The 72,089-nt window shown below is 40.5% G+C and overlaps 1 protein-coding gene across 1 annotated transcript; it reads left to right on the top strand.

Annotated features, from left to right (window-relative positions):
• Positions 1-19,730: 19,730 nt before the first annotated feature.
• ITGAM (integrin subunit alpha M) lies at positions 19,731-68,135 on the top strand (the record flags this gene model as incomplete). Its single annotated transcript, XM_080830587.1, has 30 exons — positions 19,731-19,758; positions 21,114-21,222; positions 24,821-24,924; positions 25,233-25,303; positions 25,449-25,566; positions 32,532-32,662; positions 33,112-33,257; positions 34,269-34,422; positions 35,437-35,587; positions 36,229-36,302; positions 44,313-44,442; positions 45,044-45,186; positions 53,514-53,654; positions 53,748-53,957; positions 57,119-57,249; positions 57,344-57,507; positions 59,183-59,337; positions 59,434-59,565; positions 59,766-59,839; positions 60,070-60,211; positions 60,307-60,429; positions 62,314-62,393; positions 62,665-62,748; positions 63,064-63,139; positions 65,213-65,320; positions 65,529-65,612; positions 65,766-65,879; positions 65,965-66,066; positions 66,509-66,619; positions 67,051-68,135. 30 exons carry the CDS (start codon positions 19,731-19,733, stop codon positions 67,120-67,122), a joined length of 3,462 nt encoding a protein of 1,153 aa, XP_080686713.1. The 3' UTR covers positions 67,123-68,135.
• Positions 68,136-72,089: the final 3,954 nt, after the last annotated feature.

Raw genomic sequence — 72,089 nt, 5'->3', positions numbered from 1 at the left:
GATTTTATTCATTTATTTGACAGAGATCACAAGCAGACAGAGAGGCAGGCAGAGAGAGAGGAAGGGAAGCAGGCTCCCCGCTGAGCAGAGAGCCAGATGCGGGGCTCGATCCCAGGACCCTGGGATCATGACCCGAGCCGAAGGCAGAGGCTTCAACCCACTGAGCCACCCAGGCGCCCCTCTCAAGGTCATCTTTCAGCATGCTTGCGTGACCAGTACAACTCCTCATTTAAAGTTGTATTTTGAGCACTATATTACTCTTATGGACAGTTCCATTGGACTAACCTGGAAATCACCCACAGAATTCAGGCTGCTCCCTTTCTCTCTCAGGGGCTCTGTGTCTCCCTCATGTTATCTTTGCTTCTCTCTGTGAATAGACTTTATTCCCTTCCTGTGACCACTATTTCTTCACAACATAGTTTGCTCCAGTTGTCACTTCCACATTTCAGGAAGAAGGTTCAGGGAGGGCATCAGCCTCCTTGTCCATCAAGTTTTCCCTTACATCTCATTGGTTAGAATGGGATCACATGGCCGCGCATGGCTGTAAGGCAGGCTGGGGAATCCTATAGGCCCCTTTTCTAGTCTCTGTCTTAGAGGCATGGGAGAGGGTGCTGGAGTTAGCCTACTAAAGTATCTGCCCCAGGAGGTGGAATTTAGATCAGCCTGCCAGCGTGATTGAGATAAAATTTATAAAATGGTTTGAAACTATAAAACACCGTAAAATGTTGACTTCAAAATGGGATGCATGTGGTACAACCCATTGGGAGAGAGAGTCATTTAAAGGGCCCCAAAGTGCGCATCTAACTTGCCTGAGTCATTTCATCTTAAAATTATATCCATAAAAAGGAATTACAGAGAAGCAAAAAGTTATATGTAGACAATTTTTAAATGCAGAACTGCCTAAAATTACTAAAATTTATCAACTTAATGGAATACTTTATATCCATTAAAATGGGTATAAATATGAAATATTTGTGCTAAAATGTTATATGACAAAACCATGATACAGAGTTAAACCAACCCTATCATGACAAATTTGTAAATTATATCTGTGCTGGGAGTGAGGGCAGAAAAACTGGTACATGATAGAAGTGGGACTGTATGTTGCTTTTTATTGTTTTCTTTAATATTGTTATAATACTGTTTGTATGTTAACATGCAGGGAAGGGAGGGGAAAAAGTGGGAGGGGGAAAAAAAAACCATACAGTGCCTTTGTAGGTGTGGCTCAACTGTCAGGGACTGAACAGAGTTGTGTATCTTAGGACATATCTGACCTACTCCCCAGAAGTGATCTGTCCTGTGGAGTTGGGGAGAAATTGTTGCCCTTTGACATTTGTGTCTTTCCCTCTCCTCTAGAAGCAAAAATATCAGATAAAAGAGTTTGTAGTTCTTTTCCTTCTGTTCCTTTCATATGAAGGAAGTACAACTTCCTTTCTGTCCTATTCCAGAAATTAGTAACTTTCTTTTCAGTCCTCAGGTCATGTCCTGAGCCACTTCCTCTTTCAAATATGGGAAACAGGAAGAAGTATTTCAGGGGTGGTGGCAGTGCATGGTTTCTCTGCCCTGCAAGTGACAGCTGCCAAACATGTTCTTAGTGTGATCTTGGAGAGGGAATACCTAAGACTCCCAGAAAACAGATGGTATGGTTGTTTATTTCTCCTGCCTGAAGTTTGGATCTCTGTTTGAACAACTGAGGAAGTGTGTGGAACCATCTAGAATGCTTCTGAGAGAACAACAGGCAGCTTTGAGACCAATATTCCCTTTATGTATCATTGGGGATGTGCTACTATATCATTGGTTAACCCAAGACACGGTGGGTAGAATAATTATAGCTAATGTTGACTGAATATTCACTACATACACTTTGACATCTACTAATTTCATTTAATCATCACAATAGCTCCAAGAGGTAAGTACTATTATTACCATAATTTTCCAGATGAGGACAAGGAGATCCAGAGAATAACTTGCTTAATTAAGGTCAAACACTTATAGAGATAGTCTGAAGCCTTAGTATGGCTTCAGACCTCAAAGGCTTAACCAGATTGTTAAGAATGACATTCAGGTGGAACTTTCCTCAGCAATAAGTGTAATGGAAAAACAATATGTTATTAGTACTTCCCAGAATCTTCTCAGAAGGGTAGATCCTGTGTGGCCAGTTCCTTTGAATATGGTAGGTCAAGCAAATTGGAGAGGTTCAGACAGAGGTAACTTGTCTGTGTAGGTGGGGGCTGGGAGAAAAATTTGGAGAGATGGGTCTGGGAGATTGTGTTGGGAAGAGAGGAGCCACAATCCTGGGTGCTGTGTGGGGCATAGGAGATTAAAGAGACTCTTCTACCTTCCTCATTCTCTTGAGGGCAGAGGCAGAAATTTAGGGAGAAGAAACATGGTAAAGAGGATTTGTGAAGTTGAATATAAAGACTTCTGTGATACCCCACTTATTTGAAGGAGTTGAGAGAATAAGTCTTGAAGACATCTGGGGGAAGAATAGTCCAGTTAAAGGGAACAGCCAATGTGCTGGAAATGTGCCTGGTATGTCTGGGGACCAGCAAGGAGGCCAGCATGGCTGGAGTGGAAAGAGTGAGGGGTCAAAGAGAAAGGGATGAGCTCAGAAAGGTAAAGGTGGGAGAATGGGACAATATGCCCCATGTTGACAGATCACCCAAGGCACTGTTACTATTGACTGAATGTGTGAGAACATCTCCACCATGGTGCCTTGGCCTCCTGGAACTGCCACACAGACCACACAAGCAAAGGCTTGAACAATAGCTTGTTTGAATTTTGGGAGAGTGCCTGTGATCTTCCTAGAACAGAGAATACGGAAGGCCTGTGAAGAGCTGCACTGGGGTCATTTTCTGCTTGCCTCTCTTCTTCCCTTAGGAGGCCATCACAAACCTGTTTCTGTGATCTCCTAGGTTCTGAAGAGGTATAGAACTTTCTTGCGTACCACCTCCCACCCCTAAGGGCTACAGACTAAAACTGCCTCATCTATTAGTCTAGAATATTGCCTCCCCTTTTCCAGTTCATCCTTTCTGATTTTCAGGACAAGAACCATGTGGAAATTTGTTGGCCATCTAGGTAAGTAATAAACTGTCTGGACCTAAAAGTGGCTAATTGTGTCTTTACTGATCAATCAGTCAGGCCTTGGCCTGACCTAACTTTGTTGTCTGCTTAAAGCTGAGATGGGGCCAGCCAAGGGAAGGAAGATCAAGAGTCATAGGCATTCTGTTTTAGACATACTTGGTTTGAAGTACTTGTTAGACATCGAGCAGGCTGTTGGATATCGGAGTCTGGATGGAGGTATAAACTTTGACATTGTCAGCATATGGATGATATTTACAGCCCTGAGGCCACCTAAGAACAGAGTATAGATAAAAAAGAGGCCCAAAGACTGAGCTCTGATATCCTCCTTAGGAGTTTGGGAGAGTAGAAGGGACTGACAAAAGGAAGAGGGAGGAGGGACTTGGATGAAGCCAATGTACAAATTAGTTCCAGGAAGGACTGGTCAAATGTCAAAAGGTGCTGCTGAATCACTTAAGATGAAGATTGAGAAACAACTCCTGCAGTTAACCATGTATGCTTGGTGACGTTGATGAAAATGGTTTTGATGGAGTGGGGGCTGGTGTGGGGCAAATGACTGATTGAGATGGGTTTAAAGGGAAGTAGGAGGAGCAGAATTGAGCACAGCAAACAAACAGTTGTCTACTGTTTTAGAAACTGTTTTGCAAAAAGGAAGCAAAAAATGGAGCAATGAAAAGAAAATATTTACTTTTTCATGAAGAAAAATAAATTATTTCCAATGAGAATACCAGATTTCTGTGTATACATTCAGTATTGTTTTCATTGGCCTTATGCATTTATTCCAGAACCAATACCATACTTTAACTTATAATGGGTTTGGGGTTTTACTTAGATATGGCATCTCTGGCTGTGGAATGGTATGATCTAATAAGGTATGCTTCATAGTTTTCTAAGCTATTTCTATGTATTTTCTCTTCCAGGTGAGTTTTATTTTTTAAAAACTTATTTATTTCATTTTAAAACAATGCATTTATTTATTTTTTCTTTTTTTTTTTAAATTTCTTTTCAGTGTAACAGTATTCATTGTTACATTGCACCACACCCAGTGCTCCATGCAATACGTGCCCTCCTTCATACCCACCATCTGGCTCCCCCAACCTCCCACCCCCCCGCCCCTTCAAAACCCTCAGGTTGTTTTTCAGAGTCCATAGTCTCTCATGGTTCACCTCCCCTTCCAATTTCCCTCAACTCCCTTCTCCTCTTCATCTACCCTTGTCCTCCATGTTATTTGTTATGCTCCACAAATAAGTGAAACTATATGATACTTGACTCTCTCTGTTTGACTTATTTCACTCAGCATAATCTCTTCCAGTCCTGTTCATGTTGCTACAAAAGTTGGGTATTCGTCCTTTCTGATGGAGGCATAATACTCCATAGTGTATACGGACCACATCTTCCTTATCCATTCATCCGTTGAAGGGCATCTTGGTTCTTTCCACAGTTTGGCGACCATGGCCATTGCTGCTATAAACATTGGGGTACAGATGGCCCTTCTTTTCACTACATCTGTATCTTTGGGGTAAATACCCAGTAGTGCAATTGCAGGGTCATAGGGAAGCTCTATTTTTAATTTCTTGAGGAATCTCCACACTGTTCTCTGAAGTGGCTGCACCAACTTGCATTCCCACAAAGAGTGTAAGAGGGTTCCCCTTTCTCCACATCCTCTCCAACACACGTTGTTTCCTGTCTTGCTAATTTTGGCCATTCTAACTGGTGTAAGGTGGTATCTCAATGTAGTTTTAATTTGAATCTCCCTAATGGCTAGTGATGATGAACACTTTTTCATGTGTCTGATAGCCATTTGTATGTCTTCATTGGAGAAGTATCTGTTCATATCTTCTGCCCATTTTTTGATATGATTATCTGTTTTGTGTGTGTTGAGTCTGAGAAGTTCTTTATAGATCCTGGATATCAACCTTTTGTCTGTACTGTCATTTGCAAATATTTTCTCCCATTCCGTGGGTTGCCTCTTTGTTTTGTTGACTGTTTCCTTTGTTGTGCAGAAGCTTTTGATCTTGATGAAATCCCAAAAGTTCATTTTCACTTTTGTTTCCTTTGCCTTTGGAGACATATCTTGAAAGAAGTTGCTGTGGCTGATATCAAAGAGGTTACTGCCTATGTTCTCCTCTAGGATTCTGATGGATTTCTGTCTCACGTTGAGGTCTTTAATCCATTTCGAGTTTATCTTTGTGTATGGTGTAAGAGAATGGCTGCGTTTCATTCTTCTAGATATAGCTGTCCAATTTTCCCAGCACCATTTATTGAAGAGACTGTCTTTTTTCCACTGGATATTTTTTCCTGCTTTGTCGAAGATGATTTGACCATAGAGTTGAGGGTCCATATCTGGGCTCTCTACTCTGTTCCACTGGTCTATGTGTCTGTTTTTATGCCAGTACCATGCTGTCTTGGTGATCACAGCTTTGTAGTAAAGCTTGAAATCAGGTAACGTGACGCCACCAGTTTTATTTTTGTTTTTCAACATTTCCTTAGCAATTCGGGGTCTCTTCTGATTCCATACAAATTTGAGGATTATTTGCTCCAGCTCTTTGAAAAGTACCAGTGAATTTTGATCGGAATGGCATTAAAAGTATAGATTGCTCTAGGCAGTATAGACATTTTAACAGTGTTTATTCTTCTGATCCAAGAGCGTGGAATGGTCTTCCATCTTTTTGTGTCTTCTTCAATTTCTTTCATGAGTGTTCTGTAGTTCCTCGAGTACATATCCTTTACCTCTTTGGTTAGGTTTATTCCCAGGTATCTTATGGTTCTTGGTGCTATAGTAAATGGAATCGATTCTCTAATTTCCCTTTCCATATTTTCATTGTTAGTGTATAAGAAAGCCACTGATTTCTGTGGATTGACTTTGTATCCTGCCACATTACTGAATGGCAGTATGAGTTCTAGAAGTTTGGGGGTGGAGTCTTTTGGGTTTTCCATATAAAGAATCATGTCATCTGCGAAGAGAGAGAGTTTGACTTCTTCATTGCCAATTGTATAAATTTCTGAAAATCAGAAAAATAGAAGGAATTGTTTTTCATTGTACACTATAATACCATCAAGCAGAAGATACCACTATTATATTTCTCTTTCTTCTCACATTTTTTTCTGTCTCTCTCTCTAGATATATCTATATATATGTGGGTGGTATTATATAATTATTATTTTTAAAAAAGATTTTATTTTTTTATTTGGCAGAGAGAGAGTGAGCACACAAGTAGGTGGGACAGCAGAGGGAGAGGAAGAAGCAGACTCTCTGCTAAGCAAGGACTCCAATGCAGGGCTCCATCCCAGGACTCCAGGACCATGACCTGAGCTGAAGACAGTGCTTAACTGACTGAACCACCCAGGCACCCCACTTCCAGGTAAATTTTAGAATCAGCTGTCAAATTCAATAATAATTCTGTTGGGTGAGATCATACTGAATTACTGATTTCTTTTATAGAGAACTGATGTATTTATAGTGTTAAGCCTTGTCATCTAAGACTATGGCTTGTCTCTCTATTCTTTGATGTCCTTGAGGAAAGCCCAATAGTTAAAAAAATACAGTTTTTACATATTTCATATTAGATTCATGCTTATGTATTTTGCAACTTTTTGATGTTATGGATGGTGTTTTCCTGTTATATTTTCTCATTAGAAGATTAGTCAACCTTAGCTGAACAAGGAATAGATTAGATTATATATGAGCATATAAATGTTCATCTTGCTGAATAAGATTAGTTCTAACAAGTTACTGTTAATGGTCTTGGATTTTCATACTTGCTGCAAATGATGACTTTTTCACCACTGAACATGCCTTGTGCAGGAAAGAGTTATGACTGGATGTTATTCCTGCCCATATTTTTTGCTCTTGGTGAGTCAACAAAATGATCAGAACAATTCTTCGAAGTGGTTTCCTAGCTGTGCCAGATTTACTCAAACTGAAAGAGAAAATAATTGCAGTGGTGGTGCTATGTAATACTGGAACCTTGCTTTATATTGACTTGCATAGAGAACAGATGAATGGCTAAAAAAATACACAAAACCCCCCAAATAAATATAGAGAAGTAAAATTTCCTTCTAAAAGCTTATTTTAAAATCTTTTCAATAAGTGGAACTGGGAAATTATTTGTTCATATGGACAAAAATGAAATTGGACTCCCTATTTCACACCACATACACACAAAATAAAATATAAAAAATAATTAAAACATTGCAACAAGTCAGAAATTAAATAATGTAAGTAAAACAAATATTGGATAATATATCAGTGGAAAATGTTTTTTCTAACTTTGGAGATTTCTTAAGTCACAGGAAAGGCTGGTAATAATGATCCATATTAAACATAAAAATATCTGCCCAAGAGAAATGCCAGTTATAATTGATAACAGCATCTAACTTGCAGTTTGAGCATGAGTATCAGAAGAGATTATGTCGGGACGCCTGGGTGGCTCAGTTGGTTAAGCGGCTGCCTTCGGCTCAGGTCATGATCCCAGCATCCTGGGATCGAGTCCCACATCGGGCTCCTCGATCAGCAGGGAGCCTACTTCTCCCTCTGCCTCTGCCTGCCTCTCTGTCTGCCTGTGCTCACTCTCTCTGACAAATAAATAAAATCTTTAAAATTAAAAAAAAAAAAAAAAGAAGAGATTATGTCTGTGAAAGTGACTTGTAAAGTGCTAGGTAAATGGTGGTCGTGTTTACTTTTGAATCCCCCAACAATTTGTTTTATTTTCTATTTAGTTTTATTTGGTGTTAAGAACACTGGTTCACTCGGGTGCCTGGGTGGCTCAGTGGGTTAAAGCCTCTGCCTTCGGCTCAGGTCATGATCCCAGCATCCTGGGATTGAGCCCCACATTGGGCTCTCTGCTCAGCAGGGAGCTTGCTTCCCCCCCTCTGCCTGTCTCTCTGCCTACTTATGATTTCTGTCTGTCAAATAAACAAATAAAAAATCTCAAAAAAAAGAACACTGGTTAATTCAAATTATTTCAAGTTTTGAAGATTTCATAGTTAGGATTCTATCATAGCCATTACTACTGGTCATTATTTTTTTCTTCTATTTCCAGGTACAGGAGACAATTCCACTTCCCTGCCTGGATTTCTGAGATAACACATGAAAGATAACTTCTTGGGAGAATCTCTCTTTCCTGTAGTAAATTTTGGACAAATAAGAAATAAACTTCTGAGATGCCTGGGTGGCTCAGTTGGTTAAGCCAATACCTTTGGCTCAGGTTATGATCCCAGGGTCCTGGGATGGAGTCCCGCATCAGTCTCCTTGCTCAGCAGGGAGTCTCTTTCTCTCTCCATGTCTGCCTGCCACTCTGCCTGCTTGTGCATGTCCTCTCTCTCTCTCTCTCTCTGACAAATAGATAAATAAATAAATAAAAATCTTTAAAAAACGTTAAAAAAAGAAATAAACTTCTATTATATTAGGCACTGAGATTTTGGTGTTGATTGTTACTGCAGCAAAACCTGACTTATCCTTACTGACACAGAAATCCATAGTTTGGATGGAAAATCCATCTGAATTTCTAGTTTCTTAAATTGTAAAGTTAGGATGCTGATTTGAGATCTTCCTTTTATTTTAGTGTGTTTATGACTATAAATTTTCCCTTAGCACTGCTTCCACTGCATCCCATTTGAAGTTTTGTATGTTGTGGTTTTACTTTATTCATCTCTAAATATTTTAGAAATTTCCGTTGTAATTTCTTCTTTAGCCCATTGATCTTTGAGAGTATGTTGCTTAGGGGTACCTGTGTGGCTCAGTTGGTTAAGTGTCTGCCTTTAGCTCAGGTCATGATCCCGAGGTCCAGGAATTGAGCCCTGCCTGCTTCTCCTTCTGCCTCTGCTGCTCCCCCTGCTTGGTCTCCCCCTCTTCCTCTCTGTCACACAAATAAATAAAATATTGAAAAAAAGAGTACATTGCTTAATTTTCACAAATCTGTGAATTTTCCAGTTTTCCTTGTATTGTTGATTCTAACTTTATCCTACCATGGTTGGAAAAGATACTTTGTATGATATCTATCTTTTAAAATGTATTGAGACTTGGGGCACCTGGCTGGCTCACTTGGTGGAGCATGCAACTCTTGATGTTGGGCTTGTGAGTTCAAGCCTCATGTGAGGCATAGTGCTTACTTAATAAAAAATCTATTGAGACTTAATTTTTGCATAATAGAAAGTCTGTCTTAGAGAACATCCAATATGAACTTGAGAAGAATGTTTATTCTGTTCCTGTGGGGTAAATTGTTCTGTATGTCACTTAATCTATTTGCCATATTTTGTTGTTCAAGTCCTCTATGTCCATACTTATCTTCTGTCTGATTATTCTACCCATTATTGAGAACAGAGTATTGAAGTCTCCCAAGTATTATTATAGGATGGTCTATTTATCCCTTCAATTCTGTCAATTTTTGCTTCATAGACCATATTCTGATGGTCCGTTATTAGGTGTGTAAATGTTTATAGTTGCTATATTTTCTTGCTGTATTGAAACTTTTATCAACATATAATGTCTTTCTTTACCCTTTGTGTAAACTTTTTGATTTAAAATTTAACTTGGTGGTTCAGTTGGGTTAAGTGTTTAACTCTTGATTTTGATTCAGGTCATGATCTCAGGGTTGTGAGATTGAGCCCCAAGTTGGGCTCTGTGCTCACTGAGAAGTCTGCTTGATATTCTCTCCCTCTCCTTCTTCCCCATTCCCCCACCGTCTGCTCATGCATGTCGATGGGGTCTCTCGCTAGCTCTCAAAATTTTTTTTAAGATTTTGTCTGATGATAATATAGCTACCCTTGCTCTTTCCTTGTTACTATTTGCAAGTATCTTTCTCCATCTGCTTACTTTCAATTTGTGTCTTTCTACCTAAAGTGAGTCTCTTATGGAGAGCGCACAGTTTATAGCTGGATTATGGTTTTTAAATTCATTCTGCTAATCCTTGTCTTTTGTAGGGGGGTAATCCATTTATATTCAGAGTAATTACTGATAAGGAGAGACTTACTTCTATCATGTTGCAGTTTATTTTCTTTATATCTTAAAACTTTCTTAATCACCTTTTTTTGTGTTTATAAAGTTGATTTTTTTGCAGTGAAACATTTTAATTCCATTCTCATTTCCATTTGTGTATATTGTGTAGTTTTTTTTTTTGGTTACCAAAAGATTACATTTAACATCCTAAAGTTATAACATTCTCATTTGAATTTATTTATTATTATTATTTAAAGATTTTATTTGTTTATTTGACAGACAGAAATCACAAGTAGGCAGAGAGGCAGGCAGGGAGAGAGAGAAGGGGAAACAAGCTCCCTGCCAAGCAGAGAGCCCAATGTGGGGCTCCATCCCAGGACCCTGGGATTATGACCTGAGCTGAAAGCAGAGGCTTTAACCCACTGAGCCACCCAGGCACCCCTCTAATTTGAATTTATAGCTTCACTTCAAGAATATACTAACTCTGCTTCCTTACAGCTCCATCAGCATGCCATTTTGCTTACTTACATCACTAATTTACATCTTTATACATTGTGTGACCAAAAACACAGGCTAACAGTTGTTTAAAAATATGCATTAGTTTCTTCAAATATGTAGAAAACAAAATGTGGCATACAAACCAAAGCTATAGTAATACTAGTCTTTAGACTAATGGTTTACAAAGTGTAGTAATCTTCTAAATCCTATAGAAAACAAAAAAAATCATAATGCAACCTTATTATTATTATTTTTAAAAGACTTTATTTATTTTTTTGATAGAGAGAGATCACAAGTAGGCAGAGAAGCAGGCAGAGGGAGAGGGAGAAGCAGGCTCTCCACTGATTGGGGAGCCCAATGTGGGGCTTGATCCCAGGACACCGGGATCATGACCTGAGCTGAAGGCAGCCACTTAACTGACTGGGCCACCCAGGCGCCTATAATGCAACCTTATTATAGTAATACTAGTGTTTATAATTGCAGGTATTCCTCTTTACTGAGATCTTTATTTATTCATATGACTTCACGCTGTTGTCTAGTGTCCTTTCATTTCAAACGCAGGACTCCCTTTAGTATTTCTTTCTGGGTAAGTCTAGTGGTAAAGAGCTCCTTCAGCTTTTGTTAACCTGAGAATGTCTTGATTTCTCCTTCACTTTTGAAAGGACAGTTTTGTGGGATATAAAATTCTTGGCTTACAATTTTTTTCTTTCAGCACTTTGAATATATCAGCCCATTGCCTTCTGACCTCCAAAGTTTTTGATGAGAAATCGGCTGAAATCTTATTTAATATCCCTTCTATGTGATGATTCACTTCTCTTTTGCTGCTTTCAGACTCTCTTGTCTTTAGTTTTTGACAGTTTGATTATAATATATCTTGTATGGGTCTCTTTGAATTCATTCTACTTGGATTTTATTGAACTTTCATAATATATATACTCAGGTCCTTCAAAAAAGCTGGGAATTTTTCAGTCATTATTACTTCAAATAATCTCTCTGATTCTCTTTCTCTTCTAGCACTCCCACAATGTTTATATTGGTCTGCTTAATGATGTTCCACAGGTCCTGTAGGCTCTTTTCACTTTTCTTTAATTTTTTTTCTTTCTGTTTCTTAGACTCAATAACTTCAGGTTATTGTCCTACTTTTAAATTTGCTGATTCATGTTTCTGTCTGCTCAAATCTGCTTTTGTATCCTTCTGGTGAATTTTACACTTCAGTTACTGTGGTTTTTGGCTCTAGAATTTTTTGGTTTCTTTTTAGGTTATTATTTTTTTTCTTTTTTAAGTACCTAACTTTATTATTTAAATCATTAAATTATATAACAAATCCCTTTTTTTATTTATTTACTTTCAGCATAACAGTATTCATTGTTTTTTTACCACACCCAGTGCTCCATGCAATCTGTGCCCTCCCTAATACCCACCACCTGGTTCCCCCAACCTCCCATCCCCCGCCCCTTTAGGTTATTTTTTTTTTTTTTTAAAGGTTTTATTTATTTATTTGACAGACAGAGATGACAAGCAGGCAGAGAGGAAGCAGAGAGAGAGAGGAGGAAGCAGGCTCACCTGCTGAGCAGAGAGCCCGACGCGGGGCTCAATCCCAGGACCCTGGGATCACGACCTGAGCCGAAAGCAGAGGCTTTAACCCACTGAGCCACCCAGGCGCCCCCCTTTAGGTTATTTTTTATTTTGGTTTTCTTTTTATTGATATTTTCATTTTCATATGTTTTTTCTTTATGTTTTCCTTTAGTTATTTGGGCTACTTTAAGACAGTTGTTTTGAAGTTTTATCTAGTAGGTCTACCATCTGGTCTTTCTCTGGAATAGTTTCTGTTTTTTTCCCTTTGAATGGGCCATACTTTCTAACAATATAGTAACTCTGGAAGTCAGATTCTCTCCTTTCCCCAGGGATTTGTTCTCTCTCTCTCTCTCTCTCTCTTTCATTGTTATAGGTTGTCTCTGTGCCAGGGATGAGCTTGAGGTATTAAGGTCTTCTTAGGGCAATTATAGAGACTTTCTAAACTCTTTCCTGTAGCAGTTGCTTTTTTAAAAAAGATTTTATTATTTCTTAGTTTTTGAAATTAAAACTTTGTTTTAGGGGTACAGGTCTGTGATTCTTCAGTCTTACACAATTCATAGCACTCACCATAGCACATACCCTCCCCAATGTCCATCACCCAGCCACCCTATCCTTCCCACCCCCATCCCCTCCAGCAACCCTGTTTGTTTCCTGAGATTAAGAGTTGCTTATGGTTTGTCTCTCTCTCTGGTTTCACCTTGTATCATTTTTCCGTCCCATCCCCTATGAGCCTCTGTCTTGTTTCTCAAATTCCTCATATCAGTGAGCTCATATGATAATTGTCTTTCTCTGCTTGGCTTACTTCACATAGCCTAATACTCTCTAGTTCCATCCACATCACTGCAAATGGCAAGATACTTTTTGATGGCTGCATAATATTCCGTTGTATATATATCTCACATCTTTATCCATTCATCTGTTGGTGGACATATTGGGTCTTTCCATAGTTTGGTTATTCTGGATATTACTGCTATAAACATTGGGGTGCAGGTGCTCCTTCAGATTACTACATTTGTATCTTTGGGATTAATACACAGTAGTGCAATTGCTGGATTTTAGGATAGCTCTATTTTCAACTTTTTGAGGAATCTTCATACTATTTTCCATAGTGGCTGCACCACTTGCATTCCCACCAACAGTGTAGGAGGGTATCCCTTTCTCTGCATCCTTGCCAACACCTGTCATTTCCTGACTTGTTAATTTTAGCCATTCTGACTGGTGTGAGATGGTATCTCACTGTGGTTTTGATTTGTATTTCCCTGATGCCGAGTGATGTTGAGCACTTTTTCATGTATCTGTTGGTCATTTGGATGTCTTCTTTGCAGAAATGTCTGTTCAGGTCTTCTGCGCATTTCTTGATTGGATTATTTGTTCTTTGGGTGTTGAGTTTGATAAGTTCTTTGTAGATTTTGGATACTAGCCCTTTATCTGTTATGTCATATCCCATTCTGTTGGTTGTCTTTTGGTTTTGTTGACTGTTTCCTTTGCTGTACAAAAGTTTTTTTTTTTTTGATTTTTAAAAATGAACATATAATGTATTTGCTTCAGGGGTACAGGTCTATGAATCATCAGCCTTACACAATTCACAGCAATCATCATAGAACATACCTTCCCAAATGTCCATAACCCAGCCACCCTATCCCTCCACCCCACCGCCCAACAATGCCCAATTTGCTTCCTGAGATTAAGAGTCTCATGGTTTGTCTCCCTCCCTGGTCCCACCTTGTTTCGTTTTTTCCCCTCTCTATCCCCCACGACCCCTACACCCTGCCTCTCAAATTCCCCATATCAGAGAGATCATATGACAATTGTCTTTCTCTGGTTCACTTATTTCAAAAGCCTTTTGTGTTGATGAGGTCCCAATAGTTCATTTTTGCCCTTGCTTCCTTTGCCTTTGGCAATGTTCCTAGGAAGAAGTTGTTGTGGCTGAGGTCGAAGAGTTTGCTGACTATGTTCTCCTCAAGGATTTTGATGGATTCCTGTCTCACATTGAGGTTTTTCATCCATTTGGAGTCTATTTTTGTGTGTGGTGTAAGGAAATTGTCCAGTTTCATTCTTCTGCATGTAGCTAATTTTCCCAACACCATTTATTGAAGAGACTATCTTTTCCATTGGATATTCTTCCTTCTTTTGTCAAATATTAATTGGCCATAGAGTTGAGGGTCCATTTCTGGGCTATCTATTCTGTTCCATTGATTTATGTGTCTTTTTTTGTGCCATACTGTCTTGATGATTACAGCTTTGTAATAGAGCTTGAAGTCTGGAATTGTGATGCCCCCAGCTTTGGTTTTCTTTTTCAACATTCCTCTGGTTATTTTCTGGTTCCATATAAATTTTAGGATTATTTGTTCCATTTCTTTGAAAAAAGTTGGTGGTATTTTGATAGGGATTAGCAGTTGCTTTTGAATGTCCTAGTTCTTTTTTTTTAAGATTTTATTTATTTATTTGTCACAGAGAGAGACAGAGCACAAGTGGAGGGAGTGGCAGGCAAAGGGAGAAGGGGAAGCAGGCTCCCCGCTGAGCAAGGAGCCTGATGTGGGACTCCATCCCAGGACCCTGGGATCATGACCTGAGTCGAAGGCAGACACTTAACTGACTGAGCCACTCAGGCATCCCAAATGTCCTAGTTCTTGAAAAGCATGTGTTACTCTGGTTCCCAAAAGGGGAAAAAGAGAAAAATGGAGGAGAAAAAGGCACCAGCCCATTAAATCTTCTGGAAGTTGATTCTGCCAGAGATGGAAGTGCTTGCATAAATGGGTGGGGTCCAACATGGTTGCCAGGCTGTGTCGGAACTTCTGAGATCAGAAGGGGCAATCAGCAATCAGAACACTCCTGCAAGCTGCATGCAAGCTGCTCCTGGAACACAAGCACAGTTTCCTGCCACTTGTGGGAGATGGGGGATCCATAGCTGCTGTAATACTGGGAAATGAAATAGACCGAAATTTGCCACGAGTCTCTGAATAGACCCCAGAATTCCCATATAGTCACATAAGACACGTTCTGCCAGTACAATTGCTGTCTAGGTAGGGAGAAGGATTCCTGATACTCCCTACTCTGCTATCTTTCTGAAATTTTCATTCTGATTCAATTAATTTTTATTATAAATCTTTTCTATGAGCCAGCCACTGTCCTGTGCACTGGAAATAGAGTGATGAGCAAGATACACAAGAATCTCTGCTCTCAGGGAGCTTATATAGTCTAGTTGGGGGTTAGACAATTAAAAAAAAACCCAAATAAATATATAATTTCATGTAATGATAAATGCTAAGAAAAAAACATTTGAGTGTTTGTAGCAGACATTGTAGTTTCTCTCCTCACACACCATCAATATTTAACATTCTCATGCAAGCTGGCCAGATTTCTAGTTGTCATTGCCTGCAAGTGGTTGCCTGAGGGCTCTTTCTGCCTCTGGAGCCTCTTATTCCTGAGCGTAAGGGCAGGCAGGTTGGGAGTACCAGAGAATTAAGGCTACTCCAGAGAGCACCTCTCAACTAATAGCTGATTTGAATTGTGGGTAAGAATCTAGGGGTGTCTGGGTGGCTCAGTTGGTTAAGTGGTTGCCTTCAGCTCAGGTCATGATCCCAGGGTCCTGGGATTGAGCCCTGCATCCAGCTCCCCACTCAGGGGAAAGCCTGCTTCTCCCTCTCCCTCTGCCTGCTGCTCTGCCTACTTGTGCTCTCTCTATCTGTCAAATAAATAAATAAATAAATAAAATCTTAAAAAAAAAAAAAAGAGAATCTAGACCCCCTTACCCCCCAGGCAGATAACTCTGAGGTATGTTTTACACCGGTTTCCAGAGTTCTCAAGGTATTGAGCTCCAATTGTCTATAGTGTTATTTTTTTTTCATCACACATTTTTTAGGAGCTCTTTCCTGTTCCCATGTCGACACCGGTATTTCTTGTGTCACCTCCCAAATAAGTTACTTGCACTTGGATCCTTGTTTCAAGGTCCATTTACAGTGGAACTCTAGCTAAGGTTTTATCAAGAGAGGGGCTGAGGAATGGATGAGAGAAAATGGCTGGGAGCCCATAGACAGGTGAATACCTATTGTTGAGTAAATGAGAAAGGCTCCGTGGTGTGGATACCCATTCTGAAAATTTACCCATGCCTTTACAGATAGTGGGCCCCTGGCCACTGTTCAGGGCAAAGAAGCCCTCATGTCTGAGCTATAGCAGCTTCCTGTGGTGATCAGCATGTGAAAGCTTTTACCAAAACAAATCAAGCATATACATGAAATTATTCCTCCTCATTTTGATGTATCCTTTCATCCAGGGCCTATGGCCTTACTCCTCTTTCCTCTTTATTGCTAACATGTATAGATGTATAGGCACTTTGTTGTTTTAAATTATTTATTGGTGTTTTTCTTTTCTTTCTGATTATAAAAATCATTCTTTTTTGTATGAAAGTTTTAAATACAAAAAATATTGAAGAAAATGAATATCGTCCTGTGGCAGATTAAAATAGACCACAATTCTTTGACACAATTCCCTCTTAGAAGTGGAATCTAGTCCTCTCTCCTTGAATGTGGGCGAGTTCTGTGACTGCTTGACCAATAGAACATGGTGGAAGACATCCTGTGGCAGTTTTCAAGTCAAAGTCTCATGAGGTTGGACACTTTTGATTATTATTTCTTAGAACACTTACTCTTGAAGTCTAATCACTATGCTGTGAGAAGCCCAAGGAACCTAGAGAGGCATATGGAGGTACTTCAGTCAATAGTCCCAACTAAGCCCCCACCTGCACCAACTGCTGGCAATGTGAGTGACCAATTTTGAAAGTCCAGCCCAACTGAGCCTCAGATGACTCTGCTCTAGTGTTCATCATAATCTCACTGTGACCATGTGAGAGCCCTCACTGAGAACTGCTGAAGCTGGACAATCTATAGGACCATGACACAATAAGTCACTAAGATTTGGAGTGGTTCGTTAAGCAGCAATAAATGACTGGAACAAATCCATAATCCAACCATCCAAAGATAGTCACTATTAACATTTTGGTTTTCTTATACACACATATTTTTAAATAAGTAATGCTATTAAAAATGTATAGAATTTTTATGCATTTTTTTGGAGAACAAACATTTATTTGCTCTGGTAATTAAGAAGGTAGGACTAGGGGCAAGAGAAAATGTGTTAGAGATAGAGTGAAAAAAATCATTGGCTTGGGGAATCACATTAGCAGTCACATACAAGGTACAGTTTTGTATTCTATGTATTTCGTGTGACTGAATAAAGGAAATCTCATTTAAAATGGAGTCAGGAGGCCAGGAAGGGCAGCTTTCATACCCTACTGCTCATGGTCAGTTGCAGACCCCAACAAAAACAGACCTGTTTTCACAACAGGAAGATATCTATACTTTATATTTTCTTCCTCCAGGAGAAGGAAGATTTTCTCCTTGCCCACCAACAACCTGCCAGTAAGAGACTGTCCCAACTCAGCAATGAAAAGCCACTACATTTTGAACTTTTTATTTTATTTTTTTTAAAGATTTTATTTATTTACTTGAGAGAGAGAGAGAGCTCAAGCACAGGCTTATTCTTTATTGGTGAATTTTATTTTATTTTTTAAAAGATTTTATTTATTTATTTGACACACAGAGAGATCACAAGTAGGCCGAGAGGCAGAGAGAGAGGGGGAAGCAGGCTCCCTGCTGAGCAGAGACCCCCCTGATGCAGGGCTCGATCCCAGGATTCTGAGATCATGAACTGAGCTGAAGGCAGAGGCTTAACCCACTGAGACACCCAGGCACCCTATTGGTGAATTTTATTTTTAAAAGATTTTTGTTTATTTGACAGAGAGAGAGAGAGAGAGAGAGAACAAGCAGGGGGAGTGGCAGGTAAAGGGGGAAGCAGTCTCCCAACCAAGCAAAGAGCCTGACTCTGGACTTGATCCCAGGACCCCAGGATCATGACCTTAGCCCAACTGACTAAGCCACCCAGGTGTTCTGAACTTTTTGTTTATAACAACCCCTCCCAATTACTTCCTTTCCTCTCTAAAAGAGCTTTCCTGTCCTTTGTTTTTGGGACTTGCCTCTGGTTTTGTCATTAGCTTTTAAGTCTCAAATTGCAATTTCTACTATTCCTAAATAAACCCAGTTTTGCTAATAAATAACTGACAGTTTTGTCTTAAAGATTAACACATGAAATTATGAATTTATGTCTTTGAAAACAGATTCAGAAGTGAGTAGACATAATGGAATGTAAGGATATATCACAGAGTGAGACATCATTTAACCATCCCACTATTGTTGGGTATTTAGACTGTTCTTGTTTTTCATTATAAAAACATTGGCACAGTGAACAAACTTGTACATACCTTTTTGACTGTACTTCTCAACTATTTCTTAGGATAAATTTCTGGAAGTGAAAATTCTTGGACAAAGGGTTTGAGGCTTAAAAATTTTTTTCTTTTATTATGTTCAATTAGCCAACATGTAGTACATCATTAGTTTTTGATGTAGTGTTCAATGATTCATTAGTTTTTTTTAAAGCAAAATAATATTCAAAAAGCACTGGGTTTCTCTGTATCTGAATTGTCCTTTCTGATGGTTTCAAAAGGAAGACAGCACTGGCTGAACCGTACTCCTTGTTTCCTTGGGCAGGAGGGAAGAGCCTCTTGTAAAGTGTGTTTTCAGGGAGAAACAGTGTGACCTCCCACAAATGCTTGGTTTGTATAAATGTTTAGACACACTTTCCAGGAGAAGGCAGGCCCTAAGTATATTCAGCTTGCTTTTCATAATGTTCGGCCAACCCTAGAAGCAGGTGGGAACCCCCCCAAAACCACCCCCCTCAGAAAACCCCAACCCACCTTTGGTGATGTAGGAAAGATGTTAGGGTTTGAGGCTGATAGCCAAGAAAGAATTCTTGAGATGTCTTTGGTGCAAAAAGGTGATTTTATTAAAACATGGAGACAGGACCCATGGGCAGAAAGAGCTGCTAGGTTATGAGGAGTGGCCCATTATATACTTTCAAGTTGGGAGGGGGTTAGGGATAGTTTAAGTCTCTAAGGAATTTTGGAAGCAAGATTTCCAGGACCTTGAGAGGGCTAGCTATTGTTGGGAAAAGATCATTTATTACTGTCTAATAAAACCTTAGTTATGAGACCCTTCAGATTATATTGGTGGGCCATATGCTTGGGGAATGATTGCCAAAACCTATCTTGGGGGTTTTAGAGATAAAGGAAGTTTCCAAAGGAATTTTTATAGTTAAAGTAGACTTACAGGATCCTGGGGTGAGGGGGTCAGGCTAGCATTGCCTTTTGCCCTTAGGAAAGTATTAACATCGAGGCAGTTGAGTCCCTAGAGGAATGTCACTCTGCCTCTTTCAAGGACTTGTCAATTTCCTTACTTAATAAGGAAATTTAATAATTTTTTCTTCTGCTTTGTTTCCCACATCACTTGGGACAATGATCTTGATGGTTTGGGCCAGAAATCTGGTTAGGAAGGGAGCACAGGCTGTTTGCAGTCCCAGGAAAATGTCAAGCAGGACTGGTGTGCTCCCTGAGCCTCCGCCCTCTTCCTTTGAATTGCTACCAGACTTCTGCCTCAAGCTTCTCCTTTTCTGTCCTTCCTGTGCTTGGTGGCTTTCTTGAAGTGGCTCCGTGGTATGTGCAGCCCCGCAGTTCCTGCTCCCTCCAGCTATGACTCACAGAGTCCTTCTCTTAACAGGTACACCAGGGACTTCAGGGGGAGGGGGGCTCAGGGTAAGGAGGGGATTTTATGAGTCTGAGTGGAGAGAGGCGGCACAGAATTTGTAGGAACTAGCCTGGGGGAAGATAAAGAGGGTTTGGGGAAAGATAAGGGACTCAAAAAGAAGCCGAGAGTAGAACCAGACCAAGATGCCCAGAGAAGCTTGGATGAATAATTAAATTCATGGACTATACAATGGGGTTTGGCTGGCCCCTTCACTTTACAGATCAGGAAACTGAGGCCCCAGAGAGGTGGAATAATATGCCCAAGGGTGCACAACACATACTGGATTCTGAGTGTTTTTTTCTTGGATTCCATCTTATCACCTTCACTTTATCCAGAGTTCTGTTTTCCAAGAATCCAGGTGTAAATGTTGAGTGACTGGCCAAAATTTTTCAATTTTGTTTCCTTTTATGCCCATGCATAAAAGAATTTGCAGAGAATTTGTAGAGAATTAACCAAAGGGGAAAAAAAGTGCTTGATAATTGCACAGGAAGGAAATTACCTCATTGAGAGCCTTTAGGAACTTGATTGTTGGGCAAATCAGTAGGTGGGAGCACAGGGTGGAGTTAGAGACTGGCTGAATGCACCCCATTCAACTATCAAGAATCAGCAACTGGGGCATGTGGGGATTCAGGGAGGCTTCCTCCCACCTGTTTTTATGCCACTTGTGAGCCATAGGTCTCAAATGAGCATTTATTTATTTTTATTTAAGAATTTTCTCAAGTAGGCTCTACACCCAGCATTGAGCTCAATGTGGTGCTTGAACTCAGGACCCTGAGATCAAGACCTGAGCTGAGATCAAGAGTTGGTTGCTCATCCCTCTGAGTCACTCAGGCACCCCTCAAATGAACATTTATAATCTATTTATGATAGGGAATACTAACTTTGAATCCCAGAGATGTTATCTTCCCCAAAGAATTCCATTTGTCTCATTAGTAAATTTTTAGAAAAGATTTTATTAAGCAATCTCTACATACAAGATAGGGGTCGAACCCACAAACCTGAGATCAAGAGTCCCAGGCTCTACTGATTGAGCCAGCCAGGCACCCCTCATCAGTACTCAATTATTATATTTTGTATTTCCTTATTGAAAAATGTGTGGAATGCATTTTCTCTCTTGTTTTATTGGGCCACAAAACCTAAAATATCTGGCCCTTTATAGAAAAAGTGTGCCAATCTCTGCCTCAGGCTAATAGAGCTGTACTTGGGAGGCAGACATTTCTATGTTGGGTTTGGGTGAGTTTCAGCCAGTAGATGCATGGAGCAGGAGGGTAAGCTACTTTCTTATCTTCTTATCCCTGCCCGATCCTCACCCCTTGTCCTTCCTCTAGCCTTGGTCTTACTATGTGATGGGTTCAACCTGGAGACTGAAAAAGCAGCGATCTTCCAAGAGAATGCAAGGAGCTTTGGGCACAGTGTGGTCCAGCTTGAGGGATCCCGGTAAGGACTGCAGGACTGTCTTATACTTATTCTCTTTAAAACATATATGCCTGAAAAAAAATCACAATTTCCTTTATTTTTTTCTTGATTTATTTATTTTTGTATCAGAAATACAGTTACAGAGTTCTACATTTGAAAGATAGAATGTAATAGTAAAGTCTTCTCAGCACACACTCCTTTCCCTCATTCCCTACTCAGGGGGGTCCCTGGTAAATGGTTTCTTGTGGGTTCTTCCATAGAGGTTCTATGCTGTGTGTGCCTCCACATTTCCCTAACCCCCATACCACACACAATTTGTAACATGTTATACTCAAACTTCAGCCTGCTGCCTATTTTTATGAAAAAATTTTATTGACACAACCTTCATCCCAACTTGCCATTCATTGTTTATGGTTGCTTTGGATTTAAAATGAATCAAGAGTCTTCAAAAGAGAGTATATGGTCTGCAAAGCCTAAAATATTTGCCTATATGAAATAATATTTATGGAAATAATAGTCCCTTTCCAGAAAAATTTTCCTGGCCTCTGCTCTATACTGAACTCAAATTTTTTTTTTTCTTAATAGAGCTTGGTGATTTTACCTGATAAATGTATAAAGACCTTACTCATTCTTTTTTTTTTTTTTTTAAGATTTATTTATTTGTTAGAAAGAGTGAGCACGTGCAAGCAAGCATGGGGGAGGGGCATAGGGAGAGGAAGAGAGAATCTTAAACAGACTCTGTGTAGAGTGCATGGGGGCTTGATCTCATGACCCTGAGGTCATGGCCTAAGCTGAAACCAAGAGTCAGATTCTTAACCAACAGCGCCACCCAGGCACCCCATTTTTTAGAAAGATTTATTTATCTTACTCTTTCTTTTTTATGCTTGCTTCATAATCTATTATTTTGATGTATTATAATGTACATTGATATTACACTTAAATCTCTTCTTAATAGACATTAGATTGTTTCCAAACTTCTGTGATGTGAAAAATGCTGTCATTTTGCACATGTGCAAGTATGTTTGGAAGTAAGTTCCCAGAACTAGGATTCCAGGATCAAAGGATACATATGCATGTGTAATGTTAATAGGTTTTTCCAGATTACTCTTTATGGAGGTGGCAACAATTTACATTCACACCAGAAATTTATTGAAACACCTACTTCCCCACCCATTTGCCAGCCCAGTGTGTTATCAAACTTATTGATCTTTGCAAATTGAATAGGTGAGATAAGGTATCTCAATTTAGTTTTAGATTGCACTTATGCTTAAATGAGAGATAGATTTCCTTTTCTGTGAACACCTTTTTCTTATTTGTTGCCCATTTTTCTGTTGTTTTTTCTTCCTTAATCGGTTTGTAGGAGTTCTAACTATTGAGGAAAGTAGTCTGAGGCATGAGTTGCTAATCTCCCTCTGCCCAGTTTGTTGTTTGTCCTTTGATTGCTTGTGGTAGTTTATCATGTACAGAAAATTTTTATTTAACTTCAGTTAGCCAACATCACTAGTTTCAGATGTAGAGTTTAGTAATTCATCAGTTGCATATAATACCCAATGCTCATCACCTGATGTGCCCTCCTTAATGCCCATCACCCAGTTACCCCATCTCCCCACCCACTTCTCCAGGAATCCTCAGTTTGTTTCCTGAGATTAAGAGTCTCTTGTGGTTTGTCTCCATCTCTGATTTCTTCCCATTAAGTTTTCCCTCCCTTCTTCTATGATCCTCTGCACTATTTCTCACATTCCACATATGAGTGAAACCATATGATAGTTGTCTTTCTTTGATTGGCTTATTTTTCTCAGCATAAAACCCTCCAGTTCCATCCACATCGATGTAAATGGTAAGATTTCATCTTTTTTGATGGCTGACTGATAATCCATTGTATATTTATACTGCATCTTCTTTATTCATTCATCTGTTGATGGACATCTGGGCTTTTTCCATAGTTTAGCTATCGTGGACATTGCTGTTTATAAATATTGGGGTGCAAGTACCCTGTCAGATCACTATGTTTGTATCTTGGGGTAAATACTTAGTAGTGCAATTGCTGGGTCATAGGGTAGCTCTATTTTTAACCTCCAAACGGTTTTCCAGAGTGGTCATACCAGGTTGCATTCCCACCAACAGTGTAAGAGGGTTCCCTTTTCTCCACATCCTCACCAACATTTGTTTTTTTCTGACTTGTTAATTTCAGCCATTCTGACTGGTATGAAGTGGTATCTCTTTGTGATTTTGATTTATATTTCCCTGATGCCCAGTGATGTAGAGCATTTTTTTTTCATGTGTCTGTTGCCATTTGCACATACAGAAAAAATTTAAAGGTTTTAATTTAAATTCTAGGTGGTTAACATACAGTGGTATATTAGTTTCAGGTGTACAGTACAGTGACTCAACACTTCCATACAATGCCCAGTGCTCATCACAAATGGCACTCCTTAATCCCCATCACTTATTTAATCCATCCCCAATCCTTCTCCCTTCTAGTCACCATCAGTTTGCTCTCTATAGTTGAGTCCGTTTCTTGGTTTGCCTCTCTCCTTTTCTTTTTGTGTCCTTTAGCTTGTTTTCTTAAATTCCACATATAAGTGAAGTCTTACAGTATTTGTCTTTCTCTGATTGACTTATTTCACTTAGCATAATACTCTCTAACTCATCCATGTCATTGCAAATGGCAAGATTTCATTCTTTCTTTTGGTTGAGTAATATTCCTTTGAATATATGTACCATAACTTCTTTTTTTTTTAAGGTTTTATTTGTAAGTAATCTCTACACCCAGCATGGGGCTCAAACTCACAACTCCAGTATCAAGAGTCACATGCTCCACTGACTTAGCCAGTAATGCACCCCAATATACCACATCTTCTTTATCCATTCATCAATGTATAGACATATGGGCTCTTTCATAATTTGGCTATTGTGGATAATGCTGGGAAAAACATTGAGATGCATGTATCCCTTTGAATTAGTGTTTTTATATTCTTTGGGTAAATATCCAATAATGTAATTGCTGCATCATAAGGTAGTTCTGATTTAACTTTTTTTTTTTTTTTAACTTCTTGAGGGACCTCCATGCTGTTTTCTAGAGTGGCTGCCCCTGTTTGCATTCCTACCAACAGTGCAAGAGGGTTCCCTTTTCTCCATATCCTTTCAGCACCTGCTGTTTCTTGTGTTTTTTTTTTGATTTTAGCCATGCTGCAGATATAAGGTGATACCTCATTATGGTTTTGGTTTGGATTTCCCTGATACCACATACAGAAATTTATTTAAAATGACTGTGGTCTGTGATTAAATGTATTCATTTGTAAAAAAATTTAATTCTGGTATAGTTAATGTACAGTGTTGTATTAGTTTCAGATGTACAATATAGGATTCAACAACTTTTAAATGACTTCTTGGTTTTGTATCATTCTTAGAGAGACCCTTCTCCTTCCATGATTTAAAATTTTCCAATTTTTTTCTTTGCGGAGTCTTCCTCCTATTTCTGGGGAATTGGGAAATACCTGTGAGGGTTGTGGTTCCTCACTTTCCTCTGGTGGCCGAACTTCCATGATCTCTTTCTCTCCTCACACATCAGAGTTTGCTCTTGTCCCTGTGGTGATTTGTTCCTATCTCACCTCCCCAGGTTTGTTGTTGGCGCCCCCCAGGAGATAAAGGCTGCCAACCAAACAGGTGGTCTCTACCAGTGTGACTACAGCACGGGCAAGTGTGAGTCCATCCACTTGCAGGGTGAGTCACTGCCCCTCCCTGGGACCCAGGGCTAGGTTTCCACCTGTACATACACCTGAACTTTCCAGGAATTCCTTTTGCTTTGGGGGTGTGTTATAGAGGCTCAGGTGTTCAGCTCCCCAGCCTCTGTGTGTTTACAGACTTGACCTCAGACATCCTCAGGTACTCCCATCATGTTCCTTTCCTAGGACTTGGGTTCCTTCTTGAACTGTCAGGTCTCCATGTCTCCCAGGTCAAAGTGACCTCTGTTCACCTTCACAGAGCCCCTTTTACTCCCCAAAGATGACCATGTATTTATGTCTCCCCAGCCCCCCTGGAGGCAGTGAATATGTCTCTGGGCCTGTCTCTGGCATTTGCCACCAACCCTTTCCGACTGCTGGTGAGTTGTCCTGGGTCATGGGAGTGTCCTGAGGGAAGGAGTTGGGGGTCCATGGCTGCTGGAGCTGTGGTCTGTGGAGGGTGGAGGTACTGGGGTGAAAGGACAGGAAGCGGGAACAACCCCTCCCACCTGCAACCTTCCCCAGGCCTGTGGCCCCACTGTGCACCAAACTTGTAAGGAGAACACCTATGTGAATGGCTTATGCTTCCTGTTTGGATCCAACCTATGGCAGCAGCCCCAGACTTTTCCATCAAAGCTCAGAGGTAAGTGGCTTTTGGCAGAAACTGCAGATGGGCAGTGTGAGGGAAAGGGGAAGACTGGGAAGGGCAGAAACTACAGATGGGCAGTGTGAGGGAAAGGGCAGGACTGTTTATAGCTTGAGTGGTGTCTTAGAGGTCTAGGTGCAGAAGCTGGAGGGACTGGGCTCCAGTAGAGAAGGTGGGGGGGAGATGTGAGGGTCTTCAACTTTAAGAAAAGTCCTGAGAGAATCCACCAAAATCCTAGAGGAGTACAGAGGTAGTAACCTCTTCAGCTTCAGCTATAGTAACTTCTTTCAAGACATGTCTCCAAAGGCAAAGGAAACAAAATGAAAAAGAACTTTGGGGCCTCATCAAGATAAAAAGTTTCTGCACATGAAAGGAAACAGTCAACAAAACAAAGAGGTAACCCATGAAATGGGATAAGATACTCACAAATGACACTACAGACAAAGGGCTGATATCCAATCTATAAAGAACTTCTCAATCTCAACACCCAAAAAATAAATAATCAAGTCAAAACATGGGCAGAAGACATGAACAGACACTCTCCAATGGAAGACATACAAATGGTTAATTGACACATGAAAAAATGTTCATCGTCATTAGCCATCAGGGAAATTAAAATTGAAACCACACTGAGATACCACCTTACACCAGTTAGAATGGCAAAAATTAACAAGGCAGGAAACAAATGTTGGAGAAGATATGGAGAAAGGGGAACCCTCTTATGTTGTTGGTGGGAATGCAAGTTGGTAAAGGCATTTGGAAAACAGTATGGAGGTTCCTCAAAAAGTTAAAAATAGAGCTAACCTAATGACCCAGCAATTACACTACTGGGTATTACCCCAAAGATACAGATGCAGTGAAAAGAAGGGCCATATGCACCACAATGTTCATAGCAGTCATGTTCACAATAGCCACTCTGTGCAAAGAGTGAATATGCCCTTCAACAGATGAATGGATAAAGAAGATGTGGTCCATATACACAATGGGATATTACTCAGCCATCAGAAAGGATGAATATCTAACTTTTGCATCAACATCGATGGAATGGAGGAGATTATACTGAGTGAAGTAAGTCAAGCAGAGAAAGCCAATTATCATACGGTTTCACTTACTTGTGGAACATAAAGAATAGCATGGAGGACATTAGGAGAAGGAAGGGAAAATTGAAGGAGGGAAACTGGAGGGGGAGATGAACCATGGGAGACTGCGGACTCTGAGAAACAGGGTTTTGGAAGGGAGCGGGGTGCGGTGATGGGTATTAAGGAGGGCATATATTGAAAGGAGCACTGGGTGTTAACAAGTAAACAATGAATCTTGGAACACTATATCAAAAACTAATGATGCACTGTATGGTGACTAATATAACAATAAAAACTAATAATAGAAAAGTCCTGAGATAGCTACTCATCTTTGTGAGATGATTTCGCCCCCCCCAGCCCCTGCCGTCATCCTTAGAGTAAGTGTCTAAGTCTCCTGATTATAGCCTTTGAAGCTCTCCCAACATTATTATTTCATCCACTGTGCTCCAGGAACCCTGGCTGCCTTTCTTCTCCAAGAATGACACAAAGTTGTCCCTGCCTCAGGGCCTTTACTATTCCTCCAGGCTGGAATGCTCTTCCCTCAGATCTTAGCTCACAACCCATTACTGTCATCTCTGCTCAAATGTCATCTCTCCAAAGAGGCCTTTCCTGAGTGGCTCTTATAATCATTTCCACCATTACTTCCTACCACGTTGTTATACTTTACCATCTTCATATCTGTATATACATATTTTGTTTATTTTCTGTGTTTTCTTCTAGAATGTAGGCTTCATGATAGCAGGGATACTGCTTACTTTTGTTGATTGCTCTATGCTCTTGTATCTATTGCTACTTAACAAATTGCCCCTAAACTTAGCAGCTAAAAACAATAAACATGTATATTACTGTTCCTATGAATCAGGAATCTGGGCATGGTTTAGCTGGGTGCCTCTGCCTCAGGTTTTTTCATGAAATTGAAGTTAATCTGTTAAATTGGAGCTGTGGTCTCATAAAGGCTTGAATGGAGGAAGAAGATCCATTTCCAAGCACATTTACAAGATTGTTGAACTGAGGACCTCAATTTTCACTGGTTGGTGGCTGGAGGTTTCTCTCAGTTGCTTGTCACATGAGGTCCCCCATAAAGCAGCTTACAACTGCTCCCCCTGGAACAGTTGACTTCCCTCAGAGTGAGTAAACAAGGGAGTAGGAGAGCAAGAGAGAGAGAAAACGCCCAAGAAAGAAATTAGTCTTTCCATAATCTAATCTGAGAAGTAATAGTACATTACCTCTGGCATCTTATGTTCCTTTGAAGTGAGTAAAAAAATCCATCTCCCACTCAAGAGAAGGTGACTATGTAAGGGTGTTATTTCTAGGAGGTGAGAACCTTGTGCACCATCTTGGTGGCTGCCTACCATATCCTTGTTCCCCAAACATTTGTTGATTGATAGAGAGTGAGTGAGAGTGACCAAATCTTTTTTTCGAGCTGCTTTCTGCCACTTACTTCTTCAATTGCTTGGCCATCCTTTTACTTGTTTTCAAGTTGAGTCTGTTAACAAAGGCAGATATGTGTTTCTTTTATAGTTTTTTCCCCCCTCAAGCTCTGCTCCTTTGTACTTTACTCTAAACAGATAACCTTCCTTCCTTCTTCACAAAGAAAATCAAGGTTGCCAGGGATGAACTCCCTCTACTTACTCCTTCTTCTTGTTCAAATTTTTGCAATGGTACCACCCTTGGCAGTGTCTCACTGGTTTTAGAGGGAGACCTAACTGTCCACCTTTCCATGAATCACTCTTCTATCTGGGCTTTTGAGGCTTTATCATATCACCAACTCGAAGCCCACATCCTCAATCATCATCTCTCCAGGGCTTAAATTTCTCCCCCTCCTTTGAATGTAAACATACTCATGCTTACCTATATCTTAAAAAAATCAACCACCAGAATTGATAGCATTGAAAATAACCTTTCCTCTCCCTGGTCTTCTCCACATCTTCTGCTATTTCTCCTTTCCTTCACCACCAAACTTCTTGTAAGTTTCTCTCATCTTATTTCTATTTCCCCCATATCACCATTCTTCACCCTCTGAAATCTGGCTTCTGTCCAACCATCATATAAATCTTCCTCTTACAGATGGCATTTGTGATTCCCTAAATGCCAAATCTCTATCCTGTCCTCATGTTTACTGACTCCGATGTGACCTACAGATCATCTCTTCCTTCCCTAAACACCTTGGCTCCAGATTTCTCCCTTCCCCTGTCCTCCCTTCTTCTCCTATCCCACTTCCCCTTCCCACCCACCTCCTCCCCTCTCTTGCACTCTCCCTCCCCTCCTTCCTCTTGCTTCTTCCCCTGTCAAGGCTTCTGCTAAACTTCATCTCCAGGCCATCTTCCTCTGCCACCTTTGCATATGTAGGTAGGGGTACCAGGTTACAGCTTCTGTTCTTGTCCATGTGTTCTTCTTGCCCAATTGCATTCAGTTCTGTGGCTTCAGCTCTTACCCTCACATTGCTCTCTTCAGTCCTCACTCTTGGGATTCCATACTTTTCTTTTTAAAACACATTTTCAGCTCTTTAAAAATTATTCAGAATTCAAACAACACTCAAGCACATAACACTTCTCTCTCTTGGTTCCCCCAGCCTACGTTTTCTTCCTGGCATTCAACCACTGCTACCAGTTTCTTGTGTCTTCTGGTAATACTCTATATTCACAAACATATACATATCTATAATCTTCATTTTGTACCACAAATGGTAGCCTGTTGTACACACTTGATTCTTTTCATTTAACATATCTTTGAGATTTTCAAAATTTTTTTCTGGTTAATTTTCTTTGTATATGTTCTATACAGATATTAGAATCTGCTTATCTATTTTTGAAAAGCCAATACTTTTTGGGGTAATTTTATTTTTTCAAAGATAATACAGTTAAATTGGCCTTTTTTCTTTTAGTATACACTTCCCTGAATTTTAAGGTATGTATAGATTTTCATTAAAAGACAACATGAACATGGGCTGCCTGGCTGGCTCAGTCAGTAAAACATGTGACTCTTGATCTCCAGGTTGTGAATTCCAGCCCCATGCTGGTTGTAAAGATTACTTAAAGATAAAATCTTTTTTCCAAAAAAGATTTTATTTATTTATTTGTGTGTGAGAGAGAGAGAGAGAGAAAGTGCACAAGCAGGGGGAGCAGCAGGCAAAGAGAGAAGCAGGCTTCTTGCTGAGCAAGGAGCCCAATGCAGGACTCCGTCCCAGGCCCCTGGGATCATGACCCAAGCCAAGGACAGATGCTTAACTGACTGAGCCACCCAGGCATCCCTAAATATAAAATCTTAAAAAAAAAAAAAAACCAACATGGACAGAATACAAGAGTTCTGTTACTCCCCTAAAAACACTCTTCACTCTCTCTCTCTTTTAAAAAGTATTTTATTTATTTATTTGACACAGAGAGAGCGAGTCTGAGCAGGGTGAGTGGCAGGCAGAAGGTGAGGAAGAAGCAGACTCCCCGCTGAGAAGAGAGCCCAACATGGCGCTCTATCCCAGGACTCGGGGCACATGACCAGAGTTGAAAGCAGAAACTTAAGTGACTGGACCACCCAGGGGCCCCTCAGTGCTATCTCTTTATAGTTAGTTGCTCTCTCCCTCTCCATCCTAGCCCTTGGCACTCACTGGTCTGTTCTCCATCACTATTTAGTTTGTCATAAGAAAGCTACATAAATGGAATTATAACCTTTTGAGATTGGCATCTTTCACCAGCGTAATGTATTTGCATCCATGTTGCATCCATTGTTCATCCATGTTGTTGTGTGTATCAGTAGTTCTTTCCCTTTTTATTGCCAAATAGTATTCCATTGCATAGATTTACCATAATCCCAGAACACAGTCTGTTCACACATTGAAAGATGTTTGGGTTGTTTCCAGTGTTTGGCAATCATGAATAGAGTGGCTAGAAACTTTTCATTGCTACAGTAATCTTTCTAAATACAAAAAAGATCACCTCACCTCCTTTTCTAAGAAAACTTCTGTGGCTTTCCACTGCCTAAGGGACAAAGTCTAACTTTTTTGGGGGGATGGAAAGGCCCTTCCCAACTTTCCTCTGCTTAATGACATAGGCTTATCTGCATTCTCTTCACATAGATTGATTTTAGTAGAGCCATTTCAATCCCTCAATTCTGCAGAATTATTTTAAGTTCATTTCCTTTGTATCAGTCAGGGGTTTGACTGGAATAGATGGTACACTCCAGTTAGAATAATTTGAGAAGGTTTTATTTACAAAGGGACTAATTTTAAAGGTTTGATAAAGTGTTAGGGAACTACAGTGGATGATCCAGGAACCCAGGGCAAGCAGCAGCAGAGCTGTTACCACTCCTAGACTGATTGGACAAGGAGAGGGAGAAGTAACCAGATTCAGAAGGAGAGAGTTGTGTGGAGTGTGCCTCCTTGAAGGAGCAGTGATTTTCCACTGAGGGCCACAGCTGGCCCAAAGCAACCCTCCACGAAGGGAGTAAGGGGAGAATACTCTGATCTCACTCTTCCCTCCCTCCAGTCTTCTACTGAGGCTCCTAATTGGGCAAATCCAAGTAGAAATCAGAGGCAAAGGAATCCAGAATGCATGTGGTTTATGTGGGCTGACTTCCTGGGGTACAGAGCAGATTGGAGGAGGGTAGAAAGTGGATTTGGGGCTGGGGACAGAAAGGAGGAGGATATCTAGCATATTGTTGTATGTGGTGTTTCTTTTTTCCTGTAATTTATTTCTCCCTTTGTATTTCTAGCAAATTATTTCTCCTTCTCAGAGTTAGCTCTGATACCACTACTTTTCCTGACTTCCTTGGGCAGAATTTACCAAATTTTTCCACACTTCATCCATATTCCAAATTGTATTAAACAATATTCAAGTTTATTAAACAGATCTTAAAAAGCATTATAAAATGGTTAACTTTCATCAACATCAAGGTTTATTTTGCCCCCAAATTTTGCATATAATTGAACTTTTTAATATGCTAACACCTGCTGAATTGATTCTACTATAGATTCTAAGGCTTCAGTTTCTTCCTGCAAATTTTTCTTTGCTTCTCCTAACATTTCTTGTGTTTATTCTTGTGAATGGCTAATGAAAACATCACAAAATTGATAAGGAATCATTAAGCAGCAGTCATCTATCTACAAGTATGATGTCCTTACAAGCATCTTTAAATTTCGTAGTTTTCTTTTTTACTTCTATTTCTTCCTTCAGCTATGCGAATCTACTTGTATTCATGAAAATTTGTTTATCTTTTGTTGATCTTCAAAAGTAACATTGGCACTGTGGAAAGAACCAAGATGCCCTTCAATGGACGAATGGATAAGGAAGATGTGGTCCATATATACTGTGGAGTATTATGCCTCCATCAGAAAGGATGAATACCCAACTTTTGTATCAACATGGATGGGACTAGAAGAGATTATGCTGAGTGAAATAAGTCAAGCAGAGAAAGTCAATTATCATATGGTTTCACTTATTTGTGGAGCATAACAAATAACATGGAGGACAAGGGGAGATGGAGAGGAAATTGGAAGGGGAGATGAACCATGAGAGACTATGGACTCTGAAAAACAATCTGAAGGATTTGAAGGGGCAGGGGGTGGGAAGTTAGGTGAGCCTGGTAGTGGGTATTATGGAGGGCACATATTGCATGGAGCACTGGGTGTGATCCATAAACAATGAATTCTGTTACGCTGAAAAGAAATTAAAAAAAAAAGTAACATTGGCATCTTCTGGCAGATTCCTTCTTCATGGTGGCTGTGATCTTGAGATTGTGTCCATGTTTTTATTAAGCTTGGAACATGGGTTGGATATTGTTTACCTTTTATTTTAACTTCTTAGCGGAGAGCAGACATACAAAAAAATGAATGCATTTAGTTAGTGCATGTACTAGTACTTAATTAGTTCATCCTTTCTTTTGTTCCCCAAGAGTGCCCTCGGCAAGACAGTGATATTGCCTTCTTGATTGATGGCTCTGGTAGCATCATCCCGAGTGACTTTCAGCGGATGAAGGCCTTTGTCTCAACTGTGATGGATCTATTCAAGAAGTCCAAAACCTTGGTGAGGGCATATGGGTAGGTTAGGAAATAGCTCATAAAAGGTTGGCAAATACATGGCATCCAGGTCTCCACTTTCCCTTTTTACTTCTATTACAGACATTGCTAAATTGCAAATTGATCATGGTTTTCTTTCATGATTCTTTTTCCTGCTCTGTCTGGATGCAGCCTCAGCTTCTTTCAGCCCTCTGTATAGCATACGACTCTGACTCATTGATAAGGGTTGATATGGGAGATAAAACTCACATATCATCTCTGGGTGAGTTCTAGTACTTAGAAGTGGGAGCTGATGGAAGATCTCTGTCCTGGTGAGGCAGAAGGATTGGGGACAGTATAGAATTTGGAGGGATTTGGAGACTGGAATGTTTCAAGATCTATGTAGACCTTCCTGGGACATGGGTAAGTGTGAGGAGAGTCATCTTCTCTAATGTAATGGCAGATGCCTGTTCCCAGTTTTCTTTGATGCAGTTCTCTGAAGACTTCCAGCTTCATTTCACCTTCAATCAGTTCAAGAAAAACCCTGACCCAGAATTTCTGGTGAAGCCAATAAGACAGCTGTATGGGAGGACACACACTGCCACAGGAATCCGCAAAGTAGTGTAAGATCTTTGCTTGGGAATAACATGGAGGACATTAGGAGAAGGAAAGGAAAAGTGAAATGGGGGAAATCAGAGGGGGAGACAAACCATGAGAGTCTGGGGACTCTGAGAAATAAACTGACAGTTTTAGAGGTGAGGAGGATGGGGATATGGGTGAGCCTTGTGGTGGGTGTTAAGGAGGTCATGTATTACATGGAGCACTGGCTGTTGTACATAAACAATAAATCTTGGAACACTACATAAAAAACTAATGATGTATTTTATGGTGACTAACATAACACACACAAAAAGATCTTTGCTTAGGGTGGAAGGAGGAGGTGATTTTTTTTTTTTTTTGCTGGGATTTGAAGAATGAAGGGGCTTATTCAGACAGGGATGGGGTAAAGGACGTGAGTAAAGGTGGAGGAGAGACTCTGCTTGGTACACTCATGAAATACAAGTTGTGAGTAAAGGTAGGACTGAGGGAGAGATGTGAGGGTAAGGTTAGAGAGAGGCTGCAAAGATCATTTGAGGCCAGGTCACTTAAGGCAACTGAAAAGTGAGTGGGGCTCTACTGAATGTTTTAAGCAGTGAGGAGATGTCACCATATCTTGTTTTGGAAGTTCACTCTGATATGATGTGATGTGTGTATGTGTGTGTAGAGGTGAGGGTGGGGGTTGGGACAGAAGTTCAGGAAGATGAGCTAGAGAGTTGTTGAAGCAAACCAGGAAAGGTTTGTGAAAGCCCAATTAAGCTTAAAAATTTGTTTTAATTTAAGGGTATAATACTCAGTTAAAAAATCAGTTTATGCAAAAGTATATAAAGGCAGTGATGCTTTCCTTTCCTTCCACTCTTCTCCCTTCTCTTGGTGCCTTTCCAGGTATTGGGGCAACCACAACTCAATGTTCATTCCAGGGGAGCCTAAACCTCTCTTAGCTGCATCTGTGCCTGTGACTGCTGACATTCCCTCCCTAGCATAACGAGTATCTCTGCCTATTCACATTTGACTTTTCTTTCCTCTTCCCTGGACAGAAGAGAACTGTTTCACAGTAGCAGAGGAGCCCGGGAGAATGTCTTTAAGATCCTAGTTGTCATCACAGATGGAGAAAAGTTTGATGATCCCTTGGATTACAAGGATGTCATCCCTGAAGCAGACAGAGAGGGGATCATTCGCTATGTCATTGGGGTAGGAGATGTGGCTCTCTGGCCTGATGTTTCTGTGGAGGGTTTCTGTTTGGATATACCTTTCCTTCAGTTTGAAAATATCCCTAAAACCAAGGTGGGCCAAGGGGCACTGCTAGCCCATATGGGCCTATATCAGTTAAGTGTAACAAATTAGAATTCAGTCTTTGAAACAAATGGTTCTGTAGTTCAGCTGGGGAGTTTTTCTGATTTTGACTGGCTCACTCTTATATCTGTATTCATTTGAAGGTTGGTTGGCAGCTTTGCTGATCTTGGCTGAGTTCTCTCCATTTCTGAGGGTTTCCAGTTATGTCTGTTTGCTGGACTAGAATGGCTGGGACAACCGGAGTAACCTGGTTCTTCTGCTCCCTGTGTTATCCTTCTGTGTGCTAGCCTGGACATGTCCTCATGGTGAAGGCAGGGGAACAAAAGAGCAAATGGAAATGTTGCAAACACTCTTTGAAGCCTCTGTCTGCATCATTTATGATAATATCCATTAGCCAATGGATATTAGCAAGATGCATGGCTGCACCCAGAGATGTAAGCAGGGTAGATTACTCTGCCATGAGTGAGAAGATATGGCAAAATTCTGAGGAGAAAGAGCTTGGATATAGGAACAAGTAAAGAGTTCAGATCATCATTGTAGTCAAACTACCACATTACCTTGTATGATAGAAAAAGGTATCATCATTGGTGCATGGTTTGACAAGTAGGAAACCTCTTCATATAGAGGAAAAGACTCTCTTTATTCTGGGGAGAGGTCAGCCCCAAACCAGTAGGCATGGCACAGCAAAGGAATCAAAGGCTGTATTTCAGCTCTTAATAACTTCCTTGACAGAATACCCCATGCAGTGCATAATCTGTTTTACTCAACTTGGTGGCCCTGTCCCAGGGGCCTTATGGTGCATTCCCTCATTTGACATATTCTGTTTCAGAATCTTTTCCTTCAATATTTTTTTTTGCTGGATGAGACAACTAACTCCAGATGGTGTCTGATTGTCACTGTCCTTGGTAACAGGTGGGAGATGCTTTCAATAGTCCAAAAAATCGTGAAGAGCTTAATATAATTGCATCCAAGCCTTCTCGTGATCATGTGTTCCGGGTGAATAACTTTGAAGCTCTGAAGACCATTCAAAACCAGCTTCAGGAAAAGATATTTGCAATTGAGGGTAAGCTAAGGTTCTGCATTCCTGCAGCAGCTCCAGAGGCAGTCCTTTACACTCCAACATGCATTTCTCCTTTAGAAACTAGAAATTCCTTACCCTTGGTATCTTGACTCTTAGGATTAATTCAACTCTCTCCACTTCCCCTAGTTCCCAGCAACTCTGGCCTCACTTGGTCATTTCCTCTGAAATCAAAGGATCTGGACTTTATCTCTACTTTGCCTTGGCTATAGACTGGAAAATTGGAGGGTAGGGGAGCCAAACCTCACACACTATTTTTCCAAGAATTTGGATATGTTGCCAATATTTGTGTGTTTGTTTCATTGCTGAATCTCCAGTGTTTAGAATAGTGTCTGGTACATAGAGGGTGCTCAGTAAATGTTTACTGATTAAGAGAATTTAAAAAAACTGGGGGAGGGTTCATATACAGTCTGGATTTATGGTTTGTCTTAAAAAGTTGGAGCATTAGACTGCATTCTCATGTGGCAAAAACCAGTTTTAGCCAAATAGCTACCATCTTTATAAAAGGGGTATATACTTTCTAATTCAGCACAGCAGCCATCTACGTCTCCTTTTGTCTGGTCACCATAGCATTTGAGTTCCAGCTCTTCTGCTTTCTTTATTATAGAAATCTCTCCTCCTCACAGGTACTCAAACAGGGAGTACCAGCTCCTTTGAGCATGAGATGTCTCAGGAAGGCTTCAGTGCTGCCATCACCTCTGTAAGTGGTCCTTCATTAAATTGGGATTGGGCAAGAAGTTTGGTGGCTTTTATCTGCAATAGTACTTGTTGGGAGGCATTTCTTTGATGGGGAGCAGTGGTCCCTTTTCTTTTCCTTTTTAATCCTGTTTGTTTTTTTTTTTTGTCGTCATTGAGGATATATGACACAGATATGGATATATGATAAGATTTTAGCTTCAAGGGGCGCCTGGGTGGCTTAGTGGGCTAAAGCCTCTGCCTTTGGCTCAGGTCATGATCCCAGGGTCCTGGGATTGAGCCCCACATTGGGCTCTCTGCTCAGCAGGGAGCCTGCTTCCTCCTCTCTCCCTGCCTGCCTCTCTGACTACTTGCAATCTCTGTCTATCAAATAAATAAATAAATAAAATCTTAAAAAAAAAGATTTTAGCTTCAAGTATACAACATAAGGATTTGATATATGTGTATATTGTGAAAAGATCACTACAATAAGTCTAATTAATATGTATCACTACATATGTTACAAAAATTTTTTCTTTTGATGAAAACTTTAAGATTTATTTTCTTTTTTTTAAATTAAAGTTTAAAAATTCTTTATTTAAATTCAATTTAGTTAACATATATTGTATTATTAGTTTCAGGGGAGAAATTTAGTGATTCATCAGTTTCATCTAGCAATCCTTAGTTTGTTTCCTTAAGCTCAGCATCTCAGCATCTCTTTGCTACCCTCTCTATTTTCATCTTATTTCATTTTTCCTTGGCTCCTTCCCTTCCCCTATGTTCATCTGTTTTATTTCTTAAATTACACATATGAGTGAAATCATATTGTATTTGTCTTTCTCTGACTTATTTCACTTAGCATAATACTCTCTATTTCCATCCATGTCATTCCAAATGGTAAGAGTTCATTCTTTTTGATGGCTGAGTAATATTCCACAGTGCATCTTCATCCATTCATCTGTCATGAGACATCTGGCCTCTTTCCACATTTTGGCTACTGTGGACATTGGTGCTATAAACATTGGGGTTCATGTGCCCGTTCAAATCACAATGTTTGTAAATACCGAGTAGTGCAGTTGCTGGGTGTAGGGTAGCTCTATTTTTCACTTTTTGAGGAAACTCCCTACTGTTTTCTGGAGTGGCTGCACAGTTTGTCTTCTCACAAACAGTGTAAGAGGGTTTCTCTTTCTTCACATCCTTGCCAACATCTGTTGTTTCCTGAGTTGTTCAATTTAACCAGTCTGACTGGTGTGAAGTGGTGTCTCATTGTGGTTTTGATTTGTATTTCCCTGATGCCCAGTGTTGTAGAGCATTTTTTTAATGTTCTGTTAGCCACCTGGATGTCTTCTTTGGAAAAGTGTCTATTCATGTCTTCTGCCCATTTCTTGATTGGATTTTTGTTTTTTTGAATGTTGAGTTTGATTTTTTTTTTTTGATAAGTTCTTTATAGATCTTGGATACTAGCCTTTTATTTGATAAGACATTTGCAAATATCTTTTCCCATTCCATAAGTTGCCTTTTAGTTTTGTTGATTGTTTCCTTTGCTATGCAAAAGCTTTTCATTTGGATGAGATCCCAATAGTTCATCTTTGTTTTTGTTTCTCTTGCCTTTGGAGATGTGTCTGACAGGAAGCTGCTGTGGTTGAGGTCAGAGGTTGCTGCCTGTGTTCTCCTCTAGAATTTTGATGGATTCCTGTTTCACATTTAGGTCTGTCATCCGTTTTGAGGTTATTTTTGTGCATGGTATAAGAAAGTGATACAGTTTCATTCTTTGCATGTTGGTGGCCAGTTTTCCCAGTACCATTTGTTGAAAAGACTCTCTCCATGGGATATTTTTTCCTGCTTTGTCAAAGTTGAGCATAGAGGTGAGGGTCCATTTCTGGGTTCTCTATTCTGTTCTGTTGATTTATGTGTCTGTTTTTGTGCTGGTACCATACTGTCTTGATGATTATAGCCTTGTAATATGGCTTGAAGTCTGGATTGTGATGCCTCCAGCTTTTTTTTTGTTGTTGTTGTTGTTGTTTTCTTTTTAAACATTCCTGTGGTTATTCAGGGTTTTTCTGGTTCCATACAAATTTTAGGATCATTTGTCCCAGCTTTATGGAAAATGCTGATGTTATCTTTTATTTTTTATTTTTTTATTTTCAGCGTAACAGTATTCATTGTTTTTGCACCACACCCAATGGTCCATGCAATCCGTGCCCTCCCTAATACCCACCACCTGGTTCCCCCAACATCCCACCCCCCACCCCTTCAAAACCCTCAGGTTGTTTTTCAGAGTCCATAGTGATGGCATCTTGATAGTGATTGTGTTACATGTGTAGATTGCTCTAGGTAGCATAGACATTTTAACAATATTTGTTTTTCCGATCCATGAGCATGGAATGTTTTTCCATTTCTTTGTGCTTTCCTCAATTTCTTTCATAAATATTTTTTAGTTTTCAGAGTACAGATCCTTTACCTTTTTGGTTAGGTTTAATCCTAGGTATCTTACAGTTCTTGGTGCAATTGTAAATGGGACTGATTCCTTGATTTCTCTTTCTTCTGCTTCATTGTTAGTGTATAGAAATGCAAATGACTGATGTGCATTGATTTTATATCCTGCAACTTTGCTGAATGCCTGTATCAGTTCTAGCACTTTCTGGTGGAGTCTTTTGGGTTTTCTGCAGAGAGTATCATATCATCTGCAAAGAGTTCTTCTTTGCAGATTTGGATACCTTTTATTTCTTTTTATTGTCTGATTGCTGGTGCTGGGTTTTCCAGTATTATTTTGAACACCAGTGGTGAGAAGGGGCATCCCTGTCATGTTCCTGACCATAGGGGAAAAAGCTCTCAGTCTTTCCTTGTGGAGGATGATATTCACTGTGGATCTTTCACATATGGCTTTTATGATGTTGAGGTATGTTCCTTTATCCATAAACAGTGGAGAGTTTTAATCAAGAAAGGATGCTGTATTTTGTCAAATGTTTTTTCTGCATCAATCGAGAGGATCATATGGTTCTTGTCCTTTCTTTTATTAGTGTGGTATATTTTGTTGATTGATTTGTGGATGTTGAACCACTCTTTCAGCCCAGGAATAAATACCACTTGGTCATAGTGAATAATCCTTTTAATGTACTGTTGGAACCTATTAACCAGTATCTTGGTGAGAATTTTTGCATTCATGCTCATCAGGGATATTGGTCTGTAATTCTTTTTGGTGGGGTCTTTGTCTGGTTTTGGGGTAAAAGTAATGCTGGCCTCATAGAAAGAGTTTGGAAGTTTTCCTTCCCTTTTTATTTTATGAAACACCTTCAGAAAAATAGGTATTAATTATTCTTTAAATGTTTGGTGGAATTCCCCTGGGAAACCATTTGGGCCTGGAGTCTTGTTTTTTGGGAGGTTTTTTATTACTGCTTCAATTTCCTTGGTGGGTATAGGTCTCTTCACATTTTTCATTTCTTCCTGTTTGTTTTGGTAGTTTGTGTTTCTAGGATTGCATCTATTTCTTCCAGATTGCTTAATTTGTTGGGATATAGTTGCTCATAATATGTTCTTATAACTGTATTTCTTTGGTGCTTGTTGTGATCTTTCGTCTTTCATTCATGATTTTATTTATCTGGTCTTTCTCTTTTCTTTTTGATAAGCCTGGCTAGGGCTTTATCTATCTTACTAAGTCTTTCAAAGGATCTGTTCTACTATTTTTTTAAACTTATATATCATTGATTTTTGTTCTAATCTTTATTATTTCTCTTGTCCTGATGGATTTAGGCTTTGTTTCCTGTTCTTTTTTCCAGCCCCTTTAGGTATAAGGTTAGCTTGTGTATTTGAGACTTTTCTTGTTTCTTGAGGAAGGGCTGTATTGATATATACTGCATCCCAAAGCTTCTGAACTGTAGTGTTTTCATTTTCATTTACTTCCATGTATTTTTAAAATTCTTCCTTAATTTTCTTGTTGACCCATTCATTCTTTAGTAGGATGTTTTTTAACCTCCATATATTTGTGTTCTTTCCCAAGTTTTTCTTGTGGTTGTCTTTAAGTTTTAAAGCAATGTAGTCTGATTATATGCATGATATAATCTCAGTCTTCGTGTACCAGTTGAGAACCTGATTTGTGGCCCAGTAAGTGAGATATTCTGGAGAATGTTTCATGTGCAATCAAGAAGAATGTGTATTCTCCTGCTTTAGGATGAAATGCTCTGAATATATCTGTGAAGTCCATCTGGTCCAGTGTGTCATTCAAAGCCCTTGTTTACTCTTCGATCATCTGCTTGGATGATCTGTCCATTGCTGTCAGTGGGGTGTTAACATCCCTTACCATTATTGTATTATTTTAAATGTGTTTCTTCAGTTTTGTTATTAATTGGTTTATATAGTTGTCGGCTCCCAAGTTTGGGGCATAAATATTTATAGCTGTTAGATCTTCCTGTTGGATAGACCTTTCTATTATGAAACAGTGTCCTTCTTCATCTCTTATTACGGTCTTTGGTTTAAAATCTAGTTCTCTGATATAAGGATTACTACTCCAGCTTTCTTTTGAAGTCCATTTGGATGATAGATACTTCTCCACCTCTTGCTTTCAATCTGGAGGTGTCTGTGGGTTTAAAATGAGTCTTTTATAAGGAGCATATCAGTGGGTCTTTTTTTTTTAAATTAAATTTGATATCCTGTGTCTTTTTTTTTTTAAGATTTTATTTATTTATTTATTTATTTGACAGATCACAAGTAGGCAGAGAGGTAGGCAGAGAGAGAGAGGAGGAAGCAGGCTCCCCGCTGAGCAGAGAGCCCAATGTGGGGCTCGATCCCAGGACCCTGGGATCATGACCTGAGCCAAAGGCAGAGGCTTTAACCCACTGAGCCACCCAGGCGCCCCATCCTGTGTCTTTTGATAGGAGCATTTAGTCAATTTACATTTAGATTAATTATTATTTAAAAAAACTATTCTATATGTTTTTCTCTTTCTTTCTTTCTTTCTTTCTTTCTTTCTTTCTTTCTTTCTTTCTTTTTTAACATTTATTTATTTATTTGACAGAGGGAAAGCAAAAGAAGGCAGAGTGTCAGGCAGAGGGAGAGGGAGAAGCAAGCTCCCACTGAGCAGGGAACCCAATGCGGGGCTCGATCTCAGGACCCTGGATCATGACCTGAGGCAAAGGCAGATGTTCAGTAACTGAGCCACCCAGGCACCCCTACATTCAGATTAATTATTGAAAGATATGAATTTAGTGCTATTGTATTATCTGTAAAGTTGCTATTTCTGTAGATTGTCTCTGTTCCTTTCTGGTCTTTGTTACTATTGGGCTCTCTCTTCACTCAAAGGATCCCCTTTAATATTTCTTGCAGGGTTGGTTTAGTGTTCACAGATTCCTTTAGTTTTTGTTTGTACTGAAATTCTTTATTTCTTCTTTCATTCTGAATGACAGCCTTGCTGGATAAAGTATTCTTGGCTGCATATTTTTCCCATTTAGCACATTGAATATGTCATGCCAGTTCTTTTTGGCCTGCCCTGTCTCTGTGGGCATGTCTGCTGACAGCCTTATGTTTCTACCCTTGGAGGTTAGGGACCTCTTGTCCCAAGGTGCTTTCAGGATTTTCTGTTTATCTCTGAAATTTGAAAAATTCATTATCATATGCTGATGTGTTGACCTATTTTTATGGACTTTTTTAGACTTGAATGCCTGTTTCCTTCTTTTATGGACTTGAATGCCTGTTTCCTTCTTCAGATTAGGGAAGTTCTCAGCTATAATTTGTTCAAATAAGCCTTCTGTCCCTCTCCCCTGCTCCTCATCTTCTGGGACCCCTGCTATCAAGCTGTTACTTCACTTTATGGAACTGCTGAGTTCTATTTAAGTATGCCTTTGTTGTTCAGTAGTTTTCTTTCTCTTTTTCTCTCTTTTTAGAAGATTTTATATTTATTTGACAGACAGAGAGAGAGTGAGAGTACAAGCAGGGGGAGCAGCAGGCAGAGGGAGAAGCAGGCTCCCTGAGGGAGCCTGATGTGGGAATCGATCCCAGGACTCTGAGATCATGATGTGAGCTGAAGACAGATGCTTAACCACCCACCCAGGTGCCCTCTTTCTCTCTTCTTTTCAGTTTCCTTATTTTTTGTCATTTTATCTTCTATATCACTGAGTTGTTCTTCTGCCTCATTCATTCTAATTTTTATAGCCTCCATTTGGGACTGGTTCTTGGTAATAAGATTTATTTTCTTAGCAATTTCAAATATACATTATAGTTTAGCTAACTATACTCACTATGCTTTATATTGCATCCCTGCATTTATTTATTTAATAACTGGAAATTTGTTTTTTTTTTTTTTAAAGATTTTATTTATTTATTTGACAGAGAGAGAGACAGAGAACACAAGCAGGCAGAGAGGCAGGCAGAGAGAGAGGAGGAAGCAGGCTCCCTGCTGAGCAGGGAGCCCGATGCGGGGCTCGATCCCAGGACCCTGAGATCATGACCTGAGCCGAAGGCAGCGGCTTAACCCACTGAGCCACCCAGGCGCCCCAATAACTGGAAATTTGTACCTTTTGACCACCATCACCCATTTTGCCTACCCTCCCAACTCATTGCCTTTTGCAACCCCCAATCTGTTCTCTGCATCTATATAATTCAGTTTTGTTTTGTCTTTAGATTCCACATATAAGGGAGATCATACCCTACTTGTCTCTCTCTGACTTATTTTGCTTAGCATAATGCCTTCAAGGTGGGTATATACGTGTTGTCACAAATGGCAGGATTTTCTTTTTTATGGCCAAATAATATTCCATTGTATTATATATCACATTTTCTTTATTCATGCATTGATGGATAGTTAGATTATTTCCATATCTTGGGTATTTTTTAATTTTTAATTTTTAAATTTTTTCAGTGTTCCAAGATTCATTGTTATGCACCACACCCAGTGCTCCATGCAATACATGCCCTCTTTAATACCCACCACCAGTCTCAACCATACCCCCTATTCTCCTCCCTTCCAAAACTGTCAGTTTGTTTCTCAGAGTCCACAGTCTCTCATGCTTTGTCTCCCCCTCCAATTTCCCCCAATTCACTTTTCCTTTCCTTCTCCTAATATCCTCCATGTTATTCCTTACGCTCCACAAGTGAAACCATGTGATAATTGACTGTCACTGCTTGACTGATTTCACTCAGCATAATCTCCTCCAGCCCCATCCATGTTGATAGAAAAGTTGGGTGTTCATCCTTTCTCATGGAGGTGTAATATCCCATTGTATATATGGACCATATCTTCTTTATCCTTTCATCTTTTGAAAAGCATCTTCACTCTTTCCACAGTTTGGCGACTGTGGCCATTGCTGCTATGAACATTGGGGTATAGATGGCCCTTCTTTTCTCTACATCTGTCTCTTTGAGGTAAATACCCAGTAGTGCAATTGCAGGGTCATAGGGTAGCTCTATTTTTAATTTTTTGAGGAATCTCCACACTGTTTTCCAAAGTGGCTGCACCAACTTGCATTCCCACTAACAGTGTAAGAGGGTTCCCCTTTCTCCACATTCTTGGCTATTGTTTTTTTAAATTATTTTTTTCAAGATTTTATTTTGAAAGAGAGAGTGAGTGAGTGTGAGTGGGGGAAGGGGCAGAGCCAGAGGGGGAGAATCTCAAGTGAATTCCATGCTGAGCATGGAGCCAAACGTGGGTCTCAGTCCCACAACCTCAAGACTATGACCTGAGCTGAAATCAAGAGTTGAATGCCCAACTGAATGAGCTACCCAGGGGTCCCTGTGTCTTGGCTATTTTAAATAATGTTCATGAACGTGGGATATCTCTTGAGTTACGGTTTTCATTTCCTTTGGATAAATACTCAGAAGTAGGATTGTTGGATAATTTGGTAATTCTATTTAAAAATTTTTGAGGAACCTCCATTCTGTTGTCCACAGTGGCTGCACCAAATTGCTTTGGCTATTTGGGGTCTCTTGTGGTTCCATACAAATTTTAGGATTGTTTGTTCTATTTCTGTGAAAAATGCTATTGGAATTTTGATAAAGATTGAGCTGAAGTTGCAGGCTGCTCAATCATGTTCTACCCTGTTCCCAGAATGGTCTCTTGCTAGGTGCTGTGGGAAGCTTTGACTGGGCTGGTGGAGCCTTTCTTCATGTGTCAAATGATAAATTTACCTTCATCAACACAACCAGGGTAGATTCAGACATGAATGATGCTTACTTGGGTAAGTGGAAAGGGCAGGGTAATTTTAAGAAGTGGTCAGGATAGGGCCTAATTCAATTAACATATTGGCTCTTTTGTGGATCCTTGGAATAACTGTAAGGACAGAAATTTCAAAATTTCAATTAAATTTCAATTGAAATTTAATTATGTTAACAAAGGAGAATATTGTGCAGGACAGAAATTTTTGTAATTTCAAAATTTCAATTTAAATTTCAATTGAAATTTAATTATGTTAACAAAGGAGAATATTGTGCAGGACAGAAATTTTTGTAATTTTGTAAATATTGTGTAAGGACAGAAATTTCAAAATTTCAATTTAAATTTCAATTGAAATTTAATTATGTTAACAAAGGAGAATATTGTGCAGGACAGAAATTTTTGTAATTTTGTAAATATTGTGTAAGGACAGAAATTTCAAAATTTCAATTTAAATTTCAATTGAAATTTAATTATGTTAACAAAGGAGAATATTGTGCAGGGTCCAGTTATCCCAACCTACTAAGCATGGGGCTACTGCATTGCCCCTACTTAAGGGATAGGTCTCTCAGAGGGAGCAGGGTCTGTGAAGGAAACACTTACCTTCTCCAGATCACCATCTTCAGGTTATGCTGCTGAAGTCATCTTGAGGAGCAGGGTACAAAACCTGGTTCTTGGTGCACCTCGATATCAGCACACTGGCCTGGTGGTGATGTTCAGAGAGAGTGCTGGTACCTGGGAGAACAGTGCTGTTATCAAGGGCAGCCAGGTAAGTGCAGAGCACTTCCCTAATACTCTTTGAACTTCCCCATGATCCAGCAACTATGAGGTCAGACAGGCCACCTCAGAGGAGGAGTTCAGACCTACTCCAGCTAAGCCCCTGAGCAGCCCCAGGAGTTTGAGTTTTTGAGTATCACCCCTGCAGAAGTGGTATGAGAGGCAAAAATTTCTAGTTCAAATTATCTTTGCAAATTCCTGAAATAGTACTGTGCTCATGACGTTGTGTCTGTAGTTCTGTGTGTATTCCTTTAATTTTCATCACTGGTTTGCCAGTAATTAATGCATCATATGTGGATGAAAGCAGCTTAGTCTGTTTTTCATAATTCTTTGCGATTACTCAAATTCTTCAAATGGTCTTTTCATAGGTTTTATCAACACAAGTTGACTGTTGATGACATAAGTGCCTGACACATACAAGGAGTGGGGTGGGGGAGAATGTGTAGGGGAGTTCCAGGAAGTCAACTGTGGATGTGATACTACTTCTCTGTTTTGTGTGTGTAGTCCAAGATCACAGGGAGAAGGATAGCTAGTGAACTCCTTCACCACACACAGGTATTACACATGCAAATTATAATCAAGGGTGATAAATACTTAAACTGGGACAGTCTGAGTGTTATGAGAGCAAATGGGAGGGGCATCCACACAAGAGTATTGGGGAAGGTTTCCTGGAGAAAGTGATAGTTAAGGTGGAAGAACTAGAGAAGTGAAGAATGGGGAAATAAAGCACCAAAGAAGGGAGAGAGCAAGAGAGAATTCAGGGTGTGTATATTGGGGTTGAGGGAGTGTGGGTGAATACACTGGGAACAAGGGCAAAAAAAGATCAATCTCAAATCTATCCACTCCCTCCATTTCTACTGAAATCAGCCTGGTCCAGGCCATCATCATTTTTCCTGTGGACCTAGCTGTAGCCTTGCTGGTCTCTCATAGTCTCATGTTGTCTCCCTCTAATCCATAGAGGGAGGGTGAACTTTCCGAATGAGAAACTGTTTATATCAATCTGCAGTTTAAAACTCTTTATTGACTACAGACCAATATTTAATAAAAATTTAAGTCTATACAAATAGTACTTATAAAAAGGATAATACATCATGATCAAGTGTGGTTTATCCCAGGAATGCAAGGCTTGTTCAGTAGTGCTGAGAAATGGGCAAGCTGATTCTAAAATTCATATGGAAATGCAAAGGACACAGAATAGCCAAAATAATCTTGAAAGAGAAGAATTTCCAATTTCAAAACTCACTACCAATCTACAGTAATTAAGATGGTGTGTTACCAGCAAAAGGATAGGCCTACAGATCAATGGAATGGAACGGACAGTCCAGAAATAAAGCTATATGTCTGCAATCAATTGATTTTTGACAAAAGTACCAAGTTCATTTAATGGGGAAAAGTAATCTTTCAACAAATGGTTCTGGGCCATTTGGCTATCCCTACCTCATGATATAAAAAAATTAACTCAAAATAGATCAAAACCCAAAGGTAAGAAATAAAGCTATAAACCTCTTAGGAGGAATCACATTAATTTTTGTAACCTTAGATTTGGCAGTGATCTTTTCCCACTTTTCTGGATTTTTAAAAATTTAAAATCAATTAATTAATATAGAGTGTATTATTAGTTTCAGGGGTAGAATTAGTGATTTGTCAGTTGCATATAATACCCAATGCTCATTACATTAAGTGCCCTCCTTAATGTCCATCACCCAGTTACCCCATACCCTCCTCCCACCTCCCTGCCAGCGACTCTGAGTTTGTTTCCTCAAGTTCAGCATCTCTATGACTTGCCTTCCTCTCTGATTTCATCTTTATTTTTCCCTTCCTCCTCCATGTTCATCTGTTTTGTTTAATAAATTCCACACATCACTGAAATCATATGGTATTTGTCTTTCTCTGACTTATTTCACTTAGCATAATACCCTCTACTTCCATCCATGTCATTCCAAATGGTAAGAGTTCATTCTTTTTGATGGCTGAGTAATATTCCACAGTACATCTTCATCCATTCATCTGTCACGAGACATCTGGTCTCTTTCCATATTTTGGCTACTGTGGACATTGGTGCTATAAACCTTGGGGTTCATGTGCCCATTCAAATCACAATGTTTGTATCCTATGGGTAAATACCGAGTAGTGCGGTTGCTGAGTGTAGGGTAGCTCTATTTTTCACTTTTTGAGGAACCTCCCTAGTGTTTTCTGGAGTGGCTGCACCAGTTTGCATTCTCACCAACAGTGTAAGAGGGTTTCTCTTTCTTCACATCTTTGCCAACATCTGTTGTTTCCTGAGTTGTTCAATTTAACCAGTCTGACTGGTGTGAAGTGGTGTCTCATTGTGGTTTTGATTTGTATTTCCCTGATGCCCAGTGATGTAGAGCATTTTTTCATGTGTCTGTTGACCATTTGTATGTCTTCTTTGGAGAAATGTCTGTTGATGTCTACTTTGGCAGTGATTTCTTAGCTATAACACCAGAAGCACAAGTCACCAAAGAAAAAATAGATAAATTTGACCTCATCCTATGGAAAACTTTTAAGCATCAAAGGGCAATATCAAAATGAAAAGAATGGAAGACACTATTTATAAAATCATATATCTGATAAAGATCTGGTATTTAAAATATATAAAGAACCCTTACAGCTCAGCAATAAAAAAGACAGATGATGTAATTGAAAAATGGGCATAGGATTTGAATAGAGATTTCTCTGAAATATACAAATATATACAAATGGCCAATAGGCACATGAAAAGAAGTTCAACATTATTAGTTATTAGGGAAATGCAAATCAAAACCACAATAGAGGGGCAACTGGGTGGCTTAGTTGGTTAAGTGTCTGCCTTTGACTTGGGTCATGATCCCGGAGTCCTGGGATCAAGCCCCACATGGAGCTCCCTTTCCCTTTGCTACCCCCCTTGCTTGTGCTCTCTCTCTCTTTCTCCCAAATAAATAAATAAATAAATATTTAAAAAAAACCCCAAACCACAATAGAGGTACTACTAGAATGGCTATTTAAAGAAATGAAAAATAACAAGTATTGGTGAGGATGTGGAAAAACTGGAGCCTTCATACATCGTTGGTGGGAATGTTTCAAATAAAAAATCAATGTACATAGCACCCTTGTTCATAACAGTCAAAAAGTGGAAAGAAACTAAATGTTCATCAGCTTATGAAGAGATAAACAAAATGTGGTGTACCTTTACAATAAAATATTATTTAGTCATAAGAAAGATGAACTGTTTATACATGTCACCTGGATAAAACTTGAAAACTTTATGCTAAGTGACAATAACCAGTAACAAAAGGCCACATATTGTATGATTTTATCTACCTGAAATGTCCAGATTAGACAAATCTATAGAACTGGAGAGTAGAGTAATAGCTGCCAGGGAATAGAGGAAAGAAGAAATTGGATTTACTGCTAATAGATACAGGGTTTCTTTCTGGGGTGATGAAAATTTCTGGAATTAGTGGAGATAGTTACATAACAATATAACAATATAAAAATTGTTTATATACTAAAAACAACTGAACTTTATACTTTGAAATGGTGAATTTTATGTTATGTAAGCTTTATCTAAATTAAAAAAGACTATTTTGAGACAAAGAGCAGTCAATGAAACTCACCATAACAGACTAGAGAAGAAAAAACCATAATAATCTTAATAGATGCAGATAAAGGATTTGACAAAATACAACATTTGTGGTGTTTAGCTCTCAGCAAACTTGGAACTAAAAGAACTTACATAACCTGAAAAAGAGCTCTTATTAAAAAAAAGTCCAAGGGAACCTCAGTGGCTCAGTTTGTTAAGCATCTGCCTTCAGCTCAGGGTATGATTTCAGAGTCCTGGGATTGATGCCCACTTCAGGCTCCCTGCTGAGCAGGGAGTCTGGTTCTCCCTCTCCCTCTGCCTCCTCCCTCCACCTACTCACACACACACACACACACACACACACACACACTCTCTCTCTCTCTCTAATTAATAAATAAACAAAACCTAAAAAAAGTCCAGCTAACATCACACTAAAAAATAGAACTTCCCCCCCTAAAATTGGAAATAAAAGAAGAATATTCACTTTCATAAAGAAAGGATGAAAAAGAACAGAACAGAAAAGAAAAAGAATATAAAATAAAATAAGATGAAACCAGAGGGAGACAAACCATAAATGACTCTTTTAAAATTTTTTTGAATTTTATTTTAATTTTTCAATGTTCAGTGTGAACAAAGATTCATTGTTTATGCACCACACCCATTGCTCCATGCAATACGTGCTCTCCTTAATACCCACCACTAGACTCACCCATCCTCCACCCCCTCTCTCCCAAAACCCTCAATTTGTTTTTCAGAGTCCACAGTCTCTCATGCTTTGTCTCCCCCTCTAATTTTCCCCAATTTACTTTTCCTTTCCTTCTCCTAATGTTCTCCGCGTTATTCCTTATGCTCTGCAAGTGAAACCATAGGATAACTGACTGTCTCGGCTTGACTGATTTCACTCAGAATTATCTCCAGTCCCATCCATGTTGATACAAAAGTTGGGTGGGTATTCATCCTTTCTGATGGTGGTGTAATATTCCATTGTATATATGGACCATATCTTCTTTATTCTTTGGTCTGTTGAAGGGCATCTTCACTCTTTCCACAGTTTGGTAATTGTGGCCATTGATGCTATGAACATTGTGGTACAGATGGCCCTTCTTTTCACTACATCTGTATCTTTGTGGTAAATACCCGGTAGTGCATAACAAATAACATGGAGGACATGGGGAGACGGAGAGGAGAAGGGAGTTGAGGGAAATTGGAAGGGGAGGTGAACCATGAGAGACTATGGACTCTGAAAAACAACCTGAAGGTTTTGAAGGGGCGGGGGGTGGGAGGTTGGGGGAGCCAGGTGGTGGGTATTAGGGAGGGCATGGATTGCATGGAGCACTGGGTGTGGTGCAAAAACAATGAATACTGTTACACTGAAAATATATAAAATAAATAAAAAATATATAATAAAGACATAAATATTTAAAAAAAAATACCCAGTAGTGCAATTGCAGGGCCATAGGGAAGCTCTATTTTTAATTTTTTTGAGGACTTTCCACACTGTTTTCCAAAGTGGTTGTGCCAACTTGCATTCCCACCAACAGTGTAAGAGGATTCCCCTTTCGGAGACATGTCTTGAAGTTGCTGTGGCTGATGTCGAAGAGGTTACTGCCTATGTTCTCCTCTAGGATTTTGATTGATTCCTGTCTCACGTTGAAGTCTTTCATCCATTTTGAGTTACTTTGTTTATGGTGTAAGAGAATGGTCGAGTTTCATTCTTCTATACATAGCTGTCCAGTGAAGACATACAAATGGTTAGCAGATACATGAAGAAATGCTGATCATTAGCCATCAGGGAAACTCAAATCAAAGCCACATTAGGATACCACCTGACACCAGTTAGAATGGCCAAAATTAGCAAGACAGTAAACAACAAGTGTTGGAGAGGATGTGGAGAAAGGGGAACCCTCTTACACTGTTGGTGGGAATGCAAGTTGGTGCAGCCACTTTGGAAAACAGTGTGGAGATTCCTTAAGAAATTAAAAATAGAGCTACCCTATGACCCTGCAATTGCACTACTGGGTATTTACCTCAAAGAGACAGTTGTAGAGAAAAGAAGGGCCATCTATACCCCAATGTTCATAGCAGCAATGGCCACAGTCGCCAAACTGTGGAAAGAGTGAAGATGCTTTTCAAAAGATGAAAGGATAAAGAAGATATGGTCCATATATACAATGGGATATTACACCTCCATGAGAAAGGATGAACACCCAACTTTTCTATCAACATGGATGGGGCTGGAGGAGATTATGCTGAGTGAAATCAGTCAAGCAGAGACAGTCAATTATCACATGGTTTCACTTGTGGAGCGTAAGGAATAACATGGAGGATATTAGGAGAAGGAAAGGAAAAGTGAATTGGGGGAAATTGGAGGAGGAGACAAAGCATGAGAGACTGTGGACTCTGAGAAACAAACTGAGCATTTTAGAGGGGGAGGGGAATAGGGGATAGGTGAACCTGGTGGTGAGTGTTAAGGAGGGCATGTATTGCATGGAGCACTGGGTGTTGTACATAAACAATGAATCTTGGAACACTGCATCAAAAAGTTATGATGTATTTTATGGTGACTAACATAACATAATTAAAAAAAAGATATGCTTAAGAGAATGAACAGACAAGCTACAGATTGGGAGAAAATATTTGCCAATTTTCCTTCTTTTTTAAATTATGTAGCTGACAAAAGACTTATATCCAGAATATATAAAAGATTCTCAAAAACTCAACACTAAGAAATTAAACAATCCAATTAAGAAGTAAGCTAAATTTTTTTTTTTTTAGTATATGTGCTGCCAAAGTGAGCACAAGCTAAATATTTTTTTAAAGATTTTATTTATTTGTCAGAGAGTAAGAGAGAGCACAAGCAGGGGAAGCAAAAAAGGAAGGGGAAGAAGCAGGCTCCCCACGGAGCAAGGAACCTGATGTGGAACTTGATCCCAGGACCCTGGGATCATGACCTGAGCCGAAGGCAGACGCTTAACTGACTGAGCCACCCAGGCATCCCAGTAAGCTAAATATTTTAATAGACACTTCACCAAAGAAGATACAGAGATGGCAAGTAAGCACATGAAGACATCCTCCATGTCATTAATCATTACAAAAAAGCAAATTAAAATGACTATTAGATACTATCACATAGCTATTAGAATGATTAATAGAAGGTAGTAAACTGGCAATATCAAGTGCTGACAAGGATGTGCAACAACTAAAATTCTCATACATTTCTGTCTGAATGAAAAATGGCATGCCTACTTTGGAAACTATTTGTCAATATCTTACAAAGTTTAATATGCTGTTACCATACCGACAATCTCACTTTGAGGTGTTTACTTAGGAAAAACAATAACAGATGTTCACATGAAAACCTGTATGTGAATGTTTCCAGTGGCTCTATTCATAATTGCTAAAAATGAGAAGCAGACCAAGTGTCACTCAACTGGGGAATGAATAAACAAACTGTGGTACATCCATATAACGGAATATCAGAAATATTGGAAATAAAAAGGAATGGACTACTTATATATGTAACAACCTGACTGAATCTTAAATGCATTACTCTGGGTGAAAGGAGCCAGACATGAAAGGCTACATACTATATAATTCCATTCATACAACATTTTGGAAAAGGAAAAACTTTAGGGACAGAAAACAGATCAGTGGTTGCCAGAGGTTGGTGTTGGAGGGAAGAGGTTGATTGCATTAGAACATGGAATATTTTGGGAGTGATGAAACTTATATCTTGATCATTGGTGGTGGTTACATTACTTTATGCATTTGTCAAAACTTACAAAACTGTACTAAAGAGGCTGAATTTTATTGTACATAAATTACACCCTAATCAACTTGACCTAAAGACAAAAAATCCTACTGACTTTAGGTTAAAGCTTAAATGCCTTTATTGGGCAATGAGTGAGGCCTTCATCAATGGTGTGTGGTGCAGAAATCAGATTGTATTGACTCATGTCTTGACTTCTCCTGCACTTTTCCTTCCTGGAACTTGCCCCACTTTGAAATTGCTAAATACATCTCCCTGTTTGTCTCCTGCTCCATGGAGAGCCCTGGAAAGCACCGTGTTTCCACTACCCAGTCTCACACTCAGCAAAGAGCAAAACTTTGTAAATGAATGAATGAATGAATGAATGACTAAATGGATGAATCTTGTGGGTGAATTCTACAGATTGAACATATTTTTGTTTTTTGGAACTTTAAAAATTAAAAATTATTTTAAAAGACAGACAATACTGCTCAATACCATGTAAAAAAAAATTGCTGTAGCAAGTTATTTTTAACTTAAGCCAGTTGATTCCTTACTAGCCAGACTGTCAACATTGAAGATATTCTGTATTCTCTCCTAGGCTTTTCTGTGTAGTTTCCAATTCAACTTCTTTTTTTTTTGTTTGTTTTTTTTGTTTGTTTTTTTTTAATTTAAATTTTTTATTTTAATAAACATATAATGTATTTTTATCCCCAGGGGTACAGGGTAGTTTCCAATTCAACTTCTTTGCTGTACTAATCATCTCCCTAGAACACCATTGTTGGTAAATACTCAGCCTCTTCCCATCAACTCTCTAATATTTTCCTCTAGCTGGCAGTACATTCAAATGAGAATTTGAATCATAAAGAAAATCACATCTGCTTCCAAGTCCTTTCCCCAGCTGGTATGATTTTTTCCTCACAGGGAGAAAACACTCACACATTGATTTTGGTGGCAAGAGATGTGATCCTGGGTTCATCTCTTTCAGATTGGCTCCTACTTTGGGTCCTCCCTCTGCTCTGTGGATATTGACAAAGATGGCAACTCGGACCTGGTCCTCATCGGGGCCCCCCATTACTATGAGCAGACAAGGGGAGGCCAGGTGTCTGTGTGCCCCTTGCCTCGGGGGGTAAGTGGCTCCTAGAGCCTGGGCTGGGTGTGGCCTGGGTGTGGAGTTGAGGAATTGCCTGGGTTGGGACTTGACATTCTTTTTATTCAACAGAGGGCTAAGTGGCAGTGTGGGGCTATTCTCCGCGGGGAGCTGGGCCACCCTTGGGGCCGCTTTGGGGCAGCCATGACAGTACTGGGGGATGTGAATGGGGACAAACTGACAGACGTGGCCATCGGGGCCCCAGGAGAGCAGGAGAATGAGGGTGCCGTCTACCTATTTCATGGAACCTCAGGACTGGGCATCAGTCTGTCCCACAGCCAGGTAAGGTCGGGTCACTGTCTCCATTATGTCAGTAGCCTCTTTGTTGATCTGTCCCTTTCTCATTCAGCATCCCCATGGCTGCCAGATCCATTCTCCCAATACTACTATTCAGAACCTTTAAAAGTAATAACACATTTTATGGAAATTCTTGCCACAACTATAGGAGGCACATGGGACATCATCACCCCCACTTTATAGATTAGATGAGGAGATTAAAGCTCAGAGGTTGTACCTGGCCAGCTGGAAGTGTTGGGATGTAGGCATTGTTTTCTTCTGAATCTCAGTCAGTCTTGGTAGGAGACCAATAGTCCTGGTCTGCTCAGATCTGTCCTGGTTTTAGTACTGAAAGTAAGAAGGATCTTGCTCTTAGTTTAATGCTCTGCTCTTGCTCTCTTGAAATTATTAATTTTTGAACAAGGTGTTCTGCACTTTTATTTTTTTGGGGGCACTGGATCCTGCAAATTATGTAGCCCATCTTGGTAGTTGGTCACTTGAAATTTTGGTTGCCACAACTGGTTTCCTCTCTGAAATACCTCCCTGTTACCTTCTAGATGGAGTCTACTATTTAGAGGGACTCACCACTGCCAGCTGAGGCCATCTGCTCTTCCACCCTTGGGTCTCTGGCTTTTTTCCAGCTTCACATTTTTCTTAAGTGTTTTTCCTTTCAGTCTCTCCATAGCTCCTGCCAAATCTCTCATGCCAGAAGTGCAATCCTATCAACACAATGAAATTACCTGAAGGATTTAAAAAAAACACAGATGCTTAGGCCCTGCTAGTATGGGTTCTAATTTAATTAGTCTGGAGTTGGTGCTCCAGGTATCAATAGAGATTTCCAGCATTTCATTTAGAAAATTTTCAAATTTACAGCAAAGTTGAAGGAATTGTACAATGAACACCCGTATATTTACAACCTAGAATCTACAGTTAACATTGACCACTTATGTTATCACACATCCATTCTTTGAGTCACCCTATTTCTGTCCATCCCTGAGTCTATCCTGTTTTTTAATGCATTTCCAAGTAAGTTACATGCCCTTAACTACTTAAGTAGTTAACTAGAATTCACTAGTTAGAATATCTAGTTGGATATTCTAGTTAAATATATCTAGTTAGAATATCACTAATTAGAATTCAATATTTACTGACTGTTGTTTGTTTTTTTTTTTGGAGCCCCTGTTTTTTTTTAATTTTTTTATTTTAATAAACATATAATGTATTTTTATCCCCAGGGGTACAGGTCTGTGAATCGTCAGGTTTACACATTTCACAGCACTCATCATAGCCCATACCCTCCCCAATGTCCTGACTGTTGTTTTTAAGATAACATTTATAGATAGGAGATGCACAAATCCTTTGCCATTCAATGATTTTGACAAATGCATACATCTGTCAAGACATAGAACATAATCACCACTCCAGGAAGTTCTCTTCTGCCACTATCTGGTCAATTTCTGACACTGTTCTATTCCAAAGGAAATCACTGTTCTGATTATTTTCCACCATAGATTAGTTTTACCCATTCTAGAACTTCATATAAATAGAATAGTATACCATATAGTTCCAGTATTTTACTTATTTATTAAATTTATTTATTTTTTATTAAAAGTTTTATATCTTTATTATTTTATTAATTGTGTCTTTAATTTTTTATTTAACTTCTAGTTAGTTAACATACAGTACAATATTGGTCTCAGGAATAGAATTCAGTGATTCATCACTTACATGCAACACCCACTCTAGTATTTTAAAGATATTTGTTAGTGGCTGCCAGGGCTAAGAACCACTGCCTTACTTCTCTCTGCATCATGGAGCCTCTTTCCACCATTGTGTGACTCTTATAATTAGGCCTTTTTTCACTTACACCTGTTACTTCTCTGTGTATATGGGGTGTGAAGGCTCTAGTTTTACTTTATCTTCAAAAAAGATCATTCTGTCCTTTTCTGCTGTTCTACTGTCCTATCCTGTTCCACTGTGTTTTGTCTTGCCTTTTCTCTATGGTTAGGGATGAGGGTGGTCAGTGTTTGGATAAGTAAGCATGCTGTGGCTTTCCCAACTACTTAATTTTACATTATACTTAATTACAAAACAAAACTTCCTCCCAACAGAATACCATAAATTTTTCTCAAAAAACTCCGAGGCATAATGTACATTCAGTAAACACACAAATCTTAAGTGATGAATTTTTACGTATCAGTGAAGCTGAGTAAGCACCATCTCGATTAAGACTTAGCACATTCCCAGTAACTCATGCTTCCTCATCTTTCATTTTAGTTGACAAAGTCACTTTTTAAAAAACTGAGGTAAAATATACATGACATAAAATTTACCATCTTAACCATTTTTCAGGTGTGCAATTCAGTGGTATTAAATGCATGACAAAAATCACTTTTAAAATTTCCTTTAGATTTATTTGGCTGTTATTCAGAGTGTTTTTTTTTAATTTAAATTTAGTTAGTCAACATATAGTACATCATTAGTTTCAGATTTAGTGTTCAATAATTCATCAGTTGCACATTACACCCAGTGCCCTCTTTAATGTTACAGTGATATTCTTGCACATAGATTAAAGAGTTAAAAGAGTTAAAATTATTCTTAAAGTATCGTTATGAAAAATAACAATCACCACACTCACACAGTGACTTTCTCTTTATTTTCTCTTCTCTTGAAACTTCTTGAAGCTCTTTCAATGATTCTCCATAATTCTCAATGACATGATGATTTTTTTGCTTCTTCATTATTGTTTTAACATTGACTTCCCATTATGGGAGGTGAGGACTGAGCTTGCTTTCAGAGAACTTGCCACCTCTGACCTTTTGCCCTCTTGCTCCACTTCTTAGATGAGAATTTTCTAAGATCAATATTCAGTGTTTGCATTATCCTGACCATGTGAAAAGATTCAGCTTAGTCAAATAGCATGCTGTGTCACTTCTTTCCTGTAAAACTTTGTTTTTCTTGGAAAACCTAGGTAATTGATAGAAATTTTGGGTGTCATCTCAAGGCTGTGGTCTAAAGCTGAATAATGCCTTAATTTCCTTGAGAAGCTGTAGGAGATGTGACCGAAGTGGAGCCCAGACAATATGTCCTGGAGTCACTCTGGGAAATTGAATCACACACTTTCCTATTCTTTCCCACTCCCTTTCTCTCCCCCTTTCTACCCTCAGAGGATCCAAGGCTCCCAGGTCTCCCCCAGGCTCCAGTATTTTGGTCAGTCACTAAGTGGGGGCCAGGACCTCACAATGGATGGACTGGTAGACCTGGCCATAGGGGCCCAAGGCCATGTGATGCTGCTCAGGTGAGAACTTCTTTTAGAGCACACCAAATATCTTCTCTTTAAGAAATGGCTTTATTGCCTGAAGGCCCCGGATGGCCCTCTGGTGTCCCCACAGATCCCAGCCTGTGCTGCGTCTTGAGGTGACCATGGAGTTCACACCCAAGGAAGTGGCAAGAAATGTGTTTGAGTGTCATGAAAAGGTGGAGAAAGGCCAGACTGCTGGAGAGGTCAGAGTTTGCCTCCATGTTCGCAAGAACACACGGGACCGACTAAGAGTAGGTGAGGCTGGGTAGGTAAGTCTGAAAGGGTTAAATGACTAGAGACATTGATGGGTGGACCACTCCAGTCTTTCCAGCCTTCTGTCAGTTTAGAGCAAACTTCCAGACAGGTTTTGGCAGGCTTTTATAAGCTTGGCTGAAGTGAATAGGCACTTCTCTGGCTGGGTGGAGAGCCCTAGCAAACCCTACCAAAAAGTGATTATGTGGTACTCCCTTACTCTCTCAGTTCTCCAGAGAAGCAATGGCCCCACACCTGTGAACTAACCAGGATTTTTTTTAAGCTCAAGAGATGATTCATTTAAATGGGAGTTTGGGTTGATGAAGCTAAACACAAATTCACAAAACATTCAGACATGCATTTTTTCACAACTAACTTCACTTTCTCCTTATCTCTATTCTGAAAAAGTAGCATTGTGCTTGGTGTGGAGGAATAGTAACAGTGGCACTAGGGAGAAATGGGAAGGAAATAAAATTAGGTTTCTAGCAGTAATCTTACTGGGCTGAGAAGATAGCAGTTTGGGGCAGCCAGCATGGCAAGACACTGAAAGCAAAATGTTGGAGAGTAGAGAATTGCATAGAAGGTGCAATATAAATTCCTCTGAAGTCATTGGCTGACTTCTTAAGCCATGTATGTCTAGGTCAGTACTCTAAGAAACTCAGTAGAAGATAGCAGCTAAAGAGTTGAGTAGAAGTTGAGCTCTCCAGTGCTGGGGAGACAGAAATGTGAGAGAGATATTGGTAAGCAACTTGGTCTTTCTATTGGAACAATGCCTATTCAGACCAGCAACCAAGAGAAACAGTAGATAATAGAAATAGACTGATAGGTGATTCAGGAATTAGAGTTATTAGGAATTTAAAAATAACTACAGTGAATATCTTCAAGAAAAAAGAGGAAGTGGCAAAGTTTAGAAAAGACCTGGAATTCATAAAAGAGAGTAAAATGGAAATCTAGCACTGAAAAATACAGAGACTGAAATTAAGAGCTCAATAAATACATTTAATAGGTTAGAAACAGAACAGAGAATTGGTGAACTGGAAAATAAATCAATTGAAAATATTTAGATTAACACATGGAGAGAAAAAAGGATGAAAAATAGAGAAAAATCACAAGACATATGGAACACAGTGAAAAATTTAATAAACATATAATTAGAATTCCAAACAGAAGAAAGAAAGAGAATAAGAAAGAAGCAACAAAATAGTGGTAACACATTTTCTAAAACTGATGAAAGACATCAAGATTCTCTGCCAAATCAAAGAAGGATAAATATAAAGGAAACCATACCATAGTATATTACACCAATGTGTAAGACATAATATATTGTACCATACCAAAGCACAAACTTCTGAAGACCAAAGTAAAGAAAAAGGTTGAGAGTTTCCAGGAAAATATCCTTAATATTTTAGTATGTAACAGAATAACTGCCATTTATTGAGCACTTGCTATGTAGCAGGCATTGTGCTAAATGCTTTATGGACACTATTTCATTTAATTTTCACCATGAAGAAGGTACAGTCATTATTCTCAAATTAAAAATAAGGAATGGAGATTCAAAGAGGTCATATAACATGCCAAAAGTTATATGGTTGGAGAGCAATAGATCTGGACCTCAAACTCATGCATGTTTGACTCCAAAGCTGGCCTCCTTACCACCATGATGCCCTGCCCCCCTCAGGAGAGATCCAGAGCATCGTCACATATGACCTGGCTCTGGACCCAAGTCTCCCACATCCCCGAGTTGTCTTTGATGAGACAAAGAACAACACACGCAGACAGACAAGGATCTTGACGCTGAATCAAGAATGTGAAACCCTAAAGCTACTGCTAGTGGTGAGCAAGAGATGGCCACACTTCTGGGTCTTTCAAGCATGGGGTGGGCTTGGGAAGCTGAGAAAGGCAGACCCTTAAACCCCTGTTATCTCTCAGTATTGTGTAGAGGACTCAGTGACCCCCATCATCCTGCACTTCAACTTCTCTCTGGTGGGGAAGCCTTTGCCCTCATTCAAGAACCTCCAGCCATTGCTGGCTGTGGATGCTCAGAGACACTTCACAGCTTTGGTGAGTCCTCAACTTGTGGTCCTGCAGGGGCATGGAAGGGACCAGAGGCCAAGATCACTGAAGCACATTTTATTTCATTTCACGTAATTTTATTTCAACAATTTGTTTTATTGTTTCATTTCACTCTTTCCTTTCATCATATATATATATATATATATATATATATATATATATATTTTTTTTTTTTTTTTTTTTGGTAGTTTCCCTTTGAGCAGAATTGTGGCAGTGACGGCATCTGCCATGATGACCTCAGCATCACCTTCACTTTTACAGGGTGAGTTTCTTTTCCTCACTGCTACCTGCAAATCTGCACTACAACCAGGTGCTTTGTTCTTCTCCTGGCCTGTAAGGGAGCCTGGCACAGAGCAGCTGCTTCAGAGGTGTTTGTGTGGTTGCCCCATCCACTGTCTTCTCTCTCCAAGCATCTGTGCCTCCTTCCCACCAGGGCAGACTTGCCACATGGAAGCCCTCAGCATCTCATGGCCTGGTTTATTCTTCCCACAGCCTGGACACCCTGGTGGTGGGTGGTCTTCGAGACTTCAACGTGACACTGACTGTGAGAAACCAGGGTGAGGACTCCTACAGAACTCAGGTCACCATCTTCTACCCTCCTGGCTTGTCCTATCGGAGGGTGTCAGTGGCCCAGGTAACCAAATCCTTCTCAGGCTCTGTTTGACTTTATTTCCCCTGTCTCTACAGTGGGTGCTTGACATCGCTACCTCTGTCTCCCTTGCCTTCCAGAAGCAGCTCTCATGGCGACGTTGGCGCTTGATTTGTGAGTCTGATGACTCCACCAATGGGCCTGAGGGCTTGAAGAACAGCAGCTGCAGCATAAACCACCCCATCTTCCCAAACTCCTCAGAGGTCAGGCTGCTGTTCTCCTCTCTTTTCCTCTTTTGTTTTCTCCTGAATTCTTCTCTCTCTCTTTTTGACTCTTTTTTTTGAAAGGTAGTTTTATTAAGATATAATTGAATTCACCCATCTCAGGCACACAGTTCAATGGCTTCACAGAGTTAATACATTCATTGCCATGATCGATTTTAGAATTTTTTTTTACCTCAAGAAAAGATCCTGCTCTCCTTAGCCATCAGCTCCAGTCCTGTCATTTCTCCAAGCTCTAGGCAGCCAGTAATTTGTTTTCTGTGTCTAGCTTCACCTATTCTGGACATTTTGTGTAAATGGGTTTATACAGTATGTGGCTATGTTTTCAAGGACCATCCATGTTTGCAGCATGTATCAATACTTCATTTCTTTTTACTGCTGGATAGCAGTCTGATATATGGATACACCACATTTTTAAAAAATTTCTTTTCAGCGTAACAGAATTCATTGTTTATGTACTACACCCAGTGCTCCATGCAATCTGTGCCCTCCCTAATACCCACCACCTGGTTCCCCCAACCTCCCACCCCCTGCCCCTTCAAAACCCTCAGATTGTTTTTCAGAGTCCATAGTCTCTCATGGTTCATCTCCCCTTCCAATTTCCCTCAACTCCCTTCTCCTCTCCATCTCCCTGTGTCCTCCATGTTGTTTGTTATGCTCCACAAATAAGTGAAACCATATGATAATGGACTCTGTCTGCTTGACTTATTTCACTCAGCATAATCTCTTCCAGTCCCGTCCATGTTGCTACAAAAGTTGGGTATTCATCCTTTCTGATGGAGGCATAATACGCCATAGTGTATATGGATGCACCACATTTTAAAAATTAACATGCAATGTATTATTTATTTCAGGGGTACAGGTCTGTGAATCAGCAGTCTTACACAATTCACAGCACTCACCATAGCACATACCCTCCCCAGTGTCCATCACCCAGCCGCCCAATCCCTCTCTGCTGCCAGCAGCCCTCAGTTTGTTTCCTGAGATTAAGAATCCTTTAGGTTTTCTCCCTTCCCAGTCCCATCTTGTTTCACTTTTCCCTCCCTTCCCCCCAAGAACCCCCACCCCTGCCTCTCAAATTCCTCATATCAGAGAGATCATATGATGATTGTCTTTCTCTGATTGACTTATTTTGCTTAGCATAATACCCTTTAGTTCCATCCATGTCATTGAAAATGGCAATATTTCATTTTTTTCCCCAAGCGATTTTTTTTCTTTTTTTTCTTTAATTTTTAAAATTTAAAAATAATACATGTATATATGTATACATGTGTATATATGTATATACATGTATATACATATGTATGTATACATATACAGATACATATATGAATACTATGCAGCCATCAAAAAATGAAATCTCTCTGGAACACTGAAAAATAAAATAGGTATATACATATGTATACAGATATGTATATGAATACTATATTTATATATGTAAATATACATATTCATATATGTATAGATACACATATATGAATACTATGCAGCCATCAAAAAATGAAATCTTTCTGGAATATATATATATCTAGATATATATATGGAGATATATATGAATGGATAAATATGGATATTTATGTATCTATATATATGTATGTGTATATATATATATCCATATCTTTTTTATCCATTCATCTGTTGATAGACATCTAGGTTCTTTCCATTGTTTGGCTATTGTGGACATTGCTGTTACAAACATTTGGGTGCACATGCCCCTTCAGATCCTACATTTGTATCTTTAGGGTAAATACCCAGTAGTGCAATTGCTGGATGATGTACCACATTTTATTTATTCATTCTTTAGTTGATAGACATTTGGGTTATTTCTTCTATTCTTTTCACTATCTCTCTTTTTTCTAACTCCAGGTCACTTTTACTATCACATTTGGTGTGGAATCTGATGCTTCCTTTGGAAACAGACTACTCCTCAAGGCCAATGTGACCAGGTAGGCTGTGCTCAGTTTCCCCACTTTGAGGTCCCAAACCCCTCCCCAGTGTGGACCACTGCCCTCTCCCCACTGGTTCTCCCTTCAGTTTATTCATTCATTCATTCATTCATTCATTCAATAAATACCAACTGAGCACCCACCATATACCAGGCATTGTACTCAGTGCTGTTGGTGTGACAGCATGGATAAGACATCTGTGGTTCCTGCCCTTACAGAGATTATAATTTAGTAGAAAAGATATACAAGAAAGCTGTCTGTTTCCTTTTAGTGAGAACAACACGACTAGGACCAACAAAACTGAATTCCAGCTGGAGCTGCCTGTGAAATACACTGTCTTCGTGGTAGTCACCAGGTGCTGGCTTCTAGGGCTTTAGCCCTGCCTTTACCACTGGGCCAAACATGGCCCATTGTGTATTTGTGTGTGTGTGTGTGTGTGTCTAGCATATGTGTGCATGGGTGTGTATTTGTGCATGTGTGTGCATGGCCCAAGCTAGCACATTCTGTGTGTCTGACACATATGGCCCCCTATACACCATCCCACTGGAACCCTCTCAGGGCAGCATTACCCTTGTGTCTGTTTATTCCCTAACACACTTAGCCCAAGACCTCCTCTCAGGACACATTTGAAGTCCTGACACCTCCTTTACTTTCTTCTTTCTCCCATCAGCCATGAGGTCTCGACTAAATATCTCAACTTCACAGCTGCAGAGAAGACCAGCCACATTATAGAGCATAAGTATGAGGTGGGTAGTTGAGAGGGAGGCCAGGGAGGGAAATCAATGTGATGGGAATGTGGTAATGGGAAATAATGATGGGAGACATGCATCAGATGCTTACTACATGCTGGGCTCTGTTCCAGGCTCACTTTCATTCTGTACATACCCAGGACTGTGTGCACATGTGTACACACAGAAACACACAGACACACAGACACACACACAAACTCATTTTATCATTACAATGATTCTCTGGGGATCCCCCAGCAGGATGCAAATGACTGTGGGAGGGTAACACCTCGTGTTCTTGTCAGCTTTCATCACAACCTCTTCTCGGGGCCTGAACCTGCCCAGGCCACCCAAGAAGACTGGGAGGAAAGCTAGGGGAGGCGATGGTGGCCGGAGAGGAAGTCCAGCGTGCACTGGGGTAGCAAGGCACACCAGCGCACTTTCTTTTGTGAGCACATCGGGCCTGCTGCCCGAGCGTCCATTGTGGGCACCCTGGTTCAGGGGGCTTTGTAGATGAAATATGTCACCAGCGAAGCTGACTCCCTGCCCTTGAGGAGCACGCAGTTTAAATTGGGAGCCACAAAGTAAGAGCTGCTCCCTGTGACTTGAATAGACAAGAGTGGGAACTCATTTATGTAATTACTGGATGTGCCCCCAAGTGTCCAGGATAGCCACTGGCACAAAGTAGTCTCTCAAGAAGTATTTGAATGAATGAAAAATGAACAGACACGCACAGTAACAAAGAGACATTCTCCATCCTCAATGCTGAGCTGGGTGGGGTGCTGAGCTCCCAGCCCACCGGACTCCTGCTTGCATCCTTCCCTCCCACACCTCCTTTCATGGGTTTCCAAGGGAGGCTGCGTTTACCTTAGCTTGATGTCTGAAGCACACACAATTTGAGGCTCCCCTTCGAATTCACACCCCACTTTCTGCGGTTCGGGTGCATGTTACACATCCCTTCGGCGTATTTGTGCCACTGTTGTTATTTTTTAAGCAGAGCTAGGCCTGGTGTTTGTAGGAATGGGTTACATAGACAAGCATCAATGGGGACTGCCTCAGGGGATCCGATAATCCCTTCGTGGAACCCCATCTTGTGGAAAGCTGGGGGGGGGTGGGGTTACCAGCCCCGCAGTCCAGCATTTTGGTTCAGGGCTAGGAGCTGATCTGTCTGTGGGAAATTTGTCCACAGGGGTTGGTCCACATCAGGAATCAGTCCTTGCCTGGCCAGATGAAGAAACTCCAAACACAGTAGTTATGAAAGGGAACGGTGTGTTTTTGTTTTGCTCTCCCTTCGAACTGGAGCTAAGGAAACTTGCTGAGCCCATCTGCACCTGTGGCTGTGTGTGTGTACCTGTGCAGGGGCGAGATGAGGGGAGCACAGGCTCTGCCCACAGCCGACCACAGTACTGCTTGGCCTCAGTCCTCTTCCAGGAAGTGGTCATACCTCATCTAATCTAGAAGATGTGTGCTGAGCACCCACTATGCACCGGGCCCCTTGGCAGATTGGGTGACCCAGGAGGAAGAGCTAGTATGTGCCTTGGCCACTGGCAAAGCCACCGCCCCCCCTTTCCCAACCTGCCCCCAGCCCAAGGAGAAAATCCCAGCTCCCTTGCCTCCAGCCTGGATTCTGCAGTCCGAATCTCTAGAAGGAGTCTATTTTGGGTTCAGCACACATGGATGGATGGCACTTATTCAGGGTTAGAACTGAACAGTTAGAACTGTTTCTGTTTGAGTTTCATACAAGAAACCTGGATCTCTCCAGGGTGTCCCGGGGTCTTTTCCCAGCCCCATCATTATCTCCAGTTCATAGATGGAACAAATAAGGCTCAGAGAGGTTAACAGAACATAGCCATGGTCTCACCACTAGTAGTGGAAGAGCCACTACTTAGTACCAGCCTGTCTGGCTTTCAAATGTGTGTTTAACCCCTACACTCTTTTGCCTCCCAGAAAGTATCAAGAGGCAGGCTGCTTGGGACTGTGAGGCCTTATTAGGTGTACTGGGCTGTCATGAGTGGGGAGGCTGACTCTGGTTGCTGGTGGGAGCAGAAAGGACAGAGTGCTGATATCCACCGCCCTCCTCCCACTGTGCAGTTCAACAACTTGGGGCAGAGGAGCCTCCCCATCAGTGTGGTCTTCTGGGTGCCTACCAAGCTGAACCAGGTCACTGTGTGGGACAACCCCCAAGTCACCTTTTCCAAGGTAAGTCTAGCTGGACTTGAGGAGTGACCCAACTCCGACCACCACAGCCCCAGTCTTTCCTAAAATCTCTGTTTTTGTTTTTGTTTTTTTTTGTTGGATTTTGGAGCCATTTTGACCCTCTCCTGGACCTTGGCCATTTCAGTCTCCTTGATGGTGGATCCATGAGCCCTTATTTTCTGCCCTTCTCACAGTGTCTCTCTTTCCTTAGAACCTTTCCAGCACTTGCCACACCAAGGAGTGGGAACCCCCTCTCTCTGATTTCCTGGTGGAGCTTAAGAAGACTCCAGTTGTGGTAAGAATAAACCTAACCCAGCTTTAGGGACATGTGCAGACTCAGCACTGTTCCTTTATTTGTGCTGAGTACCATCTGCCAACAGTGTGGACTGGGTGCATGGATATTTTCTGTATCCAGCTTAGTCATTCCCGCCTTCTGCTCCCTCCCCAGAACTGTTCCATCGCTGTCTGCCAGAGAATCCAGTGTGACATCTTGTCCTTTAGCATCCAGGAAAAAGTCAATATCACCCTCCAAGGCAAGCTCTCATTTGACTGGTATATCAAGGTATGTGAGGGCCAAGGCTCAGCTGGGCACAGACATGATACTTCAGGGGTCCACAGGTCCAACACCCATCCTCTCTCTTCCACAGACTTCAACAAACTACATTCAGGTTGTGAGCACAGCAGAGGTCTTGTTTAATGATTCGAAGTTTGCCATCCTCCCAGGACAGGAGGCATTTCTGAGGGCCCAGGTATTTTTCTCTGACCCAGAGGGACTATTGGAGGGAGGAGGGGAAGCTGGGCTTGTGGCAATCTCTAGGTAAAGCAATAGAGTGAGATAAAGGAGGAGGAGGAGAAGGAGGAGAAGGAGGAGGAGTGAGGGGGCGCCTGGGTGGTTCAATGGGTTAAAGCCTCTGCCTTCAGCTCAGGTCATGATCCTGGGATAGAGCCCCACATTGGGCTCTCTGCTTGGCAGGGAACCTGCTTCCTTCCCCCTCACCCTCTGCCTGCTGTGCTGTTTACTTGTGATATATCTCTCTCTTTGTCAAATAAGTAAATAAAATCTTTTTTTAAAAAGGAGGAGTGAGGATACAGGGAGGGGCTAGTCATTGGGTTCAGGGAGTGCACAAGTTCTGACGGGGGAACCCCTAGAAATCTGAAGTTCATCATCACCTCTCTCTCCCTCTGCCACAGACAGAAACCAAAGTGGAGCCAACTGAAGTGCACAACCCTTTACCACTTATAGTGGGCAGTTCAGTGGGGGGGTTTGTGCTTCTGGCCCTCATCACTGCTGGAATGTACAAGGTATCCCCCTTTCCTGTCTGCTCCCCTCTCCCTCACTGCTTCTTACTCAGCAGCTCATTACTGGCTTTGACTCCTACCAAGTCACAGAGTCTGTTTCTTCAGCTATAAAATGAGAGTGTCAATACCATTTTGTGAAGGTAATTGGGTATTAACACTATATATGTAGTACACTTAGAATGGTCCCTGGTATAGAATGACCACTATATAGGTATTAATTTTCCCTTCTCCTTCTGTATTTTATTTCTTTTCTATCTTTCCTGTCTCTAACATTAACGCCTCTCTTTCCCTTCCCCATTTCCCCCAGGTGTCTTTGCAGTCTGTCACATTTTTCTTTGTGCCTCCTGATCTCTCTGTCTCCCCTCCTGGTTTGCATGGCCTTCACCACTTCCCTGGCTTTGCTGGTCCTTACTCCTTTGTCTCTGCTTCGGCAGCTCGGCTTCTTCAAACGGCGGTACAAGGATATGATGAGTGAAGCTGGTCCCAGTGCTGCCCAGCCCCAGTAGCAGCTCCTTCCCCATCGAATGGCCTCTCCTGCAGGAAGTAAGACATTGGTTAGACCTACAGTGCAAGTCCTCAGGCTATTGGACAGATTCATGTATTAGGGGAGTGGGGTGGTAGCAACTCATTCAGGAAAGAACAGCTTGGATTTCCATTCATGTGTGTATATGTTTGTTCAAGTGTGTGTACAAGCATATGCATGAGTTGTATGCATGACTCAGATGTCTCTTGGAAGGGGATGAGTGCTTTCAGTACAACCTCTCAGGAAGAAGGGAATTGCTTGAGATTCCTTACGTGTGGGTGAAGGTGCCATTGGACCTTCCTCCTGACAGAGGTGATGGCAGCTTTTGTGGGTGAACATAAAGGGAAATGCAACAGATTCTGATCCTGCTAAAGGAAGAGAAACCTCCTTTCATGGGCAAGGACATAGACCTGCAGGAACCTGTGCAGTTGGGTGGAGACCACACTGGAAGAATCATGGTGGAGTCAGGATCTGGTCAGCCACCAGGAGCCTGTTCACCCATTCCACACTTGAGCTATATAAGGTCCAAGGAGCAGTGGTGCACCTCCCTTTATCTATGCATTTACTTACTATTTTAATGTTATTTTTATTTTTTGGATAGATAAACCCATCAATTACAAAGATCAAAAGATGTGCAAGCATTTGTGGTGAAGTTTCCCTTCATTCTGGTCCCCACAGCCATTCAGGTCCCTCCTAAGGGGCTGTCAAGGTTGTGTGTATTTTGGGGTCTCCTTCACAAAGATTCTAGGCATATGCAAACACATACACAAATACAATCTTCGTACACAAATGATAACATGTTATTTATACTGTTCTGCATCTTGCTTTATTCATTAATATAGCTCAGATGTTTTATATCGAGACATAAACATTTTTTCATTCTTTTATACAGCTGCATAGTGTCCCTTTGTGTGGGTGGGTCATAATGTATTTAAACGGTTTCCTTTTGATATTCCCAACCTCTAGCAAATAAAAACAATGGTGAATTAATAAATTGAACATGTTATTTTTGCATATGTATAATTTATAGGTTATGTTCTCGGAAGTTTGAGTTCTCCCAGAAGTAAACCCATTATAAGAATTTGAGTGAAAGAAGTTTATTTAAGAGTGTCCCCAAGAAATAGGGGAGGGATGTGAGCTGGGAAGGAAAGTACTTTTAAGAGACACCACTGTGTATCCCTTGAGAGTAACCTCATTGGGAGTTCTGGGAGACAGTAGAATGTAAACCTCAGCATTGTCCCACTTGAAGACAGAAGGAACTGGAGTATGTCTATGGTTGGCCCTTGAACGATGCTGGGATTAGGGGCACTGATCCCTCATGCCATTGTAAATCCATGTATTTGACTCCCCAAGAACATAATTACTAAGCCTTACTGATAACATAAACAAACACCTAATTTGCATATTGTGTTTATTATGTATTCTTACAATAAAGCTCGAGAAAAGAAAATGTCATTAAGAAAATCATAAGGATAGGGGCACCTGGGTGGCTCAGTGGGTTAAGCCTCTGCCTTCGGCTCAGGTCATGATCTCAGGGTCCTGGGATCGAGCCCCGCATGGGGCTCTCTGCTCAGCGGGGAACCTGCTTCCCCCTCTCTGCCTGTCTCTCAGCCTACTTGTGGTCTCTCTCATTCAGTCAAATAAATAAAATCTTAAAAAAAAAGAAAATCATAAGGAGAGAGGGGGCAAGATGGCAGAGAAGTAGGAGGCACTGTTTCAACCAGTCCCCTAAAGTGAGCTGATTATCTACCAAAGCACTCTGATCACCCATGAAATCTGCCTCAGATTAGAATTATACACTTCTGGATCTCTATGGGGGCAGAAGACTCCAGTGGACAGATAAAGCAGAGTGGGAACATCGGACTGATATCAGAAGATAAACAAAAGGGGGAGGGAGCCACCAGAAGCGACCCATTGGAAAGTAATACCCAATACAAGAGTGCCCTGTGATTGGGGACTAGCATTAACTTGGAGTCTGGTTAAAAGCACTCAAAAAGCTTTTTATCTTGATGAAAAGCTTCTGCACAGCAAAAGAAACAGTCATCAAAACAAAGAGGCAACCCACGGAATGGGAGAAGATATTTGCAAATGACAGTACAGATAAAAGGTTGATATCCAGGATCTATAAAGAACTCCTCAAACTCAACACACACAAAACAGAAAATCATATTAAAAAATGGGCAGAAGATATGAACAGACACTTCTCCAAGGAAGACATACAAATGGCTACCAGACACATGAAAAAATGTTCATCATCACTAGCCATCAGGGAGATTCAAATCAAAACCACATTGAGATACCACCTTACACCAGTTAGAATGGCCAAAATTAGCAAGACAGGAAACATCGTGTGTTGGAGAGGATGTGGAGAAAGGGGAACCCTCTTACACTGTTGGTGGGAATGCAAACTGGTGCAGCCACTTTGGAGAACAGTGTGGAGATTCCTCAGGAAATTAAAAATAGATCTTCCCTATGACCCTGCAATTGCACTGCTGGGTATTTACCCCAAAGATACAGATGTAGTGAAAAGAAGGGCCATCTGTACCCCAATGTTTATAGCAGCAATGGCCACGGTCGCCAAACTGTGGAAAGAACCAAGATGCCCTTCGACGGATGAATGGATAAGGAAGATGTGGTCCATATACACTATGGAGTATTATGCCTCCATCAGAAAGGACGAATACCCAACTTTTGTAGCAACATGGACAGGACTGGAAGAGATTATGCTGAGTGAAATAAGTCAAACAGAGAAAGTCAAGTATCATATGGTTTCACTTATTGGTGGAGCATAACAGATAATATAGAGGACAAGGGTAGATGGAGAGGAGAAGGGAGTTGAGGGAAATTGGAAAGGGAGGTGAACCATGAGAGACTATGGACTCTGAAAAACAACCTGAGGGTTTTGAAGGGGCGGGGTGGGAGGGTGGGGGAACCAGGTGGTGGGTATTAGGGAGGGCACAGATTGCATGGAGCACTGGCTGTGGTGAAAAAACTATGAATACTGTTACGCTGAAAATAAATAAAAAATTGGAAAAAAAAAAGCACTCAAAAAGATTAAAAGATCTTAAGGGGAAATTGGTGGAACTGGGCAGTTAGGGACATGGCTTAAGCCCATGGACCCCGGACAGCTACCGCTGGTGCTGTACCAGAGAGAGTGCGGCAAAGAAGCCAGGCCTTGGTCCCTGAGCTGCTGGTGCCCATGAGAGCATCTGGGTGGCAGCGTGCATGAGAGAGTCTGGTGTGGACGCCAGCTGGTGCGCTCTAGAACCACAGCTTTTTGCATTCTGCACTCATGCTGCACGACTGGGGTCTAAGTCACACTCCACACCCTCCCCTGAGAGAGGTCTGTGCAGGCGTTAGTCAGTGTTCTCTAGGGCCGGTGAGAGTCCGGATGCTCCCAGCCTGGGCCAGCATGAAAATCTCAGTGTGCTGTCTTTGGTTGGGACCTCTCCAGTGGTCTGGACCTGCCCAGACAGCCATGGTGGAGGCAGCCACTGGAAGCCAGCTCTCTGGACTAGTTAGTACTTCTCGTGGTTTTGGTAGCACCAGGGTGGAAGCAGAAGCTCCTGTGATCCCTGAGACTTGGCTGGGGTCGTGCTCTGCCGGTGGGAGGTGGCAGAGGGGGAATTTATGTGCTCTGGAGCACCCAGAGGGGAACAGACTGAGGCTTCTCTGTGAGACGGAAGTCTCAGCAAACTGCAGTTTACTTTTGTCTAAACCTCCAAAGAATCACCAAAAGCCACCAAGGGAGGAAAAACAAAAACAAACAAAACAAAACAAACAAAAAAACCCTCCAGAGAACAAAAGCCTGAAAAACCGGTTTCCTCAGAGCCCAGCCCCTTGATAGGGGGCAGGACTCAGCTCTAGCAAGACTGCTTGAAAAACCACGTGGCAAGCCCCTCCCCCAGAAAGCCAGCCAAAACCAAACAAAAACAAAAAAGAGGACAACTACCACAGGGTCCGCATAAAACTGTAAAACCCCTATGAGGGGAAAAGAAGATATTAAGCTCCCGTTATTGCCCTAAAGCCTGTATACTTCATAGATACAATTTTTATTTTTAATTTGTTCCCACTATTCTCATTCTTTTTAATTTTTAATAATTTTTAACCTATTTACCATCACGATGAAAGGTTCAGAACAACAAATTCCATAATCACCTTTTAACTTGAACTTTTTAAATTCATATACCTGTGTTTTTCTTTTCCTTTTCTATTTTTTTACATATTTATATAGATATAAGCTTCAAGGAAATCATCTTTTCCCAGTTAATACTACCTCTCTATGTAAACCAGTTTTAATCCCCCTTTATCTCGGGAAAATTGAGTCCTTTAACAAAGATATCAAGATATCAAGATACACCCAGGAAGAATCAAAGTAACCTTCCTGGCTCACATTGAGCATTTATACCCACCCTCCCATCTTTTTCTTATGTCAGTGTTTCTGTGTATTTGTTTTTGTTCTGGTAGTGTATAAACCATATACTTGGGGTTCATTTTGGTTGGGTTTTTTTTTCCTTGTCATTTACTTTTGTCGGTCTTTTTGTCTGTTCTTGTTTGTATACTTTATAAATCTTACCTTAGGCTGGGTCTTCTCTCTCTCTCTCTCTTTCTCTTTTTTCTCTCTTCTTGGTGGGGACTCCCGATTGCTCAGAAGTGTTTCAGGGTGTTTCAGGGTGCACCTTGCCTGGATCATGGTTGATACACTCAGCTACACATCCCCTCAGCCATCTCTCACCAAAATGACTAGGAGGAGGAATGCCCAGATGAGGAAAAATTCAGAGACTGGGCCCTCTCCATCAGAGCTGTTGGATATGGACATAAACAGTATGTCAGGGGAGACAAGATGGTGGGGAAGTAGGAGGAGGCGCCTTTTCAACCTGTACCCTAAAGTGAGCTGATTACCTACCAAAGAACTCCGATCACCCATGAAATCAGCCTGAGATCAGAATT

This window comes from Martes martes (genome assembly GCF_963455335.1).
Source record: "Martes martes genome assembly, chromosome: 18".
In the NCBI taxonomy this organism is placed as follows: domain Eukaryota; kingdom Metazoa; phylum Chordata; class Mammalia; order Carnivora; family Mustelidae; genus Martes; species Martes martes.
Note: the sequence above shows the minus strand (reverse complement) of the source record. Positions and strands in the feature narration are given on the sequence as shown.